General features: G+C 48.6%; 3 protein-coding genes across 6 annotated transcripts in view; all 3 read left to right on the forward strand.

Moving 5' to 3' along the window:
• Positions 1-2,835: 2,835 nt before the first annotated feature.
• PRSS56 (serine protease 56) lies at positions 2,836-30,648 on the forward strand. Of its 4 annotated transcripts, none has more exons than XM_082224103.1 (17): positions 2,836-3,682; positions 7,797-7,958; positions 8,913-9,113; positions 10,888-10,941; positions 12,200-12,389; positions 14,302-14,410; positions 14,751-14,910; positions 16,076-16,218; positions 17,198-17,357; positions 18,135-18,323; positions 21,820-21,981; positions 23,537-23,645; positions 24,713-24,854; positions 26,523-26,682; positions 27,747-27,839; positions 28,744-28,856; positions 29,406-30,648. In XM_082224103.1, the coding sequence occupies exons 1-17, from the start codon at positions 3,589-3,591 to the stop codon at positions 29,577-29,579; spliced, it is 2,415 nt and encodes an 804-aa protein (XP_082080229.1). In that variant the 5' UTR covers positions 2,836-3,588; the 3' UTR covers positions 29,580-30,648. The 4 variants fall into 4 exon arrangements, 3 of the variants coding, with proteins under 3 accessions (XP_082080229.1, XP_082080230.1, XP_082080228.1); XM_082224104.1 differs by having other exon boundaries at positions 23,542-23,645; positions 24,756-24,854; positions 28,732-28,856; XM_082224102.1 differs by having other exon boundaries at positions 2,837-3,682; positions 28,732-28,856.
• Positions 30,649-34,942: 4,294 nt separating this feature from the next.
• CHRND (cholinergic receptor nicotinic delta subunit) lies at positions 34,943-61,709 on the forward strand. The gene is made up of 12 exons (XM_082224325.1): positions 34,943-35,048; positions 38,765-38,910; positions 40,232-40,276; positions 40,717-40,826; positions 41,865-42,020; positions 42,852-42,967; positions 47,226-47,426; positions 48,101-48,212; positions 49,052-49,166; positions 53,843-54,047; positions 58,635-58,753; positions 61,304-61,709. Exons 1-12 carry the CDS (start codon positions 35,003-35,005, stop codon positions 61,484-61,486), a joined length of 1,554 nt encoding a protein of 517 aa, XP_082080451.1. The 5' UTR covers positions 34,943-35,002; the 3' UTR covers positions 61,487-61,709.
• A 4,692-nt stretch (positions 61,710-66,401) lies between these two features.
• CHRNG (cholinergic receptor nicotinic gamma subunit) overlaps positions 66,402-70,272 on the forward strand; it is a 31,670-nt gene continuing 27,799 nt past the window's right edge. Inside the window, exon 1 of the mRNA XM_082224710.1 lies at positions 66,402-66,498. Coding sequence (XP_082080836.1) covers positions 66,456-66,498 — 43 coding nt within the window. The 5' untranslated portion in view covers positions 66,402-66,455. The remainder of the gene's footprint in view (positions 66,499-70,272) is intronic.

Here is a 70,272-nt window from a genome sequence, read left to right on the forward strand (position 1 = left end):
CACTTCCGGGTCACGTGGCCAGCGTGACAAAGCTGCATCTGGCGAGCCAGCGCAGCACACGGAACGCCGTTTACCTTCCCGCTGGTAAGCGGTACCTATTTATCTACTTGCACCCGGGGGTGCTTTCGAACTGCTAGGTTGGCAGGCGCTGGGACCGAACGACGGGAGCGCACCCCGCCGCGGGGATTCGAACTGCCGACCTTTCGATCGGCAAGCCCTAGGCGCTGAGGCTTTAACCCACAGCGCCACCCGCGTCCCCTAAGTTTAAATTACTTATTGTCAATTTACTCTAAAAACAAATATGATGTCATTTTAAACATTTAAACATTAGTCCTTTCATTAATTATTATTTAGTTTCATATATCATCCACTCTCATTGCTGGAGCTAATCTTTCCAAATCATGCAAATTTTTATAATTCGTATAATTTATAAAGTTTTTGCAAATAGTCCTTAAATTTTTTCCAGTCCTCCTCCATTGCTTCTTCTCCCAAATCTCGGATCCTGGCAGTCATCTCGGCCAATTCCATATAGTCCATCAATTGCGTTTGCCACTCTTCCAGTGTGGGCAAATCTTGAGTCTTCCAATATTTTGCGATAAGAATTCTTGCTGCTGTAGTTGCATACATAAAGAACGTTCTGTCCTTCTTTAACACCTTTTGGCCTACAATGCCCAAGAGGAAGGCCTCTGGTTTCTTGGGGAAGGTGTACTTAAACACCTTTTTTAACTCATTGTAAATCATTTCCCAGAAGGCCTTCACTTTTGGACAAGTCCACCATAGGTGAAAGAATGTCCCTTCAGCCTCCTTACATTTCCAACATTTATTGTCCGACAAGTGATATATCTTAGCAAGCTTGACTGGGGTCATGTACCACCTGTATATCATTTTCATAATATTTTCTTTCAAGGCATTACATGCCGTGAATTTCATACCAGTAGTCCATAACTTTTCCCAGTCTTCAAACATAATGTTGTACCCAATGTCTTGAGCCCATTTTATCATGGCTGATTTAGGGCGATTTCACTTCAAATTAGACCAGGATCCTCAGACCAAAAGAAGCGCTTGCTTTAGCTCAGCCTTTGCCAACCTGGTACCCTCTAGATGTTTCTGACTGCAATTCCCATTTGCCCCAGACGGAACGGACGGGAGTTGTAGTCCAAAACATCTGGAGGGCAAGCAGGTTGATTTAGATCTTGAAAAGAAATGGGAATGGGGAGCATAATGCTTCATTCTGAGCACCATGTGCATGTATATAAATATATGAAACGGCACTCCAGGTTAAGCCATGTGGCTTTTTTTCTAAGGGAAGATCCACACTGTACACTTAAAAGTATGTTCAATGTGTGTTCAAAGCGCATAACTTCTCCCAGAGACTCTGGGGAACTGTAGTTGATGTTAAGGGCGCTAGAAATGGTACCCCCTGTGAGGGGAAAACTACAATTCCCAGGATTCTTTTTTGGGGGGGGTGTGAAATCTGTGCAAGTGTGCATTAAATATGCTTTGAATGTATGGATCTGAACAATACACCAAGATACAAAGCTGCAAACAAGTTCGGCCCAAGCACCGTTTACACTCCCTCTCACCTCAACGTGGGCCTGCTTGCTGCCCAGACACGTAATGACAGCAGCAACCCCGTGAAAAGTGGGGCTCATTGCCTCCTTTTGAGCTCCGCGTGCATGTACCAAAATCTTTGAAACGGCCCTCCAGATCAAGCCATGTTGCTTTATTCCGAGAACAAATCCACACTACAAACTTAGAGAATACCCAATGCGCATTTGAAGTGCATGGTTTCTCAAGAAGCATCCCAGGAACCGTAGTTTGTTGAGGGTTCTATAAACAATAAACCCTACGAGGGGGAAATTACAGTTTCCGAATTCTTCTTTTTTGGAGAAGATCCGTAAGTGAGGATATCCATTCAGGATCGCCCAAGGTCGGCCCTCTTTGGCTGTGCCTGTGAATACTTTCTTTATCCTGAGCAAACCGTTTTGTATGACTGGCTTTCCGGACTGATGAAGCGTGTAGCGAAACCTGTAATATATCTGGAGAACCGGTCCATGCATACGGCTTTGCGTTTCCAACTCAAGACCAGTGGCGTAGCGTGGGTTGTCAGCACCCGGGGCAAGGCAAGTAATTTGCGCCCCCTAACCTGTGGATTTGTGCCCCCTAACCCTAACCCCAGATGTTGCGCCCGGTGCGGCCGGCCCCCCCTGCACCCCTCACGCTATGCCACTGCTCAAGACCCACTGAATAACATCTCATCTAGTTCAATCTTTGAAAAACAGCTTTGAAAAACTTTTTCATATTCTCCTGTGTGCTACCCTTGCCATTGTGGCGGCATGGGGTTGCCGTTCCGTGATTGGACTTACACTACTTGTTGGTTCATTTATCCAGTCCGTATAACGTTGATTTCACATGTAACTTGTTAAGATACAGTTGTACATTCATCCACTCCATGTTTACAGTATCTCCAGACTTTCTTTTGCACATGGCACCTTAGTATGTTTGTTGCTTGAATGGTTACAAGTCTATCTCTATTCTAGCGATTATTCTAGTAAATTTTGCTTTATACTTATAAGCCAGTTTGTGGTGTTGTTGTTTTGTTGCATTATTATTACTGTCACCACATTTGACACTTTGTGTATATACTACAGTATTGCCATTGGCCCAGTCATGGCCTCTTAGCCACAGGGTTGTGGTGTGAGGAGGGTGAAACGTGTGAAAAGACTCTCCTGGAGCATAAGCGCAACAAATAAACAAGAGGCACGTGCCCTAGCACAGAACCACACCAGCGGCCTTCGCGCCTCAGCCCCGGGCCTGGCCTTTGAGGCGGCCGCCCGTCGTCGCGTAAAGGCGGCGGCGAAAGCGCCACGGCCTGCTTAGAGAGGCCTGCGCGTGTATCTTGTGTGCAGGTTCACGCTAGGCCCTTGACACGTGTGTGTGTGTGTGTGTTCGTGTGAGGGAACAAGGCCTTGCTTGGCTTATCTCCCCTCCCAGGCCTCGCCTTTGCTGAGGGGAGCTGGCGAGGGGAGGCCCGGCCTCTCCTCTCCCCTCAGCCGAGGCCACGGCGCTCGCTCGGCGGCCGAGGACAAAAGCGCGAGCAGGATCAAGCGAGGCGGGCCGCCTCTGATCATTAAGCGGGGAGCCTTTTGATGGCCGCCGGCCCCCGCCCGGGCTCACAAAGGGCCTATTCAGCGCGGCCGCCTCCTCCTCCTCCTCCTCGGCGGCGGCGCGCAGCGGGGCTGAACCAGGGCCGGCCGGGCTCCCCTAATGAAGACCTCGCGCGCCTCCCCTTCTCGCCGCCCCAATGGCAGGACCCTCGCCTGGCACCGCTGCCGGCCCTAATGAATGAATTCTCTCGCGTTTTATTTATTTATTATCATTTATTCTTTCGGTGTGCTCTTCCCCCCCCCCACAAAAAAACATGAGCGTCGTCTGTGCGGGTCCCCCCACCCCCGAGGGCACCGCATATAGGCGCGCAAGGGCGGCCTCGGCGGCAGCCGCTCCGCTCGCCCCGTGGGGAAAGGGAGGCTCCTTCTCCCTCTCCTTCTCCTCTTCCCTCCTTCGCACCCCACGCCGCCCCCGGAGGCGATGGGTCCCCTGGTGCTGCTGCTGCTGGTGGATCGGGCCCTGGCCGCCCCCCTGGGCAAGGAGCTCTGCCCGATGCCCCCCGGCGCCTTGCGAGGTAAGAGCAGCGCCTGCCTGGGAGAGGGACGGCCTAGATTTAGTCATCATTTTTTTATTTCTATATATCGATATAGCCATGTCAATATGCATCTTTATTTTAATGGGTCAATGGGCACCTGGTTTTTATTACACTCCCTGCTTGGGGAGGCAGTGCAGCGCAGTGGTTAGCGCGGCAGAGGTTTCAGGAGCAGGTTTACTGAAGGGAAAGGCTGCAGCTCAAGGGTAGCAGCTTTGGCAGCTGTAGTCCCCAAATAGGTTTGGGGGTGACCTCACCCCCATCTAAAAAACCCTGGAGAGTTGCTGCCGGTCAGTGGAAGCAACACTGAACCAGGTGGGCCAGTGATGTGATTCAGTGCAGGGCAGATTGTTTTCCCTTGTTCCTGTAGACACCATAGGGCTCAGGCAAAGCCCGTTTTCCAACTCCAGGCTCTTTTAACTGGTTGTTTCAGAGATTTGAACCTGGGGCCTTCTGCATGCAGAGCAGCTGCTTAGCCGTTGAACTGGACACTGTTGTTACCCCACATCCCCTATGACTTCTCTGGGGGTTTTTTAACAGAGGTACTGCAAGTTAAAGGGACGCGGGTGGCGCTGTGGGTTAAACCACAGAGCCGAGGACTTGCTGATCAGAAGGTCGGCGGTTCGAATCCCCACGACGGGGTGAGCTCCCATTGCTCGGTCCCTGCTCCTGCCAAACTAGCAGTTCGAAAGCACGTCAAAGTGCAAGTAGATAAATAGGTACCGCTCCAGCGGGAAGGTAAACGGTGTTTCCTTGCACTGCTCTGGTTCTTAGTCATGCCAGCCACATGACCCGAAAGCTGTACCAATAAAGCAAGATGAGCGCCACAACCCCAGAGTCGGTCACGACTGGACCTAAAGGTCAGGGGTCCCTTTACCTTTACCTTTTACTGCAGGTAAAAAATCAACAGGTGCTGTTCATTCTCGATACAGAGATGCAATAAGGCCGGTAACGTCCTCTTCCAGGTTCTTTTAACCTGGGACCTTCTGCATGCCAAACAGGTGGATCTACCACTGAGCTGTGGCCATATTTCATAGACTGCTATAGGGTGTTTCACGTTGGCTGTTTCCATAATCTGGATGACAACCTTGTAAAGCAGAGTAGCGGGTTTTCCATCTTGCGAGGCATTCGTCTTGCGGGGCACCACTGTTTATCGTATCGTATATGGTAAAAGCGGGGAGCGGAAGGAGAACGGACACTTCTGGCATACTGTAGCCTTGTTTGCATGCAGAAGGTCCCGAGTTTAGTCCCAGCATCGTCAGGTAACCTGGAAAAGAGGAGACTGAGAGGAGATATGACAGCAATATTCAAACATCTTAAGGGGTTTCTCATGGAGGAGGGAGCAAGCTTGTTTTCTCCTGCTCCTCAAGGTAGGACTCGAACCCATGGCTTCAAGTTACAAGAAAGGAGATTCTGACTAAACATCAGGGGGAAACTTTCTGACAGTAAGAGCTGTTAACATTGGGACAGACTCTCTCGGGAAGTGGTGGATTCTCCTTCCTTGGATGTTTTTAAGCAGAGGTTGGATGGCCAACTGTCAGGGATGCTTTGGCTGAGATTCCTGCATTGCAGGGGGTTGGACTAGATGACCCTCGGGGTCCCTTCCAGCTGTACGATTCTGGGGAAAGCCCTTGCCTGAAATCCTGGAGAGTTGCAGCCAGTCAGTGGGGACAATGTTGTGCTAGGTGAACCGGTTTGACTCCGAATGAGGCGGCTTCATGTGCTCCTATCCTGTCTGCACTCATGTCCTCTCTCCCTTTGGAGAAAGATCAGCAGCAGGGCATTGCTCAGTCCTTGGCATCTCCAGTTTGGCTGGGAGAGAGGCGTATGCCTGAAACAGCTGTTGCCAGTCAGTACAGAGCTGGACTAATGTCCTGACTTTATATGGCAGCTTCCTATGTCTCCCGTCTTTCTCTCTCCATGTTTTCAGTCCTCTTCTATGCATGGTAGATCCATGTGCCTACACACTTCTAGAGCATGGGAAGCTGCCTTCTCCTGAGTCAGACCAATGACCCATTTAGCTCAGTATTTCCTGCACTGACTGGCAGCGGGTCTCCCTGGTTTCATACTGGACGTTTCCCCCCAGCTGCTAGGGATTGAACCTGGGAGAGCAGGTGCTCAACCCCCCCCCCCATGAACTATGGCCCAGCCACCTGGTGCCTTTAGTTCTAGGTTGACCTTCTCCATCTTCACCTGTTCCATGTATGTATGCTGGTATGCACCCTGCTCTCGGTTTTACAATCGTCACTGCAAAGTGAATGCAGACACAATTTGGCAGAGGGCGCTGGGATTATTTGATACCAGATGCCCTCAGCCAAACACTTCTGGGAAATCCTTCGCCTTTGTAACAGAGATCAAGCCAACTTGGGGGCGGGGGGCGGGGGAATAAGAAAAATTGAATGCAGCCAGGCCAAACGGGGAAGTTGGCTGGAGCCATTGGTATGCCCATTCAACAACTGACTGCCCTAACTGCCACTTTCCCAACGCCTGTCGTTTTCGCTCCAAGGTATTGCCAGGGCCAGTTTGCTCTGTTTTTTTAAACCGTTGACAATTCTTACTCCTACGCAACATCCATATATACTTTTGCCAGTGCCACATCAATGCTTGTTTTGCACTTGCAAGGAATCGGTCCTTCACAGTGGAACTCCCTGCCCATTGATATTAGGCAGGCACCTTCATGGTGGTGTTTTTAGTGCCTGCTAAAGACTTTTGGTGTTTAGGGAAGCCTTCCCAGACACGTCATTCCATTTGATTATGCATACATATATTCTAATAACGGCTGATTTTGCTTACGTTTTGATACATTCTAAATAACTTATTTTGAACACCCAGTATTTATTTTTTAACAAAACATTTTATATTTTATGTAAACCACTTAGGGATGATTAAGCAGTATATAAATCCCGTTAAATAATTAAAATATTTACAGTTTAGCACATGGCCACCAACATATATGGCTTCAGAAGAGGATTAGACAAATTCATAGAGCCATGATGACGGCTGTGATCTGCCTCCACAATCAGAGGGAGCAACGCTTCTGAATCCCAGTTGCTGGAAACCTCAGGAGGGGAGAGTTGCTCTTGCGCTCGAATCCTGCTTGAGGGATTCCCACAGGCATCTGGCTGGCCACTTTGAGAATGGGATGCTAGCCTAAGTGGGCCATTGGCCTGTTCCAGCAAGGTTCTTCCTATGTTCTCAATGATAGCAACCAGAGTGTTTTTAATGGTGACAAAAGGACTGCACACATGAGCCTGTGTAGAGTGGGGAGTGGGATTGTGCCTGTTTTGCTCCCCTGCTTTCCAGTTTCTGAAATAGCTTGCATGTGCACAGGTTAGTAAAACAGAGACCTCAATTGCACAGATAGAGACTACTGTGTGGACTATTGTATTTACACCAGCTTTTTCAGAAGTCATGCAGAAAGTGTGGAGGCAGAGACAGCAGGCTCCAACCTGTTTTTCTTGTACTGGTTCATAACACCTGCAGGTTCTTCTTTCCGTTTGGACCCGCCACGATCTGGAAAGACTCGGAGTACTTTTTTGAATTCCAATCTTACCAGTTCCGCAAAGTAGGGCTGCCGGTTTCCCCACCGACTCTTTGGCCGTGCCTTTAAGCTGCAGCTTGATGTTCGCAGGTGGTAAAAGTGTGGGTCTCCTCCACGCCCCGCCAGGTGCCCCCTTCTCATCCCCGCCACTCATCCCTGCTCATCAACGTACTTGTAAAGACACAGCTGCAAAGACTGGCAGAGAGGTTGGCAACCCTGCCACAAAAAAGGTTGCGTTCCCTAAACAAGAGCCTGCCGGTTCCTGTGAGCGAGAGGGTACATTTGCAGTGGGTGGTGAGCAGGCTGGAGTAGGGGAGCTTCATCTTTCCCACACTTACTCCTTCTCTTCTATAAATGCACCCCGTAAGATGTTTTTTATTTGCAGCGGGCTGCCTCCCAGTCCCTGAAATGGCTGTGGTGGGCATTTGCAGGGGAGAAGCAGCTGGCAGGGGAAGGAGTAAGCACCCGCTTCCACTGCTGATCCCTCCCCCTCGCCAAAAAGCACCCCCTTTCCCCTGCTTAACATTAGCTTCTCTATGTCTTGCCCCTTTGCAGCTCTGTCCAACCGTGGGACGCTGGTGCTGGAAGCCGCCATGAAGAGTGCCCTGCTGTCCCTGGAAGGGGCGTTGTTGGAGCATGCACGACGCCTGCAGGAATGTGAGGAGTGCGTGCTCTGCCTCTTTGGGAACTGTGGCAATCGGACCAGGGAATGTGTCCGTAAGTGTTTCCCTTATTCCAGCCTCTTGGGGGGGGCATTGCTGGGTCCCCACTGGACTTTTACTAGAACCCCAACATCTATGAACCACAGAGCCGGGTGCAAAAGAATTATAGGCAGAATAGAAGGAGGAAAACCAGCGTGCCTCTGAGCATGCACTGAGCTCACAGCCCTGTTGTACAAAAGTCCGCGCCTGCCTTGGCAGCTTCCTTAATTTCAGCCACCTAACTCGGCTGCTGGGCTAGGCAGGCCTTAGCCCCATCTACTGAAAATCAGCCTGAGACCTCTCGGTGCATCCTGACCTTTTTGTTTCCATCAGCTGTGCAGGGTCATGAGCACCAGAAAGGGGAGGAAGCAATGGAGGGATAGGGAAACTCAGGCCTCGGGGGCCAACGTGACTCTCCAGGACTCTGCATCTGGCCCTTGCAATGCTCCCTAAGCCATGCCCTCTCCTTAGGCTGCCCAGAGCGGGAATGCGGCCCTCATGTGGAAAAAGGTTCCCTGCTCCTGAAAAGCAAGTGTTGCATAGTGGTTAGAGCATTGGAATATGACCTGGGAGACCCGGGTTCAAATTCCCACACAGCCATGAAGCTCACTGATCTTGGAGTCAGTCACCATCTCCTAGTCTAAACCACCTCACAGGGTTGTTGTGAGGGTGAAATGCAGAGGAGGAGGAGGAAGACCATTTACATGCCATTTTGATACCCTTGGAAGAAATGGTGAATGCATGAATGCAATAAACAAACAAACAAACAAACAAATAGAGAAGGGGCAGATATTTCAAATGAAAAAGCAAGCCCCCAAGCCACCTTTGATCATTGGTTGATGCTGTTCGACATCCAATAAGACGCGTGTGTTGGGGAGGGGTGGGAGAGGAGATTTTGGTTTTTCTCAGAGCATCCAAAGGACCTTGGGGTGACCTGGGAGTGGGCTTCTAGGTCTTCCTCTCTCCGCAGCCTCGGAGTTGCCCCTGGGCTCCCTGCCCAGCTGTGAAGCCGTCCTGCAAGTCCAGGCCATCCCAGAGCAGCCTGCCCAGAGCTGGGCCCTCAGCAAAGCGTGTGCTCCATACCGACGCCTCTGCTCAGGCCAGGAAATGTCCCCCGACAGCTGCATACGCCTCATGGTCAGCCATTGCCAGCTCCGCCTGCAGGAATGCCGTGAGTGACATGCCGGTGGGAGGCCAAGGTGGGGGGCGGGGTGGTGGGCGGCTCCTTGGGCTTCTCTGGCCTTGCTCCACACCTAGCGCTGTGTGATGGAGGCTGCACTGTGGCTGGTGATGGTGGATGGGCAATAATAAGTCAGGGACCACCACCCAGTGCGACCCCTCCCACTTTCCTGCCTTCCCAATGCTTTGGACCACAACCCCAGCCAGCCCCAGCCAGCAATGGATGCCCTCCAGAGGTTTTGGACTACAACTCCCATCCGTGCCGTCTGGGACCGATGGGAATTGTAGTCCCAAGCATTTGGGGGCACCAGGTTGGGGGAAGGCTGGTGTTGTGCTCTGCACACCCTATTGCACTCTTTAGAGCCCTGGTGGAAGAGAAGCCCTTGCTTTCCCAGTTGGGTTTCCTAATCGTCATTTGAGTCTCCGGCTTCCAAGAGAACCAGCCCCCTACTTGAAGGGCTGCTGGAGAACAGGCCTCTGTTTGAAGGCCTGAGTTTGGTTTAAAGGAGACCTACAGTATAGGGGCCTTGACATCCGCAGTAAACACCTCGGCAGCAGACTAGAATCATAGAATCATAGAGTTGGAAGAGACTAAGCAGCCACACGTGGGTCGCTTGGTCCCACTGCAACAAGATCAGGTGCATTTCTATCCAAGTTGCAGGAATTGTTTTGAAACTTTCATCTGCACGTGTAATTGGTGCATGTGATTCGTTCGTCAATCTGTATCCTCTTCTGCGATGATGTGTCCTTTGCTCCCTGCCCAGCCATCCCTGAGCTATGGATCCTTGCTATGGATCGATGGCCACCAAGCCAGACGACATTAAAAGAGGATTAGGCCAATTCATGGAGGAGAGCGTTATGGATGGCTACTGCCATAATGACTGTTCTCTCCCTCTGCAGTCGGAGGAAGAAATGCTTCTGAGCACCAGTTGTTGGAAACCACAGGAGGGGAAGCTGCTCTCATGCTTGTATCCTGCTTCTGGGTATCCCGTAACAGGCATCCAGTTGGCCACGGCGAGAACAGGATGCTGGACTTAGATGGGCCATTGGCCTGTTCCAGCAACCTTTTCTTATGTTCTTATACAGCTAATCCAGAATGCAGCAGCTACACTGGTGACTGGGGTCGGCCACCGAGACCACATAACACTGATCTTGAAAGACCTACATTGGCTCCCAGTACGTTTTCGAGTACAATTCAAAGTGTTGGTGTTGACCTTTAAAGCCCTAAACGGCCTCGGTCCAGTATACCTGAAGGAGGAGCGTCTCCACCCCCATCATTCTGCCTGGACGCTGAGGTCCATTGCCGAGGGCCTTCTGGTGGCTCCCTCCCTGCGAGAAGCAAAGCTACAGGGAACCAGGCAGAGGGCCTTCTTGGTAGTGGCACCCGCCCTGTGGAACGCCCTCCCATCAGATGTCAAAGAGATAAACAACTACCTGACATTTAGAAAACATCTGAAGGCAGCCCTGTATCGGGAAGTTTTGAATGTTTGATGTTTTATTATGTTTTGATATATGCTGTAAGCGGCCCAGAGTGGCTAGGGAAACCTAGCCAGATGAGCGGGGTAAAAATAATAAATTATTATTATTGTTATTGTTATTGTTATTGTTATTTATTATATAGACATCCGAAGGCAGCCCTGTGTTAGGAAGTTTTTAATGTCTGATGTTTCACTGTATTTTTATATTACGCTGGAAGCCGCCCAACATAATACAATATATTGTTACGATGGCCCATCTAATCCCCTCTCCCTCGTCCCCCCTTGCAGGGCTGGAAAGCGACATGGACTATTTGAACACAGTGGCAGACCAGTCCGATCCAGGTGAGGATGCCACCGCTGGCACAGTCACAGAATACGCCACCTTCCCAGAAGTGGGGTGGAGCAGGGCTCGAAAGTCACCCCTGGAGGCTCTGGCCCCGCTAATCCTCCCCCAGGTGGATGCTCCTTCGCGTGCATCACTGTTTCTCAATTCCCTTTGACAGCCTCAGCGCCACAGGGCTCCGGGGGCCCCATGCACCAGCATCTGTTTTCCAATGCTTCCTGCAAGGGGAAAGGTCAGCGTTGGGCGCTGACAGGGCCACTGGGCCGAGCACTGCTCTCCGGGGACAAAACACTCGCCTTGTTAATTGGGATGAAGCTTGACAGCTACATGAGCACACAGACCACTGCTTCCTCCTCCCAAAGCAGCCACTGCTGTGCTCTGTGCGTTTGCTGCCCATAGGTTTTGGGGGAAAGGAGAGGTTTCCACTGTCTGGGTCCTGGCAGTCAGGGGTGGGATCCAACCAAGTCATACTTTTAGGGTTGTTGATTTGGCAGGTGGATTTCATCCACTTCGCATTCAAAGGTGAACGTGCCAAATCCACACTTTCCTAAACAATACATGAACTGATACGCAGTCCTCCTTCAAAAATCACCCTTCTTCAGATTTGGCAGTCCGATATCTACAGGCAGGCAATGTGTGCAAAAATGCACATGCCAGGGTAAAGTGTGCATAAAAATGCATATGTTTCTGTATGTAGCATACAGAAATACATTATGCTAGGGGAAAGCAAAGCAGAAAACTGCAGTTGATATGCATTGCACAATGCAAATGGAGTTGCACAATTTTGTAGCATGCAATTGATGCTGTGTTCCCCAGTTTATTCAGCATTTTCTAGATCGTGAGTATGCAGGGAGAGCCATGTAGGGCACTATTTCAAAAATCTTATCTGCAGTGCAATGGCTTCTGACATTTTCCTCAGATGCACAGTTCCAGGTCCCATAATATCTATTAGCTTTCTTTTTTTTTAAAAAAAACAAAATTAATTTGAAAGTAGAGATTACTAGGTAGCCAGAATTGGTGCCCAGTTACCCATTCTGAACTTTTTCAGTGCTTCTGTGAAACCTTAGAACCTGGCTTACTATTCCCATTTCAGAGTTGCGGCTGTGGAGAGACAGCAGTTTGCCCCCTATGAGTTTAACACGGCAGAACTGAGACTTGGTCGTGAATCTTCCAGGCCCAGCTATTGGACTATGATCATGAGTCTTGACAGCCGCCCCACAATGTCCCCTAACTTCTTCTTTTTGTTTCAATTGCCAGGGCTGTGTGGGCACCGCGGGGTGTCAGCTCCCAACGCAACAATGGCGAAGGCAAAGATCGTGGGAGGCAGCAAAGCCTGGCCTGGCGCATGGCCTTGGCTGGTGTCTGTTCGGCTCAACGGAGAGCTGATGTGTGGTGGGGTGCTAGTGGGGGATGCTTGGGTCCTCACGGCAGCCCACTGCTTCACAGGGTAAGGCTGCGCTCTGGGAAAAGACTCCAGGTCTTGCATTCACACATGCATGTCTTCATTTCGGAAATGTACTTCTACTCAGTGAAATTCATGAAACAGTGTGCAGTTTTTTAAAAAAAGACTGCTGTGGCATTGGAACCAGTGTGAGGAATCTCAGGTCCTGGTGCCAAATGTGCCCCACCAGGCCTCTATCTCTGACCCTCAGGGCTCTCTCAAGGCCACACCCTCACCAGCCAGACTTCATGCTGTCATTGAGTGCATTGGCCTGGCAGGTAATGCCTGTTGATTGCTTGGAGATTAGAGAGGAGTGTGTGAGCATGTGTAGAAACTAGCCTGTCTCAAGAAACAATGGCGTGTGCTTCCAGGAGTGGAGTTAAAACTGCTGCATTAGCAGCACCAAAGTGCGTGCAAGCCTGGGCAGTGTGTAGGAAGGTCTTGGGCTGCCCAGACGACAAGACCCGCCCCCCCAGCCTTGCTGATAAGATCCAAAGGAAAGCAGAGCAATACCTTTGGCACCAGTTTCGCTGCAGGAGTTGCTGGAAGGAAGCGTACAAGGTGCCCACCCAACTGTCTTAGGGTCTCTACTCCGGATTTGTGTAGGGTTTACTCCTCAGCCCAAAGATATCCCACATGGCAGTGGAGGTTAAGGATCAAAAGGGAAACTTTGCAAGAGTTGCTCCACCCACATTGGTCTCTGTCCCCACCCACCGTGGCCCCTGTAAGGTTGTCCAGAGGGGAATGTGGCCCTCCGTCTTGAAAGGGTTACCTACCCCTGACTTACACCAAGAATGGTGAGCCTGTGGCCCTGCAGATGCTGTTGGATTCCAATCATTCCTTGCCAGTTGTGCCACTGGAAGCTGTAATTCAGCATTGTCTGGCCTCTGAATAGCAGTTGCTGTGTATCACATGAGGCAGAGGGCTGTCCTACTGAGAACCTGCTTGCAAGCCTCCAGTAGTCATCTGGTTCGCAACCATGAGAACAGGGTGCTGGGCTAGACATTGACCTCATCCAGCAGGGTTCTTTTAATGTTCGTATTGAGCAGCTTCCTCCAGTCTTTGCTGCCCCCTGGCGTTGGGAAAACCAGTTGGCTCCAGTTAAAGTGAAAATTGGATCTGGCCGACATCCATTGAGCACACTTAGTGGGCATGGAAGGCTCGTTGTTTGCTTTTGTGTGGTGGGGCAGCAACCAAAAACCAGGGGAGAAGGAAGGGCATGGCTGGCACCCTGAACAGAAGCACTCTACACTGTGTTGTTGTTGTTATACTGTTTCCCCTTATGATAATAATTTGAAACTACAAGAGCCTTGACTGCTCTGTAGAAGCCAAAGAATAAGCGAGCTAACAGGTCAAGGTGGCTTATCTTGGTGCTGTGACCAAAAAGGCTCTGCTAGTCCTGGAAACCTGCCAACCAGAAGGTGAGGAGACTTGGGGAAGATCCTCCTCCAAGGACCAGATCACACAAGGAAATTTGGGTAGGAGAATGTGGTCCAAAGTCCTTCCCAGCTCCATAATTCCTTGATCAGATATAACCCTGCCCAAACTGTTCAAGCCAGCCACCAAATCCAACAGCTGATTGGCATCTGTTAGCCGGTGCAAATAATTGTAGATGCGACGCTTTGTTTTCTTCCTATGAGCACTTGAGTAAATTGCATGGCTTGGGTGGCTTTAAAAGAGAATCGGACAAACGGAGGATCAGGCTGTCAGTGACTACCAAACCTGATGGCTGCGTTCTGCCTCCACAGTCGGAGACAGTAATGGTTCTGAACGTGAGTTTCTGGTGCAGGTGGGGAGAGGGCTTATGCGCTTGAATCCTCCTTGTGGGCTTCCCATAGGCATCTGTGAGAACAGGATGCTGGACTGGGTGGGCTACTGGCCTGTGTTCTTATGTACCCTCCTGCCTTTCTACCTGCAGAAGCAGAAACGAACTGGCCTGGTCAGTTGTCCTGGGCGATTACGACCTGACAAAGCTGGATGAAGGGGAGCGGGTTGTTCCGGTCAGCCGCATCCTTTCCCATCCCAAGGTGAGCTGGGGTCGCCAGTGTGGTGTAGTGGTTAAGAGCGGTAGACTTGTAATCTGGTGAACCGGGTTCGCGTCTCCGCTCCTCCACATGCAGCTGCTGGGTGAGCCTGGGCTAGTCACACTTCTCTGAAGTCTCTCAGCCCCACTCACCTCACAGAGTGTTTGTTGTGGGGGAGGAAGGGAAAGGAGAATGTTAGCCGCTTTGAGACTCCTTCGGGTAGTGATAAAGCGGGATATCAAATCCAAACTCCTCCTCTTCTTCCTGTTCCACCCACAGTGACCCCATTCTTAGGGCCTTTCTGCTTTTCTCCACTCCCAACTTCTCCTTTCTCTGCCCGCAGTTCAACCCCAAGACCTTCCACAACGATGTGGCTCTGTTGGAACTGAGCAGCCCCGTGACTCCGTCTGCCTGGGTGACTCCAGTGTGCCTTCCTGAGCGACCCATGGAACTGGGCACAGGGATGCCATGCTATATCATTGGCTGGGGATCGCTCTATGAAGGTAGCGTGAGGAAGGGCAACCCAGGAGCATGTGGGGGGTGGGGGCTAGGGTTGGGGGAGAAACTTGGTTTAGTTCACATCTTCTTCTTCTTCTTCTTCTTCTTCTTCTTCTTCTTCTTCTTATTATTATTATTATTATTAATTTCATTATTCATACCCCACCCATCTGGCTGGGTTTCCCCAGCATATATCAAAACATAATAAAACATCAAACATTAAAAACTTCCCGATACAGGGCTGCCTTCAGATGTCTTCTAGAAGTTATGCAGTTCTTTGTCTCCTTGACATCTGAAGGGAGGGCATTCCACAGGGAGGGTGTCATTACTGAGAAGGCCCTCTGCCTGGTTCCCTGTAACTCTGCTTCTCGCAGTGAGGGAACCACCAGAAGACCCTCGGAGGAGGGGGTGGAGGAGGAGGAGGGGGGTGGAGATACTCCTTCAGGTATACTGGGCCGAGGCCATTTAGGGCTTTAAAGGTCAGCACCAACACCTTGAATTGTGCTCAGAAACACACTGGAAGCCAATGAAGAGCCTTTAGGACTGGTGTTATATGGTCCCAGTGCCCATATAACTGACTGAACAAACTGAATTTGCCCTTTCCAAAGCAATGCATCAACCGAAACACAGCCACCCTTTGAAATTTGCATTTCTCTGAATTTTGCGATGACATTTTCCAGCCATATACAAAAATGCACTTTACTAGGCTAAAGTGTGCCTGTGAATGCATATATTGGTGAAAACACATTGCAGAAATGTGTTAATAGTTGAGAAACTTGTGTTGCAAAAATTTGCGCACAAAAATATGTATTTGGGATATCTCAGTTGGTTAGAGCAGGAGACTCTTAATCTCAAGGTCATGGCTTCAAGCCCCACATTGGGCAAAAGATTGCTGCGTTGATGACCCTCTTGGCCCTTTCCAGCTCTACAATTCTATAAATTAGAACTAAAATGCTAAGGAATTTTCATGAGAACTCCTACCAAATCTGGAGCTGGGCCCTAGAAAAAATGGAACGCCTGGGGCTACTGGCAGGGTTGGCCTCTCCCTTGTGGCTTCATCCAGCTGCCACATGGGAAGGGCTTCCATCGCCATGCCAAGGTGGGCAATTTTGTGGGGAGGTGATGGTGGGAATTGGGGCCCCTCCATAATGTCATACGCTTGCCCCATAGATGGTCCAGGAGCTGATGTAGTCATGGAAGCCCAGGTTCCCATCCTAGCTCAAGACATCTGCCGTGGTGCACTGGGGCGCCAGCTCTTCACCAGCGCCATGTTCTGCGCTGGGTTCCTCTCCGGGGGCGTTGACTCCTGCCAGGTAAGGAGGCTCCCTGAGGAGGGGGAGCTGAGGGACAGTGGAGCAGTGCCCGGGGGGGAGGGGGTAGCCTTCTGGCATTTCCAGCACACTGCTGGCGCAGAATTTGGCATCAGGGCTTGGCAGGGATGGGCATCTGCTGAGAGCCCACGATTCCACTAAGGACCTCCATAGTCCTGCTTCTCTTCACAGTTGCCTCCTGCTTGTTCACCTGCCTCTCGCTCAGGCCCAGCGCGGGAAAGCAAGGAAAAAACAGGAGTGGTGAAGAGAGAGCGATGGGGAGAAGCTGCCACCGACTCCATGCTCAGCTGACAGGCTCTGTCCGGCAGCAGTGCTGAGGCAGAGGAGCAGCAGCTGGCAATAGTGGCAGGAAGCGGTCAGAGTCATGGAGGGGAGAGAAAACACCGTATCCTACAATGGCCAGCTGGACAGGCAGGTGTGGTGCCATGATGCCCACATAACTAGCATAAGAAGACCCCGCTGGGTCATGTAGTCCCGCCTCCTGTTCTCACAGTGGCCAATCAGATTTCTCCAGGAAGCCCACAGGCAAGAGCCCTCCCTCCCTGTTTCCCATCCAAAGAGCCTTCCTGTTGCATTTAGTCCAAGATCTTGTTCTCAGAGTGGCCAGCCAGATGCCCGCGAGAAGCCCGCAAGCAGGATTCAAGCACAAAAACCATCTCCCCTCCTGCAGTTTCCAGCAGCTGCAATCAAGAAGCATCCCTGCCTCCAAAACCACGGGAGGGGGAGAGTTGCTCTTGTGTTCGAATCCTGCTTGTGTGTTTCTGGTTGGCCACTGTGAGAACAGGATGCTGCTGAGGTGTGTGGTCACCATGGCACCAGACCTGCCAGTCCAGCTGGCCGCTGTAGGCTACAGAGTTCTGTGCCGAATGGCCCTTTGGCCTTTTCCAGCAAGGGCAGGGGGCCAGGATTCCTCGACTTGCACACTTCCCTATTTTGGACCCACAGCTGTTTCTCCTTCCAGGGCGACTCTGGGGGACCACTCACTTGCTGGGACCCTTTGTCAGAGCGGTATGTGCTATACGGGATCACCTCCTGGGGCGACGGCTGTGGCGAGCGTGGGAAGCCTGGGGTATACACCCGAGTCGCCGCCTTCACAGACTGGCTGCACCAGCAGATGGAGAGTGAGTGTTAATGTTGGCGTTGTCGCTCCCAACTCCTCCACAGGGGGGCAGAATAAATGGGAGGTTGACTGGGGCCATTCACACCTTTGCGGTTCAGGGGACATGATGGAGGAGGTACCCAGGCAGGGAAGAGTTGCTGTAGCCTGAATTAGCCACATCTCTGAACCGTACCTCCAAAATACAGTTGCGAGATGTGAGGCACTCAGCGGGCCTCAGGATTGGTCTGGCGTTGGTGAATTTCACTTCAGGCACCTTCTGTCCCTGAACTATGCCAGCATGCCAATAATAGGAACGACTATTTAGAAATTGGTGTCTGGGTTTTGATTTTTCCTCTTCCCTCCCTGTACGTTTCCCCTTGTGTGTTGTGTTTCCTTAAATTGTAAGCCTGCAGGTAGGGACTGTCTTGTTTTGATGGTACAAATGCTCTAAACGAAACAAGCAAATGAAGCAAATGAATAACTCCAAAACTGAGGGTGGGTGCAGTGTTTGCTCTGGCGCCTCTTTGTGCTTCACAAGCCAGGAACATCCAATGTGTTGCTCTCCATATGTTGTTGGACTGCAACTTCCATCATCCCCTGACCTTTGGCCACACTGGCTGGAGCTGATGGGAGTTGGAGTTCCGCGACACCTGGAGTGAGCTGCGCTGCCTACCCTTTCAGGTCACCCTGCTGGGAAATCCATGTTCCTTCCGACCCTTGGTCAGGCCCCTCCCTCTCTCCCTCCCGGAGCACATGGGCAGTGCTGACAACAATTCCCCTTTGCTAATCCTCTGCACAGAGTCGCCCTCCAGCCGGGAGCCCACCTGCTTCGAGCTGCTGGCATTGGCTCAGATGCCACCCGATAGGCAGCGAGTGGAGCTCTCACACCTGTGTGCCTTCTACACTCAGCCCTGCTCCCCCTCTGCTAGTCCGGCGGCTTGTGCCCATGCTGCAGATGAGAAGTGCAAGGCCAAGAGGCAGCAATGCGGTGAGTGGCATGGCAAGGGCTGGCTGGGAGCAGGTTTCGCATGAGAACCCAGGCTATTGCAGCTTGTAAAGAATCATTTGCCTTGTCGCCTGCGGCGATCACAATTCTCTCCAGGGGATCAGGCAGGGACATTAAAAAAAAACACAACCACAGTTCTCTGCTGAACTCTGCTGAAATGAGACAAATGGTCCATACAGGTGTGCCTGGGGAGTCTAGTAAACATTGATGTGGGCAAATAAGTCCACTTGGGTGGGCTTTTCTTCAAGGTGGGGATAATTGGGGTGTGGGGAGAAGGCTCGCCATTACTGCACAAACCAGTATATGGTTAGAGTCTGCTCACATGAATACGGGGATAGCCGTCCACAGCAGGGAAAGTTATCTTCAACATTTCTGTCTCACCTCCCTGTGAAGTTATTCTCAAGGTGACAAATCCAATGAGAAGCGTAGACAACAAATCCAAAATTATAAATGGATTAAAAGAAAGCTAAAATGACACAATAAAAATGGCTATCAGTAGGAACACAATCAATATAAAAACAGCAGCTGTTGGAAACTTGTTTTCAATGGAAGCAACTATAAATGAGTGTTTGTAGGGGGAAGGTCTCGGCTGCCTGATGAGCTGTGATGGGGAGAAGTGAGCCTCCTCTGAGTAGGGGATTTCATGGCCCAGGTGCCACTACGGAAAAGGCTCTGTCCATCCACCCCCAGCTTGTTCTTCTGATCTGGAAGGAAGCAGGCATTGTCCTCAGCAGATGATCTTAAAGGTTGGGCATTTTCACATGGATGGAGGCAGTTCTTAAGATAATTTTTTCCCAGACTGTTTAGGGCTTTTAAAAGAACCAGCACTTTAAACTGAGCTCAGAAACAAACTTGTGATTATGATGGAAAAGGCTGGAAGCCTCTAAACTTCCCAGAGGTTTGATAGTTACCTTCTCCTACGCAGCGTCCATGGAGGAAGGCAGACATCAAGCCTTTGGGAGTTCAGAGGATCCCACTCCTTCCCTCTATAATTGTGACCTAACACATGAACTTGCATATTCTTCACAAGGCCATATCTGTGAGCTGAACCTCACCTCATGCTTTGAGAATTTCATGCGGTTGGTTTTGAGCGTTCTATCCCCCAAGGCAGCACTCGTAAGAGATCAGCACATCATGCTTCCTTTGCCTAAAAGGGTGTCCCTGGGAAGCTATGTTTCTTTCCCATATACTCTGGCGCTCTGTTCAATGCCTTGTTTTGCTGAGGCTTAAAGCACCCCCAAAGTGAGCCAGACTGGATTTTTGATGTCTTGCTGAGGGATCTCTGCAGCGCCATTGTCCTTCCCAGGCTGGGCGCTGGAGGCTGATTGTTCTGTGTGGCATTCCTGGCTTAATCAGGTCTACGTAAACACTTGTTTTTCTCCAAAGCATTGTTGGTTTTGAGGAGAGGCTTAGATCTGATCAGAGCAGCGCTGCCAGTGTCTTTTACGGAGCCCAGGGCCCTGTTGACAAAGCTGGTTCTCAGCTCAGGGACATACTGAGAGAGAGATTGAAAGGTCCATTATGAAGTTCCTGCTAATGTGCAATTATTTATTTTGTATAAAGCACGTTTACCCTGTTCTTCAGACACAGAAAAGGCTTCTTGAGTGCGTTGCAAAGACTGGTTGTAAGACAACCAGAACGGCTTTAAAAGAGGATTGGATAAATTCATGAGACATTAGGTTGTTGGTGACTAGTAGCAATGATAGCATCTGCCCCATGATAGCTCAGTTGGTAGGGAATGAGACTCTTAATCTCAGGGTCATGGACAAAAGATTCCTGCATTTCAGGGGGTTGGACTAGATGACCCTCATGGTCCCTTCCGACTCTACAATTCTATGATTCTGTGGTTGGCCACTGTGAGACCAGGATGCTAGACAAGATGAGCCTTTGGCCTGATCCAGCAGTGCTCTCCTTACATTCTTCCTAGCGTCAGAGCCCTTGTCCTTCCCATTCTCCTTCTCTCTCAAATTCAGTACAATAATATCCAATCATGTATACTATAAATGAAGAAATAATGAGCACAGCACATACGACATTATATCATGCAGGCACATTATGAAAATTGACCAATTCTGTATGAAATTCATTAGTTATTTGATTTCCTGCTTGTGATTTTATATAATGTTAATTTTACCATGAATGCCACATTCCATTCTGCTTCCCCCCCCAAAAAAAAAACCCATTTAGAAACATAAGGGACAGGTTATTAGTTTTTCCAATTGCAGGTTATTTTTTAAAATTTTGCAGCTGATAATAAAATAGTTCCATACCGGATTCTTTTAAAGTAATAGCTTTTCAATCATGTAAAATAACAGTTTTTTGGACTGTAAGGAATTAAGCGTGATCTGTTCAGTGTCTCTTAGAAACGAAAGTGAATACCCCAAAGGGGCTTAATGGAAAAACTCGAGCCCATCTTCCAGGCACGTAGGGGCAAATGATAGATGATATGAAAAATGGATGATCACATTTTATGGCTTTTTTAAAAAGACATAGGTACGGCAGTGAGTGGCCAGTTTCCTGAGTGAAGCACGTTGGAATGGGCTTTTAATCCCCACCTTGGTTGTGGTCTCAGTGAAAATCACACACCTGTCAAGCAGCTAGTAGCTCTGAGAGGGAAGCATCAGATCACAGAATTGCAGAGTTGGAAGGGACTCCCAAGGTCATCTAGTCCAACCCCCTGCAGTGTGGGAGTCACAGCTAAAGAATTCCCAACAGATGGCTATTCAACCTCTGTGTTGTTGGTTGTTGGCATCCACCTGTCTCAGGAGTGCTCCTTTGTGGGTCAAACCGTTGGAGAGTTACAGCGCCTGCTGTGGCTGTAGAGAACGATACGGGAGAGACAAGTTTTCTTGCAGCTGGAATAGATGAAGGTGTCTGGTTGTGCTGATGTGGTGCACCGTGCGTTCTTCCCAGCAGTCATTCCTCCTTTGGTCACTGCTGTGGATGCACACCCTGACCCTCTCCAGGCACTGTGGTTGTCTGCAAGGGATTCCCACATGGCGGGGTTGAAGTTGCCAGCCTTTGTGTCCTGTTTGCAGACATCTTTGTAATGCAGAGTTGGTCTGCCAACTAGCCTGGGACCTGAACCCAGCTCCTCATAGAGCACGTCCTTGGGTATCTGGCCATTTTCCTTTCTGTGTTTGACATCCCCAATGAACCAATTGGGACCCATGATGGCAGCATGGGAGGCTTTCATTGGAGTCTTGCTCTTAGGGTCTTACAGGCAAATTAATTGAGGATAAGGCTGCCAATGGCAACTAGCCATGACAAACATTTCTCCCTCCACTGTTGGAGACAGTATACCTCTTGAATACCAGTTTCTGAGAATCAGAAGTGGGGGGAGTTGTTGTGGGGCTCAGGTCTTGCTTTTGGGCTTTTGAGAGCAGGATATGGGACCAGAAGAACCTTTCGCCTGATCCAGCTGCAAGGCTCTCCTTCTTGTGTTGCTCTTATAGCACTCTTAACTTGTTTTCCCCAGAGCTGCGCTCGTACGCTCAGACCTTGTTGGAGTTCCTGCGTCGGGCGGAGGAGTTTTTCCGCACTCAGATTGACTTCTCGTTCTTCACACACTCCCTCCCCCAATTCATGGAGCAAGTTTACCACCACCTCTTCCCTCCTCGAGCACGCCAGGATTCCAGAGGTACTCCTTGGCCCATGTCTTGGAATGAAGACAGAATCAATATAAGGGATCTTGTAGCTCGGGTTTCACTGGTCTGTTGCACTCCAGAGGTTTGGACTACACAAACTATCAGCGCTGGCTGGAGCTGATGGGAACTGTGGTCCAAAACCTCTGGAAGGCTAGTGTTGAGGAAATAATGTAAAGATTTTAAAAAAGGTAGGGACGCGGGTGGAACTATGCGTTAAACTACAGAACCTAGGGCTTGCCGATCAGAAGATTGGCGGTTCGAATCCCCGCGATGGGGTGAGCTCCCGTTGTTTGGTCCCACCTCCTGCCAACCTAGTAGTTCGAAAGCACATCAAAGTGCAAGTAGATAAATAGGTACTGCTCCGGTGGGAAGGTAAACGGCGTTTCCATGCCCTGCTCTGGTTCGCCAGAAGCGGCTTCATCATGCTGGCCACATGACCCGGAAGCTGTACGTCAGCTCCCTTGGCCAGTAAAGCGAGATGAGTGCTGCAACCCCAGAGTCGTCTGCGACTGGACCTAATGGTCAGGGGTCCCTTTACCTTTACCTTTTTTAAAAAAGGTAAAGGACCCTTGTACAGTTAAGTCCAGTCAAAGTTGACTATGGGGTTGCAGCGCTCATCTCACTTTCAGGCCAAGGGAGCTGGTATTTGTCCAGAGACAACTTTGCGGGTCATGTGGCCAGCGTGACTAAATCGCTTCTGGCGCCATAATGGAAACCAGAGCGCACGGAAACACTGTTTACCTTCCTGCCACAACGGTATCAGTTTTATCTACTTGCACTTATCTACTTGCACTGGCGTGCTTTTGAACTGCTAGGTTGGCAGGAACTGGGACTGAGCAACAGGAGCTCACTCCGTTGCAGGGGTTCGAACTACTGACCTTCTGATCAGCAAGCCCAAGAGGCACAGTGGTTTAGACCACAGTGCTACCCGCCTCCCTACTGTTGAGGAAATACTGGGGTTCTGGCACACAGTTTCTCCCATTTCATTTCCTTGCCAACTTCCAGGTTATACAAAATCCCAGGCAAAGATGTTTTGCTAAATTGCAGAAACCAAGCTGCGATGTCCATTGAAGTTCTAGTTCTTTAACAGCATGCATTTTTGTATGGCCAAATAAATTTATAGTTTCACCCCATCGTCTCTCTATTCCAGGAAATGCAGCCCCTGCTGAATTTCTGCCTTTATATCTCTGTTCAAAGCATATAGACTGACTTTGTCAGGAGAAAATTTGCAATGCATCCTCTGCAGCAAATAGTCCTAGACCTGAGGAATGCCTGCTGCCCCATTTCCACTGCTGTTCATCAACGGAGTTTCATCCTCATCCTCACCTTGGTCCTAATGGCTTGTGAGAGCCCAGAGCTGTCTCCACCTGCAACTGAAAACTACAGGAACACAGTTCCTGGCCCTATTTCTACCCAGGGATAGAGAGTACCATCAGAACACATTATGACTGTCTTACGGCTAAAGTCCCTAACTGAGCTGCAGCCACCATAGGTGGGGGAGGGGGCACTTCTCCCCTACCCCAGACTGACACCCGCATTACCCCCAAGAGCAGGTTGCAGAGCCAGAGGCAGTCGTTGCCACAGGAGGTGGGCGAGAGAGCCTGCAGCCGGATGCCAGGAAAATGCAAAAACGAGAAGCCCAGACTTCGCCCAGGAGGTAAGGCGACACCTCCGTGTTTCTGTTCTGCTGGTGCCTTGCTTGTAGGCATAGTGGCATGGTGCTGGGTGCCAGAGTGGGAAGTTGTGTGTGTGTGTGTGTGTGAGAGAGAGAGAGAGAGAGAGAGAGAGAGAGAGAGCGCTATCCCATTAGAGCAGCCAGGAAGGGAAGCATACAGGAAGAGGATTCAGGGGAGCTACTGAGTTCTTCTCTGGCTTGGATTGTAACTTTTGGGGACCATGATGCTCGCTGGGGAGAGCATTACAGGTATCCAGGATGAATTTTTTGAGTAGGGAAATACAACATTCACCACTATTAATCAGGGAACAATACTATAACTGCTGACCTTCCGACCATCAAGCCCAAGAGGTTCAGTGGTTTAGACCACAGCGCCACCCGCTCTCTCATTTACCTGACTATAACCACAGAGAAAGATAAAGAGAGGGGCGGGAGAAAATCAGATTTGTTGATAGTTATGTACTGCACAGTCCTGTAAAAGAAATTGTTTAAAATTTCAAAGCGTTGGGGTTCTAGAGCTAATTGCAGTAAGCAGGCATAGCAGTTGTACTTTTGTATTGGCAAAGGGCAGGGAATGCAAGCAGAAACTCAGGTGGATCGTGCCCACCGGCCCACCTCTAATTCCACGTGTTTATGCAAACTCACATACAGAGCCTACTATACATGTGCACACTGTCTGTACATAGACTAAGTCCATGTGTGATCTGCTCCCTAGATAATATCCAGACTGACAAAGGGTTTGGATCAACCCAGAAGCTTACTTGCAACTTCTTCTTTTTTGACCCCAATAAAGGTGTTAAGCTGCTGTTCCTTTAGATTCTTACCATACTGTTCCTTTGATGTTAGAAAACCTTTCATTTCAAAGAGAGGTTGCATTGATAGGCATAGGAGAGGGGTCAGGGAAGAGATCTTCAAAGCCAGGAGGTGAACCTGGCCAGACTTCTGAAATGTGCAGCCTCCTTCATTTTTACTCAGTGACGGTTCACAGAAACACACACTTAGCTACACAGAGAGGAGCACCCTTTTCCTTACTCAGTCTCTCTTTGCAGGCCTCCTCGGTCCACCCTCCCCTCCTTTGCCTCCTTGTTCCAGGGCACGGGGCCCAGTTTGGGCGACTGGGTGCAGGAGCTGAATGCCCTGGCCGAGGACTCAAGAACCACAGCCGGCGGGGAGGAGCAGCTGTTCCTGCAGGTATGTGAATGGGTGGAGAGGGGAAGAGAGAGACAAGATTGGAGCGGCACTCTGGCTGCAAAGGCAGACAGGAAGTCATAGAAAGAGGAGAGAGATATGGATCACAGTTTCAGTCAGCTTCGTGGCGTTACTCTCATTAGGCAGCAGGCCCAGGCCTACCATAAAGCAAAGACAAGCAGTTGCTTCAGGCGGGAGCTGCTGGGTGTCAGCAACAACACCCCACCACTATTCCTCCTGAGATCACCCACCCTGTCACCCACCCCACAAATCAATGGTTCTCAGAGTGGGGGTACAGCTCCCTGCAGGGTGATGGGATTGCCTGGGGGGGTGCTAAGAGGCAAGGGGAATGGGGGCACTGGAGGTGTAAATGACTATCAGAGTTTGAAAAGCTAGTATCACTCGATCAGGTCATCCCTTCTGTTGAATTAATCAAACCAAATAGTTTTAACTGGGGTTTGATTGAATGTGCAATTAATTGTTACTGTTTTGAATTTTATTGTATTGTTACCTTCCTTAGTGGGTCGTGCAAACTTCTACTCTGTACAGACGCTTCAGGTTACAGACGCTTCAGGTTACAGACGCTTCAGGTTACAGAGTCCGCTAACCCAGAAATAGTACCTCAGGTTAAGAACTTTGCTTCAGGATGTGAACAGAAATTGTGCTCCGGTGGCAGTGGGAAGCCCGATTAGCTAAAGTGGTAGCTCAGGTTAAGAGCAGTTTCAGGTTAAGAATGGACCTCTGGAACGAATTAAGTTCTTAACCCGAGGTGCCACCGTATAATGCTTTTTATAGGGTAGGAGGCACTTGAGATGAGTTCATGAAGGGTTGGGAACCACTGCCCTAAGCTAACTGCCAAGGCTTGAAGTAAGAGCCGACAGCCAGCCAGCCAGTGAACAGTCACTTTCTGTTCGTGCAACAGGAGTGGGAGGAAGCCTCCTTGTCCTTTCCCCTGGGCAGCAAAGTATCTTGGCTTTTCTCCCAGGGGACCCATGGTTCATTTGCAGCTTTCTGCTCCTTCCCCAATATAAGTGAGAAGCACTTTGGTGCCATTAATGCAGCGGTTTGACTTCACCCCTAGAGGCATACTCCATTGTCCCCCGTGACAGACAGATGCCAACAACAATAAAGCACTGGGGGAAGCTGCATTTAGGGCACTGACACAAATCGCCCCTGAGATGGCATCCAGATGGTTTTTGTGCAGCGTTTTACGTGTTGATGAAAGATGAAAGAATATCAATCAGTGGTGCAGTGAAGCACCCCTTGTTTCACAGCTAAGCCGAGGAACTGGCAGATTACATCACATTAGCAAGCATGGCTAAAGGCTAAACCTACCCTTTTATTTTGGGAGGAAATAAATCCCCCAGTCCCTTCCCAATGAAAAAGCATGCAAACTTTGCAGCCCAGCAGAACTCTTCATCAGGATGGATATTCAGCAAAGCAAGGGAGTTAAAAATCTGGCTAGGGCTTCTAGGAGTCCAAAACATCCAGAGGACACCCAGTCTCTTTGTTCTCGAGGTCCTCCCAGTATGCTCTTTCCAGTCATTCCTTGGCAGTTCTTCTGGTTGGGAACCGGTCAGCCACTTGACTTGCCAGGCCACTTGCCAGCCCCAAACAGACCTACCTATCGGCTCGCTCTGAGCTATCCCTCTGCCTTCTTTCCATACACAGCAGGCAGATGGGGAGGTGAAGGAGCTGCAGGAACAAGGGTGGATCTTCCTTCAGCAGCTGCGAAGAGAACTAGGCCTTCAGGATGCTTCCCCCGAAGCTGGGACAGAGGAGGAAGCCACCATTGCAGCCACCACCACTCCCCAAGGCCTTGCCTTGAATGGTATGGAATGGGCCATGGGGCAGGACCAGAAATGGGAAGGTGGGTGGGTGGCTTTGGGGCCCTTGGAGGATGGTGTACCAGAGCAGTCAATCCCTAGAATGAATCAAGAAGCTTACATTGCAGGGGTGGAGGGAGGCCAGATCTTTACTTCCCTGCAGGCCAAGGTTGGCAGGTGGGCAGCGCCACCAGCCCGTCAATCTTCTGGTGTTATGATGGCCTGTGGTGGGGAAGGGTCTGCACCACTAGTGCATTCCTGCAGCGCCCAGCGGGATGGAACTCTCCGCTCACCAGCACATGGGCACCCTTTGGCCTGGAATGGCCCTGCTTTGTACTATCCCATGGTCAGGGCTGTATACCGCTTTGCAAGCCCAATTTCAAATGCTGGTTTTAACCCATAATCCCTTTCACAACTGGAGAACCCAGTGTTTTACGGAGCACCTTGGATGGCTCAGTCAGAGCAGGAGACTCTTAATCTCAGGGTTGTGGGTTCAAGCAAAAGATCCTTGCATTGTAGGGTTTTGGACTGGGTGACCCTCATGGTCCCTTCCAATTCTATGATTCAGTTAAAGCCTCGTGAGCCTGCGTGGGCCTTCTGCATGCAAGGCATATGCTCTGACACTAAGCTGTGGCCATTCCGCAAATTGCTCTGTGATGGTTTTTGGGTGCTTGGTTGTTGTTTTTTAATCAGTTCACATAATAACTGGAGACTTTCATAGTTGGCATCTAACAAATAAAAGAATAGCAATGGTGATGCCTATTCAGAATTCTACCCCGAGGAAACAGGGGAACTGCCATTGGCAGAATTTCTCCACTTCTCCCTATCCGCCCTCTTTCCCTTGTTTCCCCTCCCCAGCTGTCCCCCTCCTCTCCCTCCCCTGTGGTAATTAGGATTAAGGAAAAAAGATCCCCTTGTCCAACCTTCACCAACCTTCAACTGCTGGCTGATGGGGAAGAAGAGAGACGGGTTATGAGCAAAGCAAGGCAGGCTAGCTTTGTTCTGTGCCTTTTCCCGTAGCTTCTCCCCAACTCTTAAACCTTCACTTTCCCATCTTGCTCTGTGGCAGACTCCCTGGCCAGCGAGGCCCACCCCCAGCGGGAAAAGCGCAGCCTTGGGAACGCGGGCCCCATTTGGGGAAAGGATGACACCTTCCCCCAAGGTAGGTTTGTCCCAAGCTTCCTCAAAACAGAAGGAGGGGAGGGGCCTTGGATAAAGGGGTGGGGCCTAACAGTGTATGGGAGGGAACGTCACCTGGTGGATCTAAGGGCAAAGCCTGGCAGCTTAGTATGGAGCAAAGAGGCCACATGTCCTCCTTTGCAGAGGAAAGTCCTCTATTTGATGGGCTGTCGGGAAGCCAGTCCTCTGTTTGAAGGGCTGTCCAGTCTAAGTCCAGTTTAAGAAGGTGAGCAGTAGGGGCCTTGAAGTTTCCCATCGGCAGGTAACAGCTGGTTAGCAGGCGGATCAGCCGCACAGCTCACCTGATCATAGTCTTCTCTACAGTGAGATATATTCCACAGGCAGCAACTGATTTGTGCACGGCTTACATTCTGAGACAGCAGACGCTCACGTGAAATTTTGTATAATCGGAACACCCATTAAAAAAGCCTGCAAACACCCCATTCCGCCCCTTTTGGTGACGTTTTTTGGTCCCTTTCAGGTTCAGTGTGATGCACGTATGCACAGTCTCATACATATCAGACATGCCTAAAACGGTCGCTGCCTGTATTTATTTTTAAGTTAGAGCAATTATTTCCAAATGTGCATGTATAAATATAAATCAGCATGGACAAGTATTTCATAAGCTGCAAGGGAGCCATGGGCAGAGTGACCTTGGGGCAGAGGAAGGATTTCTCCCCCAACTCCCCCTCTGCTTTGCTTTCCCGACGAAAATCGTCCCCACCCGAAGCTGCCATTTGCCTTGGGAGGAAAGGTGCATCTCCAGAGACCAGCAGCCTTATCTCCAGCAAGAATATTCCCTTCTGCTCTGAAAGACTTTGCCTGTTCTCTCCCAAATCTTCTATCCACCTGCCTCCCACCCCTCTCCCCTTTAGTTCCTGCTGCAGGCTCCAACTGCCGGGGCGTCAATGAATCTGCCCAGCAGGTCCGTTCCGTGCGTGAGATGCACCGCTGGATCCTTCAAGTGCCTGAGAGGGACCTTGCCATGACCTTCCAGGAGGTGAGGAATGAGAGGATCTGTCAGTTGTGGTTTCATTCCATTCTCATTTGTGCTCATCTTAAATTCAGATCTCCACATTTCCACATCAGTTTGTTGATCCCCCATACTGCAAAGTACACGTGAAAATTCATGATTCTTTTTAGTGCAAATTCTGCCTAATATGTACACATTTTTGCAAGACAGTTTTCCCTAATATAATGCTCATAATATAATGATTGCCTTTGTACACATTCCAGCTTGTCAACATCCTTCTTAAATTGTGGCACCCGGAATTAGACACAGGACTCCAGGTGTGCTCTGACCAAGGCAGAATAGAGCAGTACTATTATTTCCCTCAACCTGGACACTAGACGTCCATTGAATAGCATCAGCTGCATTTCATGCATTGCTCCATCCTACTATGGAGGCCCAGCATAGCCACCAGGGCCAGTAGCCATTGATAGCCCTCCATTGCAGCCTTCATGGTCTTCGCCCCCCCACTCGCTTCCTTTATGCTGCTGCTGCCATTGTTTTCTCGCTTTATGCCTCTTTGTCCTTTTCTCCAATCAGATCCTCGTGGACCTGGGCTCCAAGAACTCCAAGGGCCTATACAGGGCACGCGTCCAAGCCACCGTTGGACACAGATCCACCTCCTTCACCGGTCTCGTTGGCCTGGCCAGCGACTCTCTGTACCGCAGCATGCCTGGCCTCATTGCCCTCGCCCTGGAGACCCTGAAGACCTAACCTGGCTGCTCCTGGCAGCGGTTGGACTAACAGGACGCCCTGCGAAACCAGAGGATGAAGGCACAGAGATGCCGCACACCCCTCAGTGAGGCCCCCGTCCTCCAGGGTACAATGGCCTGGGAGTAAGGAAGTGTGGCGCAGGTCTGCTGATCTGCCCGTGCAGGGATGAGAGGCCTTTCCTCATCCGAGGGCCGCATTGCCTTGTTGGGAACCTTCTGGGAGCCGCATGCCAGCAGAAGGCAAGGACGGGCAGAAGGGAGCAGAGCAACAGACTCTCTACCTTTGTGCAGCTGGCTGCATTCCAGCCAGACAAAAACCAGAAGTTTATACACACACACACTCCATCCTTCCTCCAGGCAAACAAGAACCATTGACAGTGATAAAAGACACATCCCAGGCAGGTCAAAACATTCAAAGAGGGGCAGGGCTGGGGAGGACTGGGCTTGGGAGGAGGCATGGCTTAGGGGGAGGCCTGAAGGCAAGGGAGATGAGCCTGGGGGGCAGCGTTCAGCCTCTCCAGGCCTTGGGTTCTTCCTTGTACTAGTCTAAGGGCAGCTCGGAGACAAGCTAGTCTCTCTCCACACCAAACCACATTCTGTTTTCCTTTTTCCATTTGCTTAAACTGGGCACTTTTATTTTGATGAAAAAGCAGGCATGGGGCCCCAATCCAGAACATGCTCCTGGCTCAGATCAGGCCCTCTCACACCCAATGCCCTGCTGAAAAATCTGCCCCCTTCCAGGCTTCTGTTTACCCCGCAAGGCGCTGCTTGCAGGAAACAAATCCAGAGCGGACAAAATATCAGTTAGGTGATGATGATGATGGCAACTTTCAGGACCTGAGACCAGTTGAGGAGCAAGCCTCATTTTGGGGATGGGGGGGCAGTGTCATCTAATTGTGACTTTCTCTTCCAAATAAAAGCAGCAGGAGTAGAATGTGGAGGGACCCCCATTGTCTAAGAAAGTGTCTCTGGGGCTGAGGGTGGCCGAGTAAAAGCCTCGCATTATGGGAAATATATTTATTTGTACAAAGGCTTGTTTTTGTAAACAAATAAAATTATATTTTGTGGTATATCTTGTGGTGTGTGTTTTTTTAACCTTACAAAGTAACCGAAGCTTATCAACTGGAAATATTTCTCCCTCTCCTAAAAGAAAAGAGGAGGATAAGCATCCATATTCTCACCAACCTGGTGAAGGCCAGACGCTTTGGACTGCAACTCCCACCAGCCCCTGCCAGCGAAGCCATCAGACTTCGGGTCCAGCGAGCTCTGTACTGTTTCCACTGGCTGGCAGCAGCTCTCTCTGGAGTTTCATTAATCGCAGAGTTCTAAGATTGAGTTAACTCATCATTAGCAAAAACAATATCCACAGGCTTGGTTGAGTGTCAGACCTAATGAATGCAGCAGCTCATTCCTGGTGGATTTCCTCCATGAAAATCAGTTGCAGAGACTGAAAGTCCCTTCCTCCTCACAGCCATCTAAGTCTCCTCGTCTCCAGGCCTTTCTACTAGTAATCTGAGACTGTGCCTGCATGCAGCCAACCTCTCCACCCTTTTCATGCCTCTTCTGGGTCTGGGAGACGGGTGGGCAGGGGAGCTTGTAGTAGGAGGGGGAGACACACGTGACACTTCATCAGTCAGATTCATCTCTGCTTCCTGGCTTAATGCTTCTGATTCTGGCTTCTCTCTGTCACAGACTCTCCCAGCTCTGTTACCCTTCAGCTTCCGACAGCCTCTCCCCATCTTCTCCCTATGACCACTCATTGTCCCACCACCACTCCCTGGGCCGGCTCTGAGCCGCAACATCTGCTTAGCCAAAGATGCTCTCTTGGCCTCCAGCCAAGAGAGGACAAAGGGACTGTCTCCTTATGAGATAGTTTCCAGGTGCATGTTTTCTAAGATAAGTCTGCCTTCTGGGATCTGATTGTGAACAGAATGTGAGTGAGTAAACTCTTTTTATACTTTTATAGAAGACTGTGTCGTGACTTATCTTTTATGAGGGAATAAGGGGAAAATACCAGAACAGTTATTATAGAGGCTTTAGCGAACCTGAGCAAACGCATCCGCTGTGAGTTTAAAAAGGGGGGATGTTACGAGACCAGGGAGAAGAGTCGGTGAAAGAAGACTGGAAGAAATTTAAAGACTACTTACAGAAACATTGTAAAATTAATGAATGTTAGAAGGATGTTGGATAGAAACTAAGCGGTTTCCAGCTGTAATGCTTTAAGAGATATAAAAAAAAGAGGTTTCACAAATGGGTAAAAGTTTAATGGTAAGGATTTGCTGAACTAACAAATCGAACTGGAATACAAAGAAGAGAGGTATGAGGAGGTCCGAGGAAATAAGTGTATGGAAGTTATGTTATTGAAAATTAATGTGTGTTTTTAACTGTTTTTTATTTTGTATGTTTATTTTTCTTTCTTTTTTGGTTATATCTTAAAAACTTTCAATAAATATCTTTAAAAATAAAAAACTAAAAAGGGGGATGTTACTCTGCTAAATTGTGAACTTGTTAACACAAGTTGGAAAGGCTATAATCAAACAATATATCCTCTCCTGCATTCCTGAACATTCCCACAACATGCAGCCCCTGGAAAGTTGCCTGTTGAGAAACACAACTCCTGACCTAATGGGGAGGGGAGGCAGAGCCAGACTCCCCAGCTGCCCAGGCTTTGCCTTCTTTTTCTGGCTCGGCTCAAAGGCATCAGCTGTGCGATCGCATAACTCAGTGCCCAGAGATCTTGTTTCCACTGGGACAGGAAGCGACTGTCAGGGGAGCTTTGATGGATGAAGTGGACTGGGCAGTGCCCTGCAGGGAGTGGAGTGGGGGGCTTGCTTGGCACGGCAGTCAGGCTCATGCACTTGGATCCTGCAAAGATGGCAGCGGGGACCCTGCTCCCACCGCAAAGAGCTTCCTTTCAAAGGCAGACGGGCTCTCGCATGCTTAATCCCACATCAGCAGAGCAGCCTAGTTAGCGGACTGTCAGGACTTGGGGCCGCTTTGCAGGAGAGCTACTGGATTTAAGTGGAATTGTTGCACAGAGAGACACATCCAAGCTTCAGGATCTTGGCCGCCCTGAGAGATTTCAGGGTGTGTAAAAATAGGGATGGGAAGAAATTGATCCAGTTCACCTTGAAAGGCGACTTCACCTCATTCTCCAAAATACCTGGATCAAAAGTCAGCCATTCTTTGACATTCCCACTTCTCCGAATAGTGATGCAATTCTCGAGCCAAACAATGTGTAGAAGAACACGGATGCTGCTTCTGAATGCCAGTTCCTGAGTATCACAAGTGGCGAGAGTGTTGTTGAACTCGGGACCTACCTTGCAGGTTCCACAGAGGCACATCTGTTTGGCCCCCCTGAGAGCAGATGTTGACCTTTTGCTCAGTCCAGCTATGGCTCTGCTCTTGCTTGTAAGGATGAGCAAATCTGACCATTTTGGTTGCTCTCAGTTTCTACTTTTGCTTCATTTCAATTCTCCAGTTTTTTTTTGCTGAAATTGGTATTCTTTTAATTTTTTAAAAAAAACATGATGGAAATTCCTCATTTTAGTGTAAATTTATCCTAATAAACATTTTTGTATGCAATTGTGACTGATTACACTTTTTGCAAAGCAGTTTCTCTTAATGTAAGGCTATGTACCTTTTAATGCACTTGTTGTTGTGGTTGTTTAGTTGTTTAGTCGTGTCTGCCTTTTCATGACCCCCTGGACCAGATCACGCCAGGCACTCCTGTCCTCCACTGCCTCCCGCAGTTTGGTCAGACTCATGCTGGTAACTTCGAGAACACTATTCAACCATCTCGTCCTCCGTCGTCCCCTTCTCCTTGTGCCCTCCATCTTTCCCAACATCAGGGTCTTTTCCAGGGAGTCTTCTCTTCTCATGAGGTGGCCAAAGTCTTGGAGCCTCAGCTTCACGTTCTGTCCTTCCAGTGAGCACTCAGGGCTGATTTCCTTCAGAATGGAGAGGTTTGATCTTCTTGCAGTCCATGGGACTCTCAAGAGTCTCCTCCAGCACCATAATTCAAAAGCATCAATTCTTCGGCGATCAGCCTTCTTTATGGTCCATCTCTCACTTCCATACATCAGTACTGGGAAAACCATAGCTTATACGGACCTTTGTTGGCAAGGTGATGTCTCTGCATTTTAAGATGCTGTCTAGATTTGTCATTGCTTTTCTCCCAAGAAGCAGGTGTTTTAATGCACACTTTTCCCTAAAATTTTTCGGTTGAAGAACTGCATCGCAAATTTCAGAGCAGGTGCAAATTTCAAACAATAGGAGTGTTTCTGGTGACATTGGTTTGAGGAGTGCAAAACAGGCAGTTTCTCGTTAAAATAACGAAGAAAAAATACCCGCCGTCCCCATTGGGTGCAGAGCCACTGTGAACTTTTCGTTTAAGTTTTGAACTTGCATGCAAATAAGGAATGAAGTTTAATAATCGGCCTCAGCATCATTTGGAGACACCTGTTTAAGAACATAAGAAGGGTCTGCTGGATTGGACCAAACGGGGTCCACCTAGGCCAGCCAGTGGCCAACCAGATGCCTGTGACAAACCTGCAAACTGAATCCGAACACAAGACCATCACATACGATAAAAAGAACCTTCTTTCTCTTTACATTTCCAACACTTGTTTGATTTAGATTTATACATTTTTTGCCAGCTTACTCGGTGTTAGATACCAATGATATATCATTTTCTTTTCTTTCTTTTTTTATAATTTTAAAAAGAATTTTATTAGTATTTTCCACACAACAACAACAACACAAAAGATAACAATACACAACACACAAAAAACAACATTCGAAAACTAAAAAAGACAAAACAAAACAAACAAACAAACAAATCCATATCTTACAAGTTAATATTATAAACACTAAAACAAGAACAACAAGACATTGATATATCATTTTCATATAATTTTCTCTTAAACCATAACATGCGGTACATTTTATATCCATATTCCACAATTGTTCTTATGGAAACTGCTCCGTTTCTGCCCCCAAAACTGGTCCTGCACCTCCGTTCCACCTGACACCCCATAGTTTGGCCACAGCACAAAAACTACACCTTGCATACTGAGGGGTCAGGCTGGGATCGGGGTGCTTTGCCCTTCCGCTGGAGCCCCCCATGTGGGGCAGCTGAAGCCCTGCCAACTCTTTGTCCCTTGTTTACCCAGAGCAAAACATCCCTCTTGGCTCAGAGCAGGGAAGGAAGGGATAGATTTGCTGCCTCTTCTTCCTCAGCCCAGCAGCTATTTTCGAACTCTCCCTCTGCCTGCCCCTGCCAGCCTTGCAGCTGCCGCCATCCGTCCACATTCCCAAGTCACGGTCCCAGCTCGGACTTCCGTCCCCTTCGGGGGGAAAACGGCTGAGGCATTTGGAGGGGGAGTTGGGCACAGAGACGGCACAGGCGACCCGGGTGCCAACATGGACAGGCGGACACTCGCTCTGCTCTGGGTTTTCATCCTCCCAGGTAAGGATGCAGCTGCCTGCCAGAGCCTGCAGACTTGGGCCTAGTGGGAGAAGCCACAGGAGGTCCGCCCAGAAAGAAGGTGGCTTCCAAATCTGGGAGACTTGGAGGTGGTTATGCAGAATGGTTCACTTCTAGTGAGGAGTCCTGGGGTTCAGGCTATTGGCATCAAGAGGAGGGAGAAGGAGGGATTTTTCTGCCCCTTCATGCTATCTATCTGTCTATCTATCATCTATCTATATCTATCTATCTATCTATCTATCTATCTATCTATCTATCTATCTAATCTGTCATCTGTCATCTGTCATCTGTCATCTGTCATCTGTCATCTGTCATCTGTCACCTGTCATCTGTCATCTATCATCTATCTATCTATCTATCTATCTATCTATCTATCTATCTATCTATCTATCATCTATCTATCTATCTCTATCTATCATCTATCTATCTATCTATCTATCTATCTATCTATCTATCTATCTATCTATCTATCATCTATCTATCTATCTATCTATCTATCTATCATCTATCTATCTATCTATCTATCTATTCATCTATCTATCATCTATCATCTATCATCTATATCATCTATCTATCATCTATCATCTATCTATCTATCTATCTATCTATCTATCTATCTATCTATCTATCTATCATCTATCTATCTATATTTCAAGTTTATACATTCCACTAATTTTACATTCATTTTGACATTTCAGAACTTCACTTGCTTCCCCCTCTTTCTGCGGTTCCTTAAATTTGTTTTTAACATCTGCTGCATATCTAAATGAACTTAATTTGCTCATTTATTCATCTTCTTTAATTATATACTCATGAAACTGCAGGTTATTACAATAACCCTGCCAATGTTTTTATCTGTTTATAATTTATCTGTAAATATTCAATAAACCATTTGCATTCTTTTGTTTAAAAAAATTGTTATCTTGATTTCTTATTCTTTCGGTAACTTTCGCCATTTCTACATATTCCATAAGTTTTTGTATCCATTCTTCCTTTACTGGGACTTTGGGGCAAGTAACATTCTTTGGGGCAAGTAACATTCTTGCCGCTGTGGTAGCATAGATGAATAAGTTTCTATACATTTTAGGTAGTTCTCTTCCTATAATTCCCAAATATCTTCATGTTTGTCAGGGTTACTTCCAGATCCTAGCTCACAGAGGATCACGCTAGCCAGCGATCGTTAAATAAAAGTCTTTATTGAGTTACAGTCTCCATTCTCGAGCTGCTGCGTGCAACCCTACGTCTTATGCTTAGATCGGCGAAGCTCCGTCTGAGTCTCCACCCCTTGCGCACCAACTTAATATCCTAGCCCTGCTCCACCTTTTCCGCCTGACAGTTCTCCTCTGGGTCCCTCTGCCCCCCTGGGTCTCTTCCTTCCGGGATTCTTCTGACGCTGACCCCCCTGACTCTCCTGTCTCCTTGCGCCGGGCTTTAGGACCTGGCTCCCTTTCCGGGCTGCCTACTGCGCCACCTTCCTGTGCATTTGAACTTGGCGCGCGCGCCCAACCTTCCACTTTCCGTCTAACCGTCACTTTGCTCCCCGATGAAGGTGTGGCCACTCCTGACTCGTGCCCTCCCTCCTGTTGCGAGCTGCCAGCGCTTGCTCCCTGGCGCTCTTCCTCTTTCCTACTCTCTGGCGGTGACGTTGGTCCTGATCTCCAACTGCTCCCCTCTGAGTCCCCTCTGGCTCTATCTTCCTGGGGTGTCCCCCTAGTCTCCCCCCTTGCCCTGGCCACTGGTGCTCCTTTTTGTGAATCTTCTGATTCACTGGAAAGACTCGGAGATCTCGGGTCGTCGTCATCACTCATCCTTTCTTCTGCCTCCTCCCCCTCGCTCTCTGTTTCCTCCCTTGCCCTCGCCTCTGCTCCTGAACCCCTGACAATGTTAAACCAGAACCCCCTGATTCTTGGCTTCCATGTAAAAAAATAAATAAGCTTCTAGCATTTATCGAAGCTGATGGATGAGGCAAAACATATAGGCACCATTCTTCTCATTTTCTATGTGAGAATTTTCACATTTTACTCCCCCAAACTTCTTGTGGATACTTATCTTTCATGCCTTCTTAGAGAAAGGCATATTCTTGAACCTGGAAACTTCTTACCAAATGGTGGAGATGGGGAAGGGTTTGGGCACTCTGCGTTTGCTCAGGGGAACTCTTTTCTTCTCATGTTTCATGCTCCAGCGTGGCTGTTCTGGTACAGAGAGCATTGAAAGAAAAGGGGGGTTGTTGTATTGCAGCTGCCTTGACTCAAAAGAGGGGCAGAACCAGAGGGATATTGCATCCAGGTTCAGCTGAAGGGTTAAACTGAGAGCCGATGTGATGTAATGGTTGGTGTGTCACACCAGGACCCAGGAGACAAGGGTTCGAATCCCCACTCGGCCAGAAAGCTCTGTGCGGTCTGTGTGTGTGGTTTGGGAGCTGCACAGTCAAGGAAAAAGCAATGCTGTCCAGGATTGTAAAGACTGTGGAGAGAATAATTGGGTGCACTCTTCCCACCTTGGATCAAATCTATGCTTCCAGGTGCCATAAGAAAGCTGCAGAGATAGTGCAGGATAGTGCGCACCCCAGAAATTATCTCTTTCAGCTTCTGTCTTCGGGAAGAAGGTACAGAGTTATAAAGGTACAGGACTAGCCGCCTGAGAAAGAGTTTCTATCCAAATGCGATTTTGATTTTAAACACAGTGTAAGGAGTCTCTATGGGTGTATATTGTATTTAAAAATGGGGTATCAGAGTTTTTAGGGGCCAAACCAGGCTGGGATAGCTGGGATAGTTGGTTTTTGGTTGTTGGTTTTTGAATGTCTTATGTAGATTTTTTCAATTTCGTTGTTCTGTATGGGACAATGACAATAAAGATTATCGTATTGCATTGTATTGTATTGTATTGTATTGTATTGTATTGTATTGTATTGTATTGTATTGTATCGTAGCTCACAGGGTGACACTGTCTCTCAGCCTATCCTACCTCAAAGGGCTGTTGTGAGGAACTCTTCCCACTGATGTCAGCCAGGCCCCGTCACTGCACTCTTTTCGGCACCTGCCAAAAACATTTTCACTTAGACAAGCCAACCCAGGTGGCATACTCTGGTCCATGGGGTCATGAAGAGTCGGACACAACTAAACAACAACACCCAGGTGTTCCGAAAGCTGGTGCGAGTTCTAATCTGTTTCTAGCCTACTGTTATTTTAGCAAGTAGATAAATAGGTACAACTCTGGTGGGAAGGTAAACGGCGTTTCCGTGCACTGCTCTGGTTTGCCAGAAGCGGCTTAGTCATGCTGGCCACATGACCCAGAAGCTGTACGCCGGCTCCCTCGGCCAATAAAGCGAGATGAGCGCCGCAACCCCAGAGTCAGCCACGACTGGACTGGTCAGGGGTCTCTTTACCTACCCTTTTAAATCCATTTGGGGGGAGGTATTGCCTTGTTGTTTTTATATTATGCATTTTTGTGTGTTTTTGTTGTATTTGTGTGTGTGTGTGTGTGTGTGTGTGTGTGTGTGTGTACCACCCTGAGTTCTACAGATGAAGGGTGGTATACACATTTTAATAAATAAAAAAATAAAAATAAATGTCTGAGCTTGCAGGAAGGCTGATGAGCTGGAGCAAGGCTCTGCCCCTTCTCTGGCCAGCTCCTGGGATGAACCACTGCAAAAGAGGGGTCTATCTGAGCTCCCCCTGCTTCTTTTCCCTTCCCTCCAGCAACCCTGGGCGTGAACATGGAGGAGAAGCTCATCAAGTACCTCTTTGAGGAGAACGGCTACAGCAGTAAACTGCGGCCCGTAGAATCCAAGGACGAAAGCGTCACCGTCTCCCTGGCGCTGACCCTCTCCAATCTCGTCTCCCTGGTGAGCTCACCTTCCGGGATCCGTCAGCAACTGCTCACCACTTGTTGTCTTACATTACGAGTGTAAGAGCCCCTCTGGATCAGCCCCAAAAAGGCCCATTTGGCCCAGCCTCCTGTTCCCCTACAGGGCCAACTGGATGCCTTTGGAAAGCCCATAGCCCCTCCCCACATCTTGCATTCGGAGGTTGAAGTGAAGGACATGAGGCAGGAGTTGGTAATGCAGGTGAGCTGTGCACAAGCAAGCTGCCAGCTAGCTCTGCTGAGGCTCTTTTTATTAGCACAATATGCAAAACCAGTCAGATACATTTTGGACTGTGCCCTTTACATCTTCCAATCACGTGGTCGTGGGGTGGTACAAAGTTATTTTGGCACCTGTTTCCACCGCGTCACTTTCCCCTTGAACAATGAATAACGAAGGAGACAAAGGTCACAGACAGGGCACGGCAGAAAGCTAAGAGAGCAAAAGTTAGATAGAGGGCATGATGTTCAGACAGCTGTGGCTTGTCTGCGGGCGGAAGTGTGCTCCACACCCGGCGGTCATTCCTTCAAGAGGTACACTGCTGCGGAACATGGATGCTCCATTTCACTGTTGTGGCTAGAAGCCATTGGTAGACCATTGGTAGATGAATTCATAAAGATGAATTCACAGTCAGAGACAGCGATGCGTCTGAATGCCAGTCGCTGGAAACCACAGGAGGTCTGTGCTTGGATCCTGCTTGTTCCCTCAGGCATCTGGCTGGCCAATGTGAGAACAGGATGCTGGACTGGAGAGACCATTGGCTTGATCCAGCAAGGTTCTTATTTTGTCCAAGCTCTGGTTTAAAACCATCTCAGGCAATGGCCATCACCGCAGGGCTACTGTATCTGTGTCCTGTGTTGCAGATCCTGTCCTGCTGGTTAGATCATATAATCCCCAAAGCCCGTTCCAATTTTACAATTGCAATCCCCATAAATTTATTGTGTGCATTCTGAAGAACCGTTGCCTTTCGTCTGGGGTAGATGGACCAACGGTTTGCTTTGGTGTGGTGCAATTTCCTGTCTTCCTGTTCCCCTCTCCTTCTCATTCTAATTGGAGCAGCCTAATTTCAAAGCCTCAGCATCCTCTGTGACAAAAGCAATGGTACCCAGAGCCGTCTTTGGCATATGCGGCGCCAGGGTGCAAAAACTGGCCGGCGCCCCCAATTTTTTTTGGGGGGGGGCAGGCCAAAGTTGTTGAGCCTTTTTTAGGGGGGCAGCTCAGAGTTGTTGAACTTTTTTTGGGGGGCACGCAACACTCTCCCATGCCGCTGGGATTGATCCTCCCTTATTGTGTGTTGTTGCAGAAAGAGGCCGACGAAACTCTCACCAGCAATGTCTGGATTGAGCATGTGAGTAGCAGAATGTCCCTGCCAGCTCCTCCAACCCAAATCAAAGCCTGGTCATTGAGGTTTGTGTGTGTGTGTGTGTTGGTTCTCAAACTTAATCCGTTCCGGAAGTCCATTCCAAAACCAATGCGTTCCAAAACCAAGGTGCACTTTCCCATACAAAGTATGGGACACTGGCCGCTTGTGGCCTATGGGCCTTAGGTTGCGGACCCCTGACCAAGATGTTTGAGAAGCAAGGTACTACTGTGTATCTTCATTACTTCCAGCTGAGCTAATATGCTCATTTGAACTCCTGATTCGTGGCGCATTAGGCTTCTGTTTTGAGGGTGTAACTTCATTGTTGATCTCACGCTGTTTGCTGCCGTGAATTTTCTCTATCTCTCTTAACGTTGGCATTATAGAATTTTTTTTGCAGGCAATTAAAATAAAGTAAATCCCCGCAGGGGTGGATGGACTACCGGCTGAAATGGAATGAGACAGAATTTGGCGGCATCAGTGTGCTCCGCCTGCGACCAGACATGCTGTGGCTGCCTCAGATTGTCCTGGAGAACAAGTGAGCACCAGCTAAGTCGCCCTTAGGGTTGCCAAATCAGTGGGACCACCATGCTCCTCTGCTTTCTGAGGCAGCTGGCTCTGCAGAACCTTAGCGGGCAATGTCTCCCTCCAGGCTGGTTCTTTCCTACATGGGCTGCAGGGCAAGGGTGGCATGTAGTGTGTTGGCACCAGAGGCAAAATGGGAAGTGCTGCCCGGCCCTACCGTTGCCGCACAATCTCCACGGTCAAAAGCAACGCCGTTTTCCAGCGAGATCACGCCGAAATCTCACGATATCTTGAACACCCCACGAGATCTTGCAAGATTTGTGGAATGCTCCCCCTAGGGAGATTCAGCTTGTGCCATCGTTATACGCTCTTAGGTGGCATCCAGGCCTTTGATTAATAATAATAATAACAGCAATGATTTTGTTATTTCTACCCTGCCCGTCTGACTGGGTTGCTGCAGCCACTCTGGGCTGCTTCCAACATATATAAAAACATAATAAAACATGACACATTAAAAAGCTTCCCTATACAAGGCTGCCTTGCATAGCGATTAACATCTGATGCCCTTTTAAATGTGTTTGTGAGAGCGGGTGGTCGGAATGGGTGGGATATTCATTTGTCTTTGTTTTGATTATGCATTTTTATATTAGTATTTTTATGCTGCGGATCTCCCTGAGATCTACGGATGAAGGGGGCGGTATACAGATTTAAGAAGTAATAATAATCGTCCTGGAAATTGGCACCAAAGCAACTTCTCCATTGGTGTGAGGGGTTACCCATGGGGGGAAAAACACCTCAGGGACTTCCACCAACTGAGATGGCAGCTTCACTTCGCCTCCTGGGTGGGCCAGGTCTGGTTTCAGGGGGAGGACAGAGGCCACGGTTCCACGTGGAGAGCAGAAACGCCTGCGTGGACGGGAGGATCGCCTTAGCTTGGCGCAGGATCCCGCCCAGTGTCTCTGCATCCTCCCTGCTTCCTGGACGCCTGCCTTGCCGCAGCAGGCAGGAAGCAGATGCCCTTCTCAGCCCACGGCTCCCTCTCCCTTTGCAGCAACGACGGGACCTTTGAGGCCACCTACGACGCCAACATCCTCCTCTCCTCGGACGGCAGCGTCTACTGGCTGCCGCCCGCCATCTTCCGCAGCGCCTGCCCCATCAACGTCAACTACTTCCCCTTCGACTGGCAGAACTGCACCTTGAAGTTCACGTGAGGAACCTCCAGCCCCCTTGCTGGGCTTCTTCAGCGTGTGTGGTTGGGTGGTTGGGTCCCTAGAAACTGCCACATGGCTCATTCAGTAGAGTGCGAGACTCTTCGCCTCAGGGTCGTGGGTTCGAGCCCAGCACTGGGAGCAAGATTCCTGCACGGCAGGGGGTTGGACTACATGACCCCCGGGGTACACCTTCCAACTCTACAGTTTTATAATTCTATTATTCTGATTCACACATTTTTTGGCAAAGCATTTCCCCTCGTATGATGCATTTTCAGATGGTAATATACGTATTGCTATGCTCGCTTTACCCTGTCAAGTGCACACTCTCTCTGTTTTGGTACACATTGATCACAGAATTGGTTCCCTTTAATACAGGCACGTCCAACTCCCCAGAGACTGTGATCTACTCCCAGTATAAAAGAATCTGGCAGTGATCTACCCATTGTCATTGGAGGGAGGAGGAGCATGGGGGGTGGTTAGATTGCCCAGAGTTGTTGAGCTTTTTTATTTTTATTTTTTTAGGAGACCCTGCAATCTACCAGGATCAGCCAGGGATCTACTGGTAGATTGCAATCTACTGGTTGGACATCCCTGCTCTAATTCAACCCCTTGTATTGCAGGAGTCACAGCTATTGAGGTCTGGGGGGTCGCTGGGCCTGAGGTTCCTATGTGTGTGTGTGTGTGGGGGGGTGTTTTTAAAGGCTTCAAACAGACCGTCCATTGGTTTTATGAAGTTTGCTTGGTGGGGCAGAGACAGTTCAAAGGCATCCGTGGAACCTTCTGCCACAGGATTCTCTGCTAACTGGCTTTCCGCCTGCCTTTCCCAGCTCTCTGATGTACAGTGCCAACGAGATCAACCTGGAACTAATGTCGAAGGTAGACGAAGAGACCAATAAGTCGTACGTGGTGCAGTGGATCACCATTGACCCGGAAGGATTCACCGGTAAGTGGGGGGGAGGGGGGAATGTCCTCCTATTGGGGGGGTTAGCTGTGGTGGGAGGAGGTCTCCCAAAGTTGTAGGGCAGAAAACCATCGTCCTCAATGGCTGGGGGAAGATTATCCACCCCATGGGCTGCATTCCGATCTGGGCAACATGCCAAAGGCCACGTGTGGGCAGTGGGCGGGGCTAGAGGTAAACTGGGCGGAGCAATGAGTGCAATTTTCACTTTTGTACACCTGCAGAGCCGGATTTATGTATAAGCTAAAAAAGCTATAGCTTAGGGCCCCGTACTCTTGGGGGTCCCCAAAAAATTTAAAGGAAAAAAAGGTGGATGTACATTTCCACAAGATAAAAAACAAATAAAATAAAACCTACATACAGCAACAGTGTTTTGTGTTGTGTTGGCTCCTATGATGTAAGTCATGGGCCCTGCCTGCTAGCCTGCTCCCTAAAATATCACTGGTTTGCTCATTTCTATATATAGGGTGCCTACATTCTGCATGGACTGGTGGCATGGCAACATGTAGCATGCAGCTGCAGACTGCAGGGCAGCACACTTGAACGTAGGTCAAGCTGTTGTACCTGTTGTGTAATATTAAAGAGTGCTTGTAGATTGATGATCAGGCAGCATAGACTAAGGGTATGAATCTTATGCCTACTGATTGATTTCATGTAATACATAATTTATTTATTTTGATCCCATTATGGCTTTAGGTACCTATTAGGTCCATAAATTACAGCGGGTGCTTGGGTTGTAAACGTGATCCATGCAGGAGGCACGTTCGCAATCCACAGCACCGCCTCTGTGCACGCGCGGGTTGCCATTCAGCACTTCTGTGCATTTGCAAGCACCAAAACCCAGAAATAACTTGTTCTGGTGCTTCTGGGTTCAGCGCGGTGTGCAACCCGAAATCGCGCAACCTGAAGCGTCAGTAACCCAAGGTATGACTGTATATTCAACACAAAAAAGCGACAGTTTGTTGTTGACAAAGGACAGCTGGACATATAAAGGGCTCATCCAACCTAAATCAGGCCTTGTACAGTAGGCTAGTTTCAACACACCAACATACCTTTCTCTCCTCCAGGCAGGCATTGTCAGGGTTCAAGGACACGTCTCATTCAGGGAGAAGCACCCAAGATGGGCATGAAGGCGGGCCAGGAGAGGGAATGGCAAGGGAGAAGGGTGTGGCATGGGTAAAGTTTCAGGGGCCAGAAAGAGTGGCTTGGAGGGCCTGAGGTTAGACCTTTCGGTTAGAGAATCCTGGGACCTGTAGTTTACCCTCTCACGGAGAATAATAATAATAATAATAATAATAATAATAATAATAATAATAATAATAATTTACCGTATTTTTCGCTCTATAACACGCACCAGACCATAACACACACATAGTTTTTAGAGGAGGAAAACAAGAAAAAAAATATTCTAAACGAAATAGTGGATATATGATTTTTGTGGTTCATGCTGTGGCCACAGACATGTGATCTGACAGTGAGTTTGGAGTAGCCCAATGCAAAAATCCTGAGGATCCATGTGGATCCATGCTTTGTAACCACAGAGGAGGGAAGGAAAAGGAACCATGGATCCTCTGCTCACGACTGCAGCAGATCCCCCCCGCCACCCGCAGGCATTCGCTCCATAACACACACAGATATTTCCCCTTACTTTCTAGGAGGAAAAAAGTGAGTGTTATGGTGCAAAAAATACGGTATTTATACCCTGCCCTTTCTGGGTCAAAAACCGGGCTCAGGGCGGCTAACAACCAATTTAAAACACTTAATTGTAAAAGCAGCATAACATACAGTATAAAAACATTATTAATAATAAAATTCAAAGTTCAGAAATCAATTTAGGGGAAATCCATCTAATAAACACTAGATAGTCACCAGGGCTAGATGGCTGAATTAGTCCTACTTGGGCCAGCGAGGAGGCCAGGGGACTCTGTGGGGTCCCAGAGCAGGTAATCTTCATAAAAAGGGACGGGGAGGGAAGGAAGGGGAATAAAAGATCAGGCTGAATTCAAATTAATGGCCAGGCGGAATAGGCTCTGTCTTACAGGCACGGTGAAAGGAGGTTTAATCCTGCAGGGCCCTATTCTCATGGGACAGAGCATTCCACCAGGTCGGAGCCATCACTGAAAAGGCCCTGGTGGAGGATAGTCTGGCTTCCTTAGGGCCTGGGACCTCTAAATTATGGTTATTCATGGACCTTAAGGTCCTCTGCAGGGCATACCAGGAGAGGCGGTCCCCTAAACACGAGGGCCCTAAGCCACAATGTGGCAGCACCCTTAATGAAACTACATCTCCCAGCATTCTCTGGGAGAATGCCAAATGTCCACCCTGCCTGCCTCCCTCCTGGTTCATGGGCCTTGCGCGTCTGTCCCCCTCTCCTTGTATGCTCACGACACCCCTGTTAAGAGCTCGGGTGTAATTTTACTTATCAGCGCTCAAGGGAGTCCCTGTGCAGAGTTTCAAGTCAATAAAGCATTAAGACATCACTTTGCAACCACGGCCCATCAATACAAAATAATAATTCCTTGCGTTTATGTGGAACTTGCAGAGCGTTCAAAGCGCTTTCTCACAATTATCTTGTGATCCTCACAGCATCTCCATTTGGCAGATCCAGTAATAACACAGTAATTCACCCTCTTTCGGATCCAATTCGCTGCGTGCCGTCGCTTTGTGTAGCTGGTGGGGGGCAGGGGGAGAAGGGATGGGATGGAGTGGCTGGAGTCCTCAGCAGACGTGCTGCAGCTTTTTTGTTGCAGGACTCCCATCTGCTAACCTCATTGCAGATGAAGGCAGAGTCAATAACCCCTCAAAAATCAACAGTAGAGAAGAGATGGTTTGATCTTCCTGCTCTGTTCATGTTTGCACTGGCTCGGCCTCTCCTGCCTTGAAAATGTCCCCTTGAGCATATGCATAAAGAGATTATTGTGGACTCTTGGAAATGTAAATTGAATATTCAGCCACTCATTATTGAGGGGAAGTGCGCGGAACAGGTCTCGGTGTTTCGATTTCTGGGAATGGAGTTGAGAGATGACCTAACCTGGGGAGAAAACACTAAAGACCTGATGAAGAGAGCACAGCAGAGGTTATATTTTCTGAAAATCCTCCGGAAAAATAATCTCTCAAAGGACCTGTTGATGGCATTTTACCATTGCACTGTTGAGAGTGTATTAACTTATGGTCTGTGTGTGTGTGGTTTGGGAGCTGCACGGTCAGGAGAAAAACAATGCTGTCCAGGGTTGTAAAGACTGCGGAGAGAATAATTGGGTGCACTCTTCTCACCTTGGATCAAATCTATGCTTCCAGGTGTCATAAGAAAGCTGCAGAGATAGCGCAAGATAGTGCGCACCCCGGAAATGATCTCTTTCAGCTTCTGCCTTCTGGAAGAGGGTACAGGGTTATAAAGACCAGGACTAGCCGCCAGAGAAACTGTTTCTATCCAAATGCAATTTTGGTTTTAAACGCAGTGTAAGGTAGTCTCTATGGGAGCATATTGTATTTAATTATGGGGTATCAGAGTTTTTAGGGGGCTAACCCAGCTGGGATAGCAGGCTTGTTGGCTTTGAATGTCTGGTGCAGATTTTTTCAATTTCGTTGTTCTGTATGGAACAATGACAATAAAGATTATCTTATCGTATCACACATTACTCTGGATGTCAGGACTGGACGCCTGCCCTCACATCCATTCTGAACAGAGGAGCTTCTCTCTGTGGCTGTGTGGCACTGGCTGATGTAGGTACCTTTTTTCACTGGTGGTGGAGATGCCTGTCTCTTTTCCCTAATCTTTTAGATGTGGCGGCCATTGTGTATTATGCTTCGCCTCAACAGCAGTCATATTGTGCCCCTCTACATTTCGACAGCAGCCATATTGTGACTGGCGCCCCCCTGGCACTTTCTCCAGATTCCAAAATGAGCCCGCTGGCGCAAAAAGAGATTGAGGAGAAAGGAGTAGAGAGGTTTTGTCCTTCTTACTTACAGCCTTGTACATAGCAGGGAGACGCACAACCAGACACACAGAGGGAAGACTTCCTCAGAACCACGCAGCCAACCAGAGCAGTAGAGATTGTGCCACTCCGACTGGCTGCTAAGCAACACCGCCATCTCCATCATGGCTCGTTGACTTTAACGTTAACAGAATTAAACTTTAAGTTGCAAACCGAATTAACGCTGCTGCCGTACTTCCACTGGCTAGGAGCCCTCTCCATTCTGGGTTCCTGTGAACTACGGCATACTCTCTCTCTCCCCTATCCAGAGAATGGCGAATGGGAGATCATTCACAGGCCGGCCCGCAAAAACACTGACCCGTGCGCCCCTCGCGACAGCAACAAGCACCAGGACATCACCTTTTACCTCATCATCAAGCGCAAGCCGCTTTTCTACATCATCAACATCGTCACCCCCTGCATACTCATCGCCTTCATGATCATCCTGATTTTCTACCTGCCTGCTGACTGTGAGCAAAATCTAACCTTCGAGTCCAACCCTGTATGCAGCCACCCCAGACAGGGATCGAACCTGTAACCTTGGCATTATCAGCACACTACTCTAACCAACTGAGCTATCCCTACTGAAGCATGTGCTAATGAGGATGGGATGTGTAGCACCAGTTCCGGGCTCAATTTGAAGTTCCGGTTTGATCTATAGAGAATTATGTGGCTCAGGACCCCAATGCCCCCAGAATTGCCTCTTGAACTGACCCAGATCCTGCAATCATCGTCTGAGTTTCTCCTCTGTCTTCCTCCTCCATGGGAGGCCCAGAGGGTGGCGATATTCTAGAAGGGCCTTTTTAGAGGTGGCTCCCTGTTTGTGGAATACTTTCCCCAGGGAGCCACACCTGGCACTGTCTTTCTCTATCTGCAGGTGCCAGGCAACTTATTCTTTATTTTTACCTTCACCCAACCTTTTGACCCTTAATTTGAAGGCTCTCGGGTATTTGGAGCCTCTTTTAGTGGGGTGGGTTCCACAAGGCCTGTCTTCTACCTGCACAGGTGTGCTTTGAGTTTTCATTGCTCCTGTTTGTTGCAGTTGATTTCAGCGCTCATACTATTTGTGTGAGTCTCTAAGTCTTGCTTCCTAGAGGAAAGTGGCTAATAAACTCCCTTCTGCTCCTCCTTTCGTGCCTTCCAGGTGGGGAGAAGGTGACCCTGGCCATCTCCATCCTGCTGGCTCAGTCTGTCTTCTTGCTGCTGATCTCCCAGCGCCTCCCAGCCACCTCCTTAGCCATCCCTCTCATTGGCAAGTAAGTCTTGCTCTGCCTGGAACACTATCTTGGAGGACTAGGCTATCAAGGTCTAACAGCCGTGATGGCTACGCTCTCCCTCTTGAATCTCCTGATCTTGCAGCTAGCCTTTCCTTGTGTTCTCAGCCTGCTTGTCCCTTTGTGATCCTTATCATTTTGCATTCTCCCCCTTCCTTGTTCGTTCAGATTATTTCCGTCGTTCAGTATGAATTGTGCAGCTGCCTGGAAGGCTCTTGAATGGGGCAGCAGCTGTGCAGGGCGCCATCATTTGAAAACATAAATATTGCGTCAGGAAGGCTGCACAGAGGAAGAATGGTGGGAGCTACCCCCTCCCCTTGATCCTGAATCTTCCCAGGAGCAGGAGGACAGTATAGATTTGGAACAGTGGTTTGCAGAGGGGCATAGTTCCGACGGCAGAAGCTGGGAAATACTGGATGGGGAACAGCTAGAATAAGAACAACTGGGAGAGAGAGGGTTAACAGATTCACAGTCTTTGGGTAGCATTCCTCCACCGCCCTCCCCAAGGTCGAGAAGAGCTCAGAAAGTCTCAGAACAGAAAGCACAGAACGTACAAGCTCAGATTACAAGACGTAGGAGTGACGTAGATTTATAGGGACGGAGTGGGGAGTAACCTTTAATTGGGAGCACCGCCATTTCTAGGGAGACGTGTTCTTTTGTCTCCACTGGTGATTATTAAAGAATCTAACTGGTAAGATATTCCTTCCCTTTGATCTTATTATTCACTGCCATGAGCGAGGAAGGTGATTCCCCGAAGCCTGACATATTGGCCCCTGTTTCTTTCAAATGCACCTTCTGCCTCTCCCCCCTTCCCTGGGCAGGTACCTGCTTTTTGTCATGCTGCTTGTGACTGCCGTGGGGGTAGCCATCGTCACAGAGCTCAACATCCATTTCCGCACTCCCAGCACCCACATCCTGACCGACTGGACCAAAGAGGTGAGCTGCGAAGGCCGGGTAACAGGGAGGGGGGGGGAGATGTGTAAATCCCACATACCATGCGCCCAGGAAATACCACCAGCGTGGCAGTGTAGCATAGTGGTTGGTGTGTCAGAGTAGGACCTCTTGGAGACCGGGGTTCAAATCCCCATTGTTGTTTAGTCGTTTAGTCGTGCCCGACTCTTCGTGACCCCCTGGACCAGAGCATGCCAGGCACTTCTGTCTTCCACTGCCTCCTGCAGTCTGCTCAAACTCATGCTGGTAGCCTCGAGAACACTATCCAACCATCTCGTCCTCTGTCGTCCCCTTCTCCTTGTGCCCTCCATCTTTCCCAACATCAGGGTCTTTTCCAGGGAGTCTTCTCATGAGGTGGACAAAGTACTGGAGCCTCAGCTTCAGGATCTGTCCTTCCAGTGAGCACTCAGGGCTGATTTCCTTCAGAATGGAGAGGTTTGATCTTCTTGCACTCCATGGGACTCTCAAGAGTCTCCTCCAGCACCATAATTCAAAAGCATCAATTCTTCGGCAATCAGCCTTCTTTATGGTCCAGCTCTCACTTCCATACATAACTACTGGGAAAACCATAGCTTTTACTATACGGACCTTTGTTGGCAAGGTGATGTCTCTACTTTTTAAGATGCTGTCTAAGTTTGTCATTGCTTTTCTCCCAAGAAGCAGGCGTCTTTTAATTTCGTGGCTGCTGTCACCATCTGCACTGATCATGGAGCCCAAGAAAGTAAAACCTCTCACTGCCTCCATTTCTTCCCCTTCTATTTGCCAGGAGGTGATGGGACCAGTTGCCATGATCTTTGTTTTTTTGATGTTGAGCTTCAGACCATATTTTGCGCTCTCCTCTTTCACCCTCATTAAAAGGTTCTTTAATTCCTCCTCACTTTCTGCCATCAAGGTTGTGTCATCTGCATATCTGAGGTTGTTGATATTTCTTCCGGCGATCTTAATTCCGGCTTGGGATTCATCCAGCCCAGCCTTTTGCATGATGAATTCTGCATATAAGTTAAATAAGCACGGAGGCAATATACAGCCTTGTCGTACTCCTTTCCCAATTTTGAACCAATCAGTTGTTCCATATCCAGTTCTAACTGTAGCTTCTTGCCCCACATAGAGATTTTTCAGGAGACAGATGAGGTGATCAGGCACTCCCATTTCTTTAAGAACTTGCCATAGTTTGCTGTGGTCAACACAGTCAAAGGCTTTTGCATAGTCAATGAAGCAGAAGTAGATGTCTTTCTGGAACTCTCTAGCTTTCTCCATAATCCAGCGCATGTTTGCAATTTGGTCTCTCGTTCCTCTGCCTCTTCTAAATCCAGCTTGCACGTCTGGGAGTTCTCGGTCCACATACTGCTTGAGCCTTCCTTGTAGAATTTTAAGCATAACCTTGCTAGCGTGTAAAATGAGTGCAATTGTGCGGTAGTTGGAGCATTCTTTAGCACTGCCCTTCTTTGGGATTGGGATGTAGAGTGATCTTCTCCAATCCTCTGGCCACTGCTAAGTTTTCCAAACTTGCTGGCATATTGAGTGTAGCACCTTAATGGCATCATCTTTTAAAGTTTTAAATAGTTCAGCTGGAATACTATCACTTCCACTGACCTTGTTATTTGCAGTGCTTTCTAAGGCCCATTTGACTTCACTCTCCAGGATGTCTGGCTCAAGGTCAGCAACCGCACTACCTGGGGTGTACGAGACATCCATATCTTTCTGGTATAATTTCTCTGTGTATTCTTGCCACCTCTTCTTGATGTCTTCTGCTTCTGTTAGGTCCTTACCACTTTTGTCCTTTATTATGGTAATCTTTGTACAAAATGTTCCTTTCATATCTCCAATTTTCTTGAACAGATCTCTGGTTCTTCCCATTCTGTTGTTTTCCTCTATTTCTTTGCATTGTTTGTTTAAGAAGGCCTTCTTGTCTCTCCTTGTTATTTTTTGGAAATCTGCATTCAATTTCCTGTATCTTTCACTGTCTCCCTCGCATTTTGCTTGCCTTCTCCCCCCCGCTATTTGTAAGGCCTCATTGGACAGCCACTTTGCTTTCTTGCATTTCCTTTTCATTGGCATGGTTTTCGTTGCTGCCTCCTGTATAATGTTGCGAGCCTCCACCCATATTCCAAATTCCCACTGGGCCGCAAAGCTGCCTTATACCCAGTCAGACCATCTATTGCCTACAGTGAATGGCAGCAGCTCTCTGGGTCTGAGCAGGAATAATAATAATAATAATAATAATAATAATAATAATAATATATTACTTATACCCTGCCCATTTGACTGGGCCTCCCCAGCCACTCTGGGCGGCTCCCAACAGAATATTAAAAACACGATAAAACATTAAAAACTTCCCTAAACAGGGCTGCCTTCAGATGTCTTCTAAAAGTCAGATGGTTGTTTATTTCCTTGACATCTGATGGGAGGGTGTTCTACAGGGCGGGCGCCACCACCGAGAAGGCCCTCTGCCTGGTTTCCTGTAACCACTTCTCGTAGGGAGGGAACCACCAGAAGGCCCTCGGAGCTGAACCTCAGTGGTGAACCTCAGAACTATGGGGGTGGAGATGCTCCTTCAGGTATACTGGACCGAGGCCGTTTAGGGCTTTCAAGGTCAGCACCAACACTTTGAATTGTGCTCAGAAACGTACTGGGAGCCAATGTAGGTCTTTCAAGACCAGTGTTATGTGGTCTTGGCGGCTGCTCCCAGTCACCAGTCTAGCTGCCACATTCTGAATTAGTTGCAGTTTCTGGGTCACCTTCAAAGGTAGCCCCACGTAGAGCACATTGCAGTAGTCCAAGCGGGAGATAACCAGAGCATGCACCACTCTGGCGAGACAGTCCGCAGGCAGATAGGGTCTCAGCCGGAGTACCAGATGGGGCTGGTAAACAGCTGCCCTGAAGTCTGATCCTAGTGCTACATGGAGTTGTCAGGAATTGAACCCAGGACCTTCTGCATGCCAAGCAAACGCTCTACCATCTGAGCTATGGCCTGTCCCCAAGGACTAATCACTTCCACAAGGAGGCTTCCAAGACCCTGTGTGGGTTAAAGGCCAGTTTTTAGACCTCAAGGCACAGCAGCAACATACCTTCCAAGCACCCCTATTTTAATTCCCAGAATTACAGAATCATAGAATCATAGAGTTGGAATAGACCACAAGGGCCATCGAGTCCAACCCCCTGCCAAGCAGGAAACACCATCAGAGCACTCCTGACATATGGTTGTCAAGCCTCTGCTTAAAGACCTCCAAAGGAGGAGACGCCACCACACTCCTTGGCAGCAAATTCCACTGTCAAACAGCTCTTACTGTCAGGAAGTTCTTCCTAATGTTTAGGTGGAATCTTCTTTCTTGTAGTTTGGATCCATTGCTCCGTGTCCACTTCTCTGGAGCAGCAGAAAACAACCTTTCTCCCTCCTCTCTGTGACATCCTTTTCTATATTTGAACATGGCTATCATATCACCCCTTAACCTCCTCTTCTCCAGGCTAAACATGCCCAGCTCCCTTAGCCGTTCCTCATAAGGCATCGTTTCCAGGCCTTTGACCATTTTGGTTGCCCTCCTCTGGACACGTTCCAGTTTGTCAGTGTCCTTCTTGAACTGTGGTGCCCAGAACTGGACACAGTACTCCAGGTGAGGTCTGACCAGAGCAGAATACAGTGCCACTATTACTTCCCTTGATCTAGATGCTATACTCCTATTGATGCAGCCCAGAACTGCATTGGCTTTTTTAGCTGCCGCGTCACACTGTTGGCTCATGTCAAGTTTGTGCTCAACCAAGACTCCTAGATCCTTTTCACATGTACTGCTCTCCGCCCTGGCTTCTGATTTGATCCTAGAAAGTCCCAGGGATGAGCTGGTGCTTGCAGCCAGCACTGGTTCTTGCATTGGTGCTGTGTTTTCGCTGTGTTTTGCGGCACCCAAAGATGGACATCCCAATTTTACGTGCCCCGATTTTCTTCAGGGGAATGTTGGAGGGGATGCAGACATGGGATATTCCTCCCAACTGTTATAAGAAAAAACTGCTCCTTTTCCCTTATCCAAGAGCCCACATAGAGTCCTTAAGTGGGTCCCTTATCAGTGGGAGATAACAGAGGCCAAACAGAGAATATTGAGAAGCAAAGCAGTTAGTAAGCCTGATCTTTATTAAACTGTTGCAACAGGGTCCTCACTCACCACACGCAGGAGGGAGGAGAGAACCCTGAACAATGGCATGCAAGCCCTTATATAGACTTTTGGAATTGCCCACCCTGTAGCCCAAGACCACCCCCCAAAACATCATACATACATCACAGAAGGAGGTGGTCTACAGCAGAGATCCTGCCTGCCAGGATACCTGATAGTGGTCACTGATTGCTTTACCTGGGCAGCCTGGCCATTCTTTTGTGATGGTTAATATTTAGTCCCTGAGTCCAGGTCACAGACTCACTCTATTCATACACAGATGTGCCCTTAAAACAGGATTCGTAAGCAAAAAGACTATGGGAAGGCAGAAGAATATTTGAGAGAGTCAAAATGGCTTCAGGATTGCTCTCCTGTACTGTTTCAGACACGTGGTTTATATACTTATGCGTGTCTTTGCCTTGGACATTTATGAACATTTAAATTATATTTGAGTGCTTAGAATTCTTATGACGCTACCTCCCCCAACCTTTCTGCTTCCCTGTCTCCCCAATGCTGCAGTTTTTCCTGGAGACCCTCCCTCGCCTCCTTCGCATGTCCAAACCGGCCGAGAGTGAGCCCGAACACAGGCTGGTGATCCGGCGATGCAGCTCTGTGGGCTACATTGCCAAGGCGGAGGAGTACTTCACCGTGAAGTCCCGCAGTGAGCTGATGTTCGAGAAGCAGTCGGAGAGGCACGGCTTGGCTAGCCGCATCACCCCTGCCAGTGAGCTTGCGGGGGGCAGAGGGTGGCCGCTGCTCCCAGGGGGCCAGAAGAGGGTCACCATCTCAGAGGGCTTGGAGAGAAGACGAGGCAGAACTTACGGAGGGCAGGGCAGGCGCATGAGAACATGAGCCCTGATGGCACAGACCCAAGGGACCACATGCTCTTCTCAACAGTTTTCTGGGGGCCATACAGTGGTACCTCTGGTTGCGAACGGGATCCGTTCCGGAGCCCCGTTCTCAACTTGAGCAGAACGCAACCCGCATCTGTGCGTCTGTGGGTCACGATTTGCTGCTTCTGCGCATGCTCGTGATGTCATTTTGAGTGTCTGTGCATGCGCGAGTGGCGAAACCAGGAAGTAACCCTTTCCTGTACTTCCGGGTCGCCACGGGACACAACCTGAAAAGATTTAACCTGAAGCGTCTTTAACCCGAGGTATGACTGTATTTTATTTTGTTCCATCTCATTTTTAATTTGTATACCGCCTTTCTATATTACTATGCACAAGGCAGTCTGCAAAGCTGAAGAAACAGCAAAATAGACAGATCACCCATCTAATAACAACCTGATCCAATGCACAAAAGTCATAATGAAAACATAACTTTGAAATGAACAACCTATATCGAACAAAGCAATATTCAACCATCCATTAGAATATAATAGAATTAAATATCAGCAGATGATAATTAAACAGTTTACACTTAACAATTATGATAAAGAACTACAAAACTATAATCAATAAAAATAATGTCAAGTCACAGTGCATAAAATACCACAAAACCTGTAAAACCAGGTAAAAGGGTCAAATTGAGAAACAAGGAGGCACAAGTTATAAAATTATTATTTTTTAATATCCCTGGTGGGCAGGGCCAGAGGCAAAAGTGGGTTTTACGGTTGCAAAGGAGGCTGGTTTCTATGCCCACTCACACGCCCCTCTCTGCCCTCAGTCCACGCAGGTAAGAGGCATGGTCAGAGTTCTAGGACATAGTCCAGCCAGGCAAAAACACTCCAGCAGAGGGTGAAGGGGTGTGTGGCCTGGGGAGACTCCCAAGGGCAGAGGTAATAATAATAATAATAATAATAATAATAATAATAATAATAATAATAATAATAATAATAATTTATTTATACCCCGTCCATCTGGCTGGGCTTCCCCAGCCACTCTGGGCAGCTTTCAACAGAATATTAAAAATACAATAAATCATCGAAGATTAAAAGCTTCCCAAAACAGGGCTGCCTTCAGACGTCTTCTAAAAGTCAGGTGGTTGTTTATTTCCTTGACATCTGATGGGAGGGCTTTCTATAGGGCAGGCGCCACCACCGAAAAGGCCCTCTGCCTGGTTCCCTGTAACCTCACTTTTTGCAGCAAGGGAACTGCCAGAAGGCCCTCGGCACTTGGCCACAGTGTCCAGGCAGAACAATGGGGGTGGAGACGCTCCTTCAGGTCTACTGGGCTGAGGCCATTTAGGGCTTTAAAGGCCAGCACCAACACTTTGAATTGTGCTCAGAAACATACTGGGAGCCAATGTAGGTCTCCACCACTGAATCTCAGTGGAACCTCCTTTGGTTACTTTTTATGAGAACTGGAACGAGCCTGAGGGAGGCTTCTGCACCAGGATGTAATGATCCTTAAAAAAAGTCTTAACCAACCTACATAAAATATGCATTATAATTACACATCAGGTCAGATGTGAAAAGCAAGGAAAGTTTAGAAAGAATTATAAACTGACACACACGTGTGTGTCCAGTCAGTAGAACCTCCGCTCTGGTTCACCGTGGCTCAAATTCAAACTGAATTTTTATCTAACACCAGAGCACCATCTCCAAAACACGCTGGCTGCCAGGAAATTTGAATATTGTTTTTATAGACTGTAAATTTAGCTGGTGGATGTAAACGCTTCGGTTGTAAATTTTTTATGCCTGCCTTGCACTGCTGTTGTGGGCTGTGCTTTTTATTCTTGCTGTTATCAGAACAGCAGCTTAGAAATATTGTTCATAAATAGATAAATGCTTGAAAGCCCGGGAACTGACGATGCGCTAATCTGCATTTGTGAACACTGCAGGCTTGTTGCAATGGGAAGGGGGGGGACAGGAGAGCCGGAGCCCCTTTTCTGCAGCCCCCACTTCTTAGCGAAGGGACCTCTGTGATCACACACACCCATCTGCTTGCAAATTGTGGAATATTTATTCCAAAAACGTTATGCAGCCAACTCAGTGGCAACAATTCGCATGGCGAGTAATTTATAAGTTAAATACTGCAGAGGGAACACAGAAATCTTGCAAATCAGTGGCAAACCAGACTGCGGCGCCTTCAAAACACCCTCAGCCGCCCCTGGGCAGATTAGAGCCCCTGTAAGCAGAGAAGCAGAGGTGGCCCTTCCCATCTTGCCGCCTGAGGCAAAACGGGAAGGCGCTGCCCTGTGTGCAAGACGTATTTTTCGCTCCATAAGACGTGCCTGACCATAAGACGCAGGAAGTTTTTAGAGCAGGAAAACAAGAAAAAAATATTCTGAACTAAACAGTGGATGTATGATTTTTGTGGTTCATGCTGTGGCCACACACATGTGATCTGATGGTGAATTTGGGTGACCCAATGCAAAAATCCTGAGGATCCATGTGGATCTGTGCTTTGTAACCACGTTTTTGCGCCATTGTGGCCCCAGGAAACAGTGGATGCGTGATTTTTTTGGTGCAGGCTGTAGCCATGGACATGCTATGTGATCTGATGGTGAATTTGGGGTGACCCAATGCAAAAATCCTGAGGATCCATGGGCTTTTACCTCCCCACTCCCAGGCAGCCTCCTCTAGGTCCCTTATCTCTCTTCTGATCCCACCGATCAGCTTCTTCCTTTCAATACTCCCTTCCCTCTTGTTTGCCTTAGTGTCAGTTTTTTGCTCCTCCTTTTCTCCTAATTTCTCTCCTTGTTGCTTTAGTCTTCCTGTCCCCCCCCCCTTGCAAGTTTGCTGTCTTTACCTCCCCCCTCCCAGGCAGCCCCCTTTATCTCTAGCGTCCCTTATCTCTCTCCCCAATCGGCAAACGATCAGCAGCTTTGTTTCAACACCTGCTTCCCTCTTTCAAAAAAAAAAAGTATGATCTGCTTTTTGCCCCTGGACAGTTCGGCTCCAGGGACCACACATTCGCTCCATAAGATGCACAGACATTTCCCCTTACTTTTTAGGGGGGGTGCATCTTATGGAGCGAAAAATACGGTACATACACTCTTGACACCCCCACTGAAGCCTCACTTTCTAGGGTCCGAAGAAGGCAGCTGAGGACTGTCCTCTGTGAAGTGGACTGAATGGCCACCCAAGTCTCGCTGTGGCCCAGGTTTGGTTCCAGTGGGTGGCCAGGAGAGGCCTCTCTCGGGCTGGCAAGGGGCCCTGCACCCCAGCAGCAGCTCCAAAGATCAGAGAGGATATTCTCGACGCATTGCAGGGGGTTGGACTAGATGACCACGGGGGGCCTTCCAACTCTACAGTTCTAGGATTCCATGAAGCCCCTTTTCGATTATGAGTCCACTGAGGTCATCTTGATTACGGATGGATGAATCTGTCAGCTGTGCTTAATATGCACATTTCTGCAAAGAAGTTTTCCCTAATAAAATGTGCTTTTGCTTCCCCAAAATGCAGAATGCCGCGGTGAGGCTCCTTACGGGGTCCTTGCCGAGGGATCACATTCATCCAGTGCTTTACCAACTGCACTGGCTCCCAGTGGAGTACAGGGTCAGGTGTAAGGTGCTGGTTTTGACCTTTCAAGCCCTATGCGGCCTAGGACCCATGTACCTATGGGACTGCCTCTCCTGGTATGCCCCGTGGAGGACCTTAAGGTCCACAAATGACAACATTTTGGAGGTCCCAGGTCGCAAGGAGGTTAGATTGGTCTCAACTAGGGCCAGGGCCTTTTCAGTACTAGCCCCAACTTGGTGGAACGCTCTGTCACAAGAGACCAGGGCCTTGTGGGACTTGACATCTTTCCGCAGGGCCTGCAAGACAGAGCTGTTCTGCCTGGCCTTTGGTTTGGACTCTGACCCTTATGTTTCACTCCCCTTATGGTCTTGATCTATCGGATACTCTTAAAATGAGGCTGCATTTTAAATTGTATTTTAACCTGTATTTTAAATTGGTTCCCCCCCCCCATTATGTTTTTACTGTGATTTTATTGGTGTTAGCCGCCCTGAGCCTGGCTCTGGCCGGGGAGGGTGGGGTGGGTATAAATAATTTATTATTATTATTATTATTATTATTATTATTATTATTATTATTATTATATTTGATACTGACTTTATATGCAGCCAACACATTTTTGTGCCCATTGCTTGGCTGGAGAACTGCACTGTGAAGGATGGCTGTACGTTTCAGTTCAGGTTCCCCCAGAAACCGCAAATTGGGTAGCTTCGCCCTGAAGTGCAAGCTGAACTGAATTCCTCCTTCCACCCATCGTAGCCCAGTTTGCTTGATCCGGGATCTGGGACCCAAATTCTGTGCTGCCCTCTCGGTGGCTGCCTTCACCCTGTGAGGAAACCCCCCACCCCACCCCACCCGTTTCCTGGACGTAACCTGCTCACCCCTTCTCTCCTCTCTGTCTGCTAGGGCCAAACCCCCACGGGGTGGAGGGCACACAGGAACAGCTCTACAATGAGATCAAGCCGGCCATCACGGGAGCCAACTTCATCGTGAAGCACACGCGAGACAAGAATGACTACAATGAGGTGGGCTTGGCAGAAGCATCATGGCTCTTCTCTGGTTTACCTTTGGTTCCTCTGAGCCCACAGCTCCTTGCTAGTGCCTTAGATTACAAAGGATTCCTCCTCAACAATCATCGATGCCCCGTCCGCACTACACATTTAAAGCAGTATCATTCCACTTTAAACGGTCCTGGTTTTCCCCAAAGAATCCTGGGATCTGTAGTTTATTGTTCGGTGCTGAGAGTTGTTAGGGGACCCCTGCTGCCCTCATGGAGCTACAGTTCCCAGGGGGGTTTAATAATAATAATAATAATAATAATAATAATAATAATAATAATAATAATAATATATTATTTATACTCTGCCCATCTGGCCGGGCCTCCCCAGCCACTCTGGGCGGCTTCCAACAAAATATTTAAAAAACCCTCTTCCCAGGGAACTCTGGGAATTCGATGCTCTGCTGGATTTTAACCCTTGCTGGATCCAGGAGATTAGGAGGGACTGAGGCTAAATCTCTGCCAAACATACAACCATTTTTAATGATGTTAAATAATCTTAAATAGCAATTATTATTTTAGAGCGGCCTTGTACCAAGTCAAATCATTATTCCATGTAGCTCAGAGCTGTGCGGCACTGACTGGCAGCTGCTCTCGAGGGTTCCAGGCAAGGGCTATGGAATGGCTCTCCTAGAAGGGGCCACTGGGGAGGAACTTTGGACCTTGTACGTGCCAAGCCTGTACCTGCAATTTTGCAATACGGCAGGCTCGCAACTTGCAACGCATTTAACTGCGGGGTTGCAGCTTTACACATCTGGCAGCTGGTCAGCCAAAACCACACAAATTAAGCGCATGCAAGGCGGAGGCTTAGAAGCTCTTTTCCTGCCACAGAAATGACTTCTAAGCTTTCCACGTTGCTTCCCGGGCTCTGGGAAGGTCTGTTTGCCTCTAGGAGGCTCTCTGCCTTCTGGTTTCGTGGGAGCAAAGCCTGCCTGGCATGCCAGCTTTGAGAAATTAAGGATGGCCACACAGGGGCAGTTCCGGGGTTGCTATGTGTTAAGTCGTGGGCGAACATATCAGATGACACAGCGATTCTTCAAACAGCTCTTGTTTATTCCAAGGCCAGAACAGAACTGAACTGAAGAGCTCAGTCAGCCTGCTTATGTAGAGCTCCAGAACACGTAACTGTAGCAACTTTCTAAAACTATCCAATCACTGAACGTCACTTTCGATCCTTCATTTGCATAACTATCTACATTATCCCCCTGCTGGCCCAGGGTGAGAACTTCAGTACATAACACTATGACTTCCTGACAGTAAGAGCTGTTTGACAGTGGAATTTGCTGCCAAGGAGTGTGGTGGAGTCTCCTTCTTTGGAGGTCTTTAAGCAGAGGCTTGACAACCATATGTCAGGAGTGCTCTGATGGTGTTTCCTGCTTGGCAGGGGGTTGGACTCGATGGCCCTTGTGGTCTCTTCCAACTCTATGATTCTATGATTCTATGACTATGAGCCGTCTTGGCTTTCCACATGTGCTGGTCCAGGTCTGGTCCAGAATCCAAAGGTTCCGCTGGGAGTCAGTCCGACAGGGCCAAGGTAGGACACAAGGCAGGAAACCAGGCAAGGACAGGCACAGGATCACAGGCAAGTTCTAGCAAACAGCAATCTTGCTCCCACAACCTGGGGCGGGGTCCGACAGCCTTTTATCTTTGTCGGGGTAACGGCCGGTCCTGATCCCCCAGTGACCCACCTCCCTGTTTCACCCAAAGGCGAGCACTCCTCCTGCGAGTACTCAGGTCTCTCCTTCTCTCAGACCTCAGTCTCTGCAGCTCGGGAGACGTCAGGGGGGTTACTAGACCCAGAGGCCGCCTCAGCCTCCCCTGACCCAACTGGTAGTGGAGCAGCTGTAAGTGATGGCCCAGCTGGAGGCCACGAGGTCATCCCCGCATCTGGAGCCAGGGCAGGCTCAGGCCCCGGACTCGGCCCAGCTGGTGCTTGTTGCAGGGGAACCTGTGCAGACTGGGACTTTTCAGGATCAGGCCCCAGACTTGGTTCAGGGGTTGCCTGAGGCAAAGGATCCAGTGCGGACTGAGTCTCCTCTGGTTCCGAGCCCGAGCCCGAGTCCCAGGCTATCACACCACACAATCGCCACCCTCTGCCAAAATGTAACCTCTCCTCAAGTTGGGAGCCTACTGTATCCCAGCTGAGCCCTGCCCTCCCTTTGCATCCTTCATCTCTGGCTGCTCACACCAACCGAGTGATAGGACCAGCCTTTGGCTCATGTGCCGTGGAGGCTGGATGGTAATCTGTCATGGATGCTTTAGTTGAGAGGGGGTTGGACTAGATGACCCTCGGTTTCTCTTCCTGCTCTACAATCCTGCCCAGCTGTCAAGAGTGCATGCTTGGATACCCTCACTTTCTGTGTCAGGCTGTGGTGCAGAATGTACTGTATGCATCGACCGGGAAATGGGAAGGTTTGTGTATGCTTGAGTTGGCCCTTGACCTCTGTACATGGGTTGGGGGGAGGAGAGAGAATTTGTGGCTTTTGGGCCCTTCCGAACCTTGCGATTTCATTGGCAGGAGATAGACAACTGGAACAGCATTGCCCGCACGGTGGACCGCCTTTGCTTCTTCCTGGTCATGCCCGTTCTGAGCCTCGGCACCTTGTGGATCTTCCTGAACGGGTCCTACAACCACCCTCCCCCCTTGCCCTTCGAAGGGGATCCCTACGACTACAATGAAGTGAACAAGAATTACATCTAGAGCTGGAGGGGACCCTTGACCCCCCATCTCCCCAGATTCAGAGGGCTGCACCAGGCCCTTGACTCCATTTGAGAGCCGGTCTTCTTCCCTTCCTCTGGGAAGGGAACGCAGCCCGTACTAACTCACACTCGCCTCCCAAGCCAGCTGGCGTGTTGCATTCTCTTAAATTGTTTCTGCTTTTCTGCCTTGTCCCTTGCGGTGCAATAAAAGCTGTGTGTCCCAAGCGCTGGCTCCGAAACTACAGGGAGAACATGTTCAGGCAGAAGAGTCCTGGATAGCAAGGGGGAAAGGTTGACGTAACTTTTCTTAGGCAATGTGTCTCTGTGTGAGGAAAACCACCCTCACTGCGTTCCACACAAAATTTTGTATCTCTTTCCATCACTGGTAAATTCTTGCATGTGACAGAGAAATATTATAAGCTGCCTTATGTCAAGTCAGATACCCTTAGCCCATCTAACCTAATATTGTCTGAACTATGGAAAAGCCAGCCATGCAAAGCTCCTATTGGGCAATGCCTGTGCCGTCACCAACACTACTTCCTGATGCAGTTTTTCAACATTCTGCAGTCCAATACAGACTTACCTGGGAGTTAAGGTGTTTCCAGATTAGGGATGGACAAATCTGAACGTGTCAGTTTCTCTTTTATCCAATCTTAGATTCAGTTCCCCACATATCAGTTTGCTTTTTTTCAAAAGAGTCCTTATGAAAAATTTTCAGCGTTTAGTGTGCATTTATCCAACATATACTCAGTTTTGTATGCAGTTTTGACTAATATAGACATTTTCCAATGCATTTTCAGTAATAAACTGCATTTTAAATTTTATTTTCGCAAATATATGCCTTTTTAATGCATGCTTTCCTCTGTTTTATCAATTTCTGTGCACATTATTGGTCGGAATGCTACATTGCAAAATTTAGAGAAGTACAAAGCTTAAAGGATGGCTGTGTTTCAGTTTGCGTATCGTACCAGGAGGTGCAAATTAGGTAGGTCCACATTAGAATGCAAACTGAACTGAATTTATCCCCCATCCCTCTTCCAGACATGAAGCTCATTTTGCAAATGGGTCATTCAGATCTGATATTTATTCTGTGTGCGCATTTGGCAGGTGAGCTTCCACACATTCCTGCTGGGGGTTTTAAGGTAATATTGTTCCTGTTACATCACTTGCCATCCATATCAGGGGGAGGGCTTGATGGAATGTATATGTTGTTTTTGTCCTTCCCTGAGCAGTCAGAGAAACCTATGTGAAGGCTGCAAACAGGAGCTGAGGGCAAAAACACTCTTCTCACTTATGATCCGCAACAACTGGTTTTCTGAAGCATCCTTCATCTGACAGGGAAGGGAGAACATCGCCCTACAGTATCTTCTCCCATCCTGGTGTGCAGGTATTTCTGCACATGCACCTTTTAATTAAAAAATATTCCCCCGGATATGTACAACAGCAAATACTGCTTACAGGCTTCATTTAACAAAATTTAGACACCATTTGACTGTAGCAAACGAAAACAAAAACACTACCAAACCTCCGCAGCCAGTTATTTATTCATTTAAATAAAATGTCTCAAAGCGATTTAACAATAATTACAATTGCATATTTAAAGGCAACAATGGCTGCAACTGCATATTTAAAAGCAGTTAAAACAATTCCATTAAGACAATCAAAACTACCACGTATAGAAGCAATTTCAGATTCAGACAGGGATGATCGTATTTCACAATGGGCAAAATGGAGGTTTGTGCATTTGGAAGCATTGCATTAAAAATAACCGTACAAAAGGCCCAACACTGTTGGAGGGAGAGAGTTGGAAGAGAGATTCCTACTCTCCAGCAGCAGTTAAGCACAATGGTGATTGCTCCAAGCACATTAAAACTTGATTAGATTTACACCTGCCCTCATCCACCTTGAAATGAACATTCCTGACAAAAATACTTAGGCTAGAATAAATCACAGCCTCAATTCACTCTGTGCCGTGTGCCCCGAATCTTCATCCAAAACGGGTCTCAAGGTTGCCGCAAAGCAACAGAAGTGGCCTCCTGAAGCGACCTCTGGACTGAGCCAAGTCATGCCTGGGGGCTTATTTTTAACCCCCAGGCCCTGCCGCGTCTGCTGCCGGCTGTTGTGTGGAGAAAGGAGGTTAGGGGGTCAGGCTGCGGTGGGCAAAGGAGACATGGCCTCGGAGGAAGTGCCTTTCTCTGGGGCACAGATCCCATTTCACAGGTGGCAGCTGAGGCTCCAGGAATGTGGACCACCAACAGCTGTGGCCTGAGGGGGGGCCAGGATCTCATTGGGAGTGACTGGGATCAAAGGGCAGGCGTGAAGAGAAGACATCAAGCTGAGGAGGATTCCTGCTCCCTTCAGTGACTGGTTCAGTCGGGGGGGGGGACGTATTGTGGTTGCGCTCACTGATCCCCTCAGCTTCTCGATAGAAATGATAGAAATTTATTTATTTAATTGGAAAGAAGAAGGAGTCCCTACCAGAGAGGAACAGCAAACTAAGCTGAGGGACTACGCCAAAATGGCAAAGCTGATTGGGAGCACAAAAAGTTTTAAAAGGAATGGGAATTTTTTATAATTTATTTAGGAGACCACTGTAAGCAGATGAAAACATTACCAGTGTTCTTAAATTATTTTTTAAATATATCTTTATTAATTTAAAATCAATACATTTAAGAAAAAACAAACGTACATACAAGTAAACAAACATACAATCAAACAAACAAATAACAGAAAAATCAAACAAACCACCACACTATAAGATACAAGAGGATTAATATAATTATCATCATATATACTCCTGATACTGAACTCAATTATAAAACTTATAGAGAAGAAATTTAAACATTAGCAGGGTTTTAATATCACTTGTAATGTAACAGGTATTATAGATAATTTGGATGAATACAAAAGATAGATTAGGAAATAATATGTAGTTGGAAATGTTTACATTAGGAGACACATGGTGGGGATGGGGGGGAGTCACAAGATTCAGAGAAATCTCTATATGGATATGTAAGTGGTACTGTTATAAACTCATTTTTGTAAAATCGAATAAAAAATGAATTTAAAAAACAAAATGTATTTATTTAAAAGCATTTATAAACTGCTTAATTATTATTTTTCCTGAGAGGCATACAATGCTTTCTTTCTTTTTCTTTCTTTTTAAAGCACCATTAAAGAATAATAAAGCCTAAAGCCAATAAAAAGGCATTATAAAAGCATATAAAACAGGCCCCACACCAAGCAGGGGGGCTGCTGCTGGCAAAATCTGAAGTTGCCGGGAGGGTGGAAGAAGGACTGTACTGTTTATAGGAGGCCTAGCGGAGCCTCCAGGGACCTCCCCCCCACCACCCAGGGGTAAAAATAATAATAATCCTAGGCTTGGTGGTATTTTTTCCACCAGGGTCAGAAGAGCGAGGCTGCTTGTACACTGAACACATGCAGAGTGGCTTCCATCAGGCAGCTCCAACGTGATCTCCAAATGTCCAAGATTAGGGGTCAGGCTTCTAATACAAAGAACTTGAGCGAATACATGCCAGGCAAGCTTGAATTCTACTCTCCGCTTTCCCCAGAAATTAAATAAGGATAAACACTGAAGCAACTGGCAAGCTCATTTCTCGGCGTTTCCTGTTGGCAGGATATGGCACTCAGATAAGGGTGGATGAATCTGTCAATTTCAGTTCCCTTATTCTGTCCGTCCGTCCCCTTTCCAGTCCTGAATTCAGTCCTCTACATTTCTGCAGCAATTTCCCCTGGTACAACTCCTCTTTGTACCTTACTATGCATTTTATGCAAATCTCTCCCTAATATATGCACCTGTCGACCTACTGTTTAGTTGGAGAACCGTACTGCAAAAATTCAGAGATGTGTGAATTCCAAAGGATAGCTTGTGTTTCAAGAAGGGTGAATCAGGTAAAGGTAAAGGTAAAGGGACCCCTGGCCATTAGGTCCAGTCGTGGCCGACTCTGGGGTTGCGGCGCTCATCTCGCTTTATTGGCTGAGGGAGCCGGTGTACAGCTTCCGAGTCATGTGGCCAGCATGACTAAGCTGCTTCTGGCGAACCAGAGCAGCGCACAGAAACACCGTTTACCTTCCCGCCGAAGCGCTACCTATTTATCTACTTGCACTTTGACATGCTTTCGAACTGCTAGGTTGGCAGGAGCTGGGACCGAGCAACGGGAGCTCACCCCGTCATGGGGATTCGAACCGCTGACCTTCTGATCGGCAAGTCCTAGGTTCTGTGGTTTAACCCACAGCGCCACCCGCGTCCGGTAGTTTCTCATTAAAACGCAAACAAAATGAATTTTCCCTCCATCCTTATACTCAGGTAGAATAGATGGGGTGGAAGGTGTCCTCAGCTAATCTGAGGAGTTCCTATCATGCAAGGTATAAGTCCTTCTCTTTGATCATCTATGGAGAAAAAGGCTTCTCTCATCTCACCTCTATAGGCAAGCCTCTGTTCCCTGCAATCTTTTGGTATGAAGCCCCTCTGAAGTGGGCAGAAATTTCTCGGAAATTCTGCTGCCAGAGGTTCCTATAAATAGGGGCCCTGACCGCTTCCCTGATCACACAATGCCCTCGGCACAGACATGTTCCTGGCACTGTCTCCTTGCTGCAGCTCTCCCCCAGCCCCATTGGGAAGAGATGACTGCGCTCAATGGCTCAGTTCGGCTTGCATGCCCAAGGGGGTTGGCAGGGACAGCCAGTTCCCCCCCCCCCCACACAGCCTCACCTTCTCCACTCTGTTTTTCCAAAGACAGTCATCCATCACCATCAAGGAAACAGCTGACAATGCAAGCACTCGTGGGACAGCTGGTCTGCCAAGTGGCTGAAAAGGAGGGTGGGGGTTAGGGGGGAGGAGGAGGATGGGAGAGGTGGGTTTCAGCTCAAAATAGCCCTCCAGACCCTCCCAGACACAGACACACACTGCTGCTTGGGGTTAGGAAAGAAGACCGATCTGCGCCACTGGCATGGGTTGGCCTAGCCTGGTCCTCGCCTTCACCTTCCTCACAGGTAAGGAGGCTCAGTCCAGGTGGAACTCCGGGGCTCTGATTGATGTGCTAAAACAGAACTTGGAAGCTATTCCTCGGGAGCGGTGAAAGGGGAGGAATTGCTTGGAACTGAGATGAAATGAGAAAGCAGGAAACTCTTATGGGGAGTCAGATGGTTGGGAATGGTCTACACAGCTGGGCAGTGGGTCTCCATGGTTTCAGGCAGGGGTCGGCCCCAGCAAAACCTGGAAGTGCAGGTGGGGGCGGATTCTGGGACCGTCGTAATGCAAAGCGGATTCTCTGCCTCTGAGCTATTGCCCTTCACTCATGAGCAGGCAACGGATGGGCAGACCCCATCCTCCCCTCTGTAGCCTCCTTCTGTGGGCCAAAACAAATGGGATGTCAGAAGGATTTGTCATGGACACAATGCAGTTGTGGGGAACTAGGCACAAAATTTCATGGATTGGAGATGATAGATGATAGATAGATAGATAGATAGATAGATAGATAGATAGAGAGAGAGACAGACAGACAGACAGACAGACAGACAGACAGATATGAAACCGGAAAACAGATAAGTGGCACCTAAGGAGCATTTACAACACCTTTGTCCCTTTCAGTTTTAAGCTGCTCCTACCACACTGTGCATTAAACCACAGAGCCTAGGGCTTGCCGATCAGAAGGTTGGCGGTTCGAATCCCAGCAACGGGGTGAGCTCCCGTTGCTCAGTCCCTGCTCCTGCCCACCTAGCAGTTCAAAAACCCGCAGTGCAAGTAGATAAATAGGTACTGCTCCAGTGGGAAGGTAAACAGCGTTTCCGTGCGCTGCTCTGGTTTGCCAGAAGCGGCTTAGTCCTGCTGGCCACATGACCTGGAAGCTGTACGCCGGCTCCGTCGGCCAGTAAAGCGAGATGAGCGCCGCAACCCCAGAGTCGTCTGCGACTGGACCTAATGGCCAGGGGTCCCTTTACCTTTACCTTTACCACACACACACGCACAGAGAGAGAGAGAGAGAGAGAGCAAAATTGCATTTATATAGCATTTTTAGATGATGAAATATTTATTTATAACATAACAATTAATTACGTATACTCTGCCCATCCAGCTAGGTTGCCCCAGCCTCTCTGAGTGGCTTCCAACATTATACAAAAACACAGTATAAAATCATATTGTCTCCGCCTGAGTTATCTTTACAACAACCCTTTGTGGTGGGTTAGGCAAAGAGTCTCAAGGCAATCCAGTGAACTTCCTGGCTGAGTAAGAATTTGAACCCTGGACTTCCAGGTCCCACTGCACAACCACACAGGGGTGGGGCAGACACACAGGTGAAGAAGCATACAAGTTTGCCTCCTGCCACACACCTCTATCTTGGTCCTCCGACTGACTGCATGAGTTCTTATGAGGTCCTGTGATGTATTCTGTTTCAGCGACACAATCACAGAATTGTGGAGTTGGAAGGGACCTGTGGGTCATCTAGACCAACCCCCAGCAATGCCATGCTCCAGGGGTGCCCTCAGGGACGAGGGTGGCAGGAGACCTATGCCTTCACCAAAGTGCTCACCAATGAGGGCCAGGTTGCAGAGGCAACACGATCCAAACAGAGAACCAGCCTAAGCCCAAGGAGAATCCAGAGACAAAGTCAGGCACGAGTCCGAGGTCAAGATCCCAGGGAGGTTGGGCAAGGAACAGCACAGCAAGGCAGCAAGACTAGACTTGGGAGCAAGGAGCCAGAGAACGCCATCATTTGCAGCAGCTGGAAATCTCAGGAGGGATGACTTAACTGGGCCAAACTTGGACTTCCTATTGATCAGCCACCTGACATCACAATGGAACGAGGTGCGAGGTGCTTTGAAGTCCCAAAGTTGGGATTTCCCCTTGCAAGACCCTGATAAAAGCGAGGTCTTTCTCCTCCCTTCCTGAGTCCAGAACCATCCAATTATGGCAAGGGAATGACTATTCAACCGCTGCAGCATAGACAGGTCCTAAAATATCCTAGGTAGGAGCAAGTCCCCTCTGAGGAAAGGTTGTGAAGTTTGCCTTCCTCCCTCAAAGTCATTGTGGATGGAGAGTCCTGTTTGAGGGAGAGCAGCTGCTGGCCATGTCCATTAGCAAGCGCGGGGGTGGCAAGTGCCAGCCGACAGTCACATTAAGAGTTTTCCAAAGTTCACTCTCCCCTTGGAGCCGCCCACTCAGCCTCTCGACCCTGCCTGGCTCTATAATCTCCTCAGTAGGCAGCTGCAATTACCCTAATGAAGGCAATTTGCCAGCACTTCTCCCACACACTTCCCTTTTAGATTTTATTGGGCAGTTATCGTGGGCTAATAATTTGATAATGTACGGGATTAAAAAATAGTTAGCAAGGTAACCATCTGTGGACTAGACTAGACAGGGATAGATGGCAGGTGGAGCTGAGGGGGCTTTAATATTAATCCATTATTATTTATGGAAGGCCCTCCACCTGCCTCATTAAATTCCCATTTCTGCCCAGGGATGGGAGTAAGTTTGGATTTGTGCAGGGGGCGGGTTTTCACTTAGGGAGGCAGGGGATGATAAAGGTGGAACGTGATAAAGGTGTATGCAAGTATGCTGGGTGTGGCGGAAGTAAAAAGGGAGAAGTCTGCCAGTCTCTAGAAATTCAATTTGCTTTGCATTTAAAGGTGAACTCATCTAACCCAGGGGCATGCAGGTGACACTGTGGATTAAACCACAGAACCTAGGGCTTGCCGATCAGCAGGTCTGCGGTTCGAATCCCCACAACGGGGTGAGCTCCCGTTGCTTGGACCCAGCTCCTGCCAACCTAGCAGTTCGAAAGCATGTCAAAGTGCAAGTAGATAAATAGGTACCGCTCCGGCGGGAAGGCAAATGGTGTTTCTGTGCACTGCTCTGGTTCGCCAGGAGCGGCTTAGTCATGCTGGCCACATGACCTGGAAGCTGTACGCTGGCTCCCTTGGCCAATAAAGCAAGATGAGCGCCGCAACCCCAGAGTCGGCCATGACTGGACCTAATGGTCAGGGGTCCCTTTACCTTTACCATCTAATCCGCACTTTCTGAAAGAAGATGCAAACCGAAACACGGGCATCTTTCAGAATCCACACTTCTCCAAATTTTGCAATGCAATTTGCCAATCAAGCAATGTTTACCAAAAAAAAGCATGTAATAAACAGGGTAAAGCATGCATGGCAATACATATATCACCATCCAAAAATGCATTATATGATGGGAAATTATTTGCAAAAAATAAAAAAAATTGAATTGAATTGTAGAGTTGAATTGAATTGTAGAGTTGAATTGAATGGTAGAGTTGAAAGGGGTACCAAGTATCATCCAATCCCTGCAATGCAATAATTAGGTAACATCACATGCAGAAGTGTGTATATTAGGAGGAATTTACATTAAAATGCTGGTTTAGGGTTGTTGTTTTTTTAAAAAAAGAATGCTGATGAAGAAATGCAGAGAACTGAAATTAGAAAAATGAGAAACTGAGAGAAACCAGAATTTTCAGATTTGTCTGTTCCTCCTCAGACGTTTCCTGATGAGATTGAACGGCAGTAAGCACTGCAGAAACAAAAGAAGGTGATTTTCCTCATTCAGGACACAATTCATTCCCAGAACTCTCAGAGCCAGCCCTACCGTTGGGTCGAGTGAGGCAGCCGCCACATTCAGTAGATGCCTGATGTCGGGGAACAGCCATGAGATGTTGGAGGACTGAGCTGGGTGCGCCACACAGCCAGCCCTGCACCCTGTGGCAACTGTCTGGTCCACACCTGGTCTTCTCTTGCCTTGTCCACTATAACCTT

Source organism: Podarcis vaucheri (assembly GCF_965113315.1).
Source record: "Podarcis vaucheri genome assembly, chromosome: 5".
Lineage (NCBI taxonomy): Eukaryota > Metazoa > Chordata > Lepidosauria > Squamata > Lacertidae > Podarcis > Podarcis vaucheri.

Excerpts from the sequence above, each read along its gene's own strand:
- PRSS56 (XM_082224102.1), top strand. The coding sequence starts at position 3,589 with ATGGGTCCCCTGGTGCTGCTGCTGCTGGTGGATCGGGCCCTGGCCGCC. Across the intron at positions 21,982-23,536 it reads AGCACGCCAGGATTCCAGAG|AGCAGGTTGCAGAGCCAGAG; the intron begins GTACTCCTTGGC and ends ATTACCCCCAAG. Across the intron at positions 24,855-26,522 it reads AGGAGCAGCTGTTCCTGCAG|CAGGCAGATGGGGAGGTGAA; the intron begins GTATGTGAATGG and ends TTCCATACACAG.
- CHRND (XM_082224325.1), top strand. The coding sequence starts at position 35,003 with ATGGACAGGCGGACACTCGCTCTGCTCTGGGTTTTCATCCTCCCAG. Across the intron at positions 35,049-38,764 it reads CTGGGTTTTCATCCTCCCAG|CAACCCTGGGCGTGAACATG; the intron begins GTAAGGATGCAG and ends CCTTCCCTCCAG. Across the intron at positions 49,167-53,842 it reads TGACCGACTGGACCAAAGAG|TTTTTCCTGGAGACCCTCCC; the intron begins GTGAGCTGCGAA and ends CCAATGCTGCAG.